Source organism: Spea bombifrons, chromosome 2, assembly GCF_027358695.1.
Source record: "Spea bombifrons isolate aSpeBom1 chromosome 2, aSpeBom1.2.pri, whole genome shotgun sequence".
NCBI lineage: Eukaryota > Metazoa > Chordata > Amphibia > Anura > Pelobatidae > Spea > Spea bombifrons.
In genome coordinates, this window is record NC_071088.1 from 36398274 (window position 1) to 36452745 (window position 54472).

A 54472-nucleotide genomic window follows, 5' to 3' on the forward strand; every position below is an offset into this window, starting at 1 on the left:
CTTACTAGGGGTTCCCATTCATAATGCATGGTGAGCTTTAATTGAAACTAAAACTTTCCTGAAGGGTCACTCACAATCATACATTTGAACTCTCTGGGTTGAGCAATGCTTCCGTGGAACACTGCTTTTTCTCCAGAACGCGAAAGCACACACTCTCCACTCTATTTTCTTCCCACTTTCATGCAGTTCTAAGCTATTCAGGATAGCCCCTAACTTGTTGGCAGTTAGCCTTGAAAGTAGTTGCTATATATTTTGTAAACAAACCAAAATACTTACTTTATCTTTGGTTATTATGTTCAGTTAACACAAATACTTTGTATAATGTCCTACTATTATATAGCATAATTGTACAGAGTTGAAAAAATATTCAAATTTGCTAATTCACTTTTTGCTTACAATTTTTCCTAGTGAAGAAAAGGAAACCAATGGCAATAGAGATAAAGCTAAAGGACGTTTGCGACACTCCATTTGAGATAGGTATGTTCTGCGCAGACTCTCCCTTTACATGCGTTTGTCCCTCTGCCTACCCCTCAACAATTTCCTGTGTCAAGCCAAACACATCATCTTGCATCTATCTACTGCCACTCGGCTCTAGTGATTGCTTGGCAAACATTTTGGTGGCGTGTGTCTACCAGGCCCTGTACATCACACTCCCTTAATTTCAGTGGGATCACTTTTCGACCACTGTTTGGCTGCTTCAAGTGGTCTAAAACAAAATGTTAGACCACTGAAGATGTGTCACTGCAGCTCTGGAGCTGCTACTTTTCCTTTAGGGAAGTATTTTATTTTTTAGGGTTTTTTTCCCAGGTATAATAAATGCAAATTAAATTACATAGAAAGTTTAATTATTTTATTGGTTTTTTTGTCCATGTAGAGATGAAGAACAGAGTTTCAACAGATATGTAGCAATGGTATAAGCTACAAGGCAACCATGAGTAACAGAAACAAAATTTGTTAACATAATATTGTTAATATTTATTATAACTATGGTTGTTAAAAGGAATGTCTTTAAGCAATAAACATTGGTCAAATCCAGACTACTGGTCCTCATTATTCATGTGAGTTATAACTGTCTGTGAAAACATAGCCTTAAACGAATAACCAATACAATAGTTTCCAATTTTTGGTATTTGCCTTGAGCATGTTAAAATATAAAAATAAACAATCCCATTCAATTAAGCACTAAACCGCTACACCATAGGCCACTCTTTTTGAAACTCATTGTCAGTTTTTCCTATTTAATGTTCCTCTCCAACCCCCAATGTTGGCCAATGTCACCCCAACAGTCACGTTATGGTTATCATATTGTAGGATCCCTCTTCCCAAAGGATCTACTCCCAGATAAAATCTTGCTACTTTTAGATCTGTTGCTGCATGGTGTTGTCCAAAGTTTTCATATAGGGTTTTATATAGGGTCCCTATAAGTAAAACATAATTTGGTGTTACCAAGTTATTTAGACTTTGGTATTATATTGCATCCTGGCAATCTGGAAAGTATGAAACAACCATAATATAGCTTTCCATATTTAACCGATAGTGAGGTATGGCATTTCGGCTAGGATTATGGTCCAGCCACCACAGTCAAGATCCTTATCACTATTCCGGAGGTTTACCATGGCAGGGAACCAAAGTAACCTCTACAAACAGAGTTGTACACCTTCTTCCGTAAAAGCCCAAAGTCCATGGAGTAAATCTACATCAGGTTGTGAGCAATGTGCACAATTACCTATAGAATGTAAATACCTCGAGGCATTCAGCAACGCCACAATCGGCACTAGGGGCCATGTCTGGCCCCTCCCCGGGGCGTCAACATCCGCCATACAAAAAAATAGTTAAAAAAACAGTAAAAAAACAGACAAAAAAAATAAAATATATATAAAAGATATATTATATAATTAGCACAAATGTCCCAAATGTGGCCTTTTAAGTCCCCCAAAAAATGACAAACCCATGCATGTGGGGTATCACTGTACTCAGGAGATGTTGCTGAACAGATATTGGGGTGTTGTGTGACAGCGGCATATACCAGGAGCTGTAAAATTCATACATAAAGTAGGTGTGTGGGGGAAAAATACACACAAAAAAATACTACTGCAACTTTGAAAAAATGCTGGTGGTAAAATGTGTGCATGCAAAGAGTTAAAATACCAGCATTTAAAATACCCTGGGGTGTCTAGTTTTCAAAAATATATGGTTTTATTGGGCACACTGAAATGGTCCAGCTCAAAGATGTACCAAATAGGGCATGGACAGTGGATCCCCAAATGCCAAAGTTCCACATTGAAAAATGCGCATACCCCAAATGTGTCCCTTTCCCCCCCCCAAACAGCCAGGCAAAATCATTCATGCGAGGTATCGCTGTACTCAGGAGATGTTGCTGAACACATATTGGGGTGTTTTATGATAGTGACATATACCAGAACCTGTTTATTCATACCTTAAGTAAAATGTGTGTGAAAAAACAAATGCAAAAAAATGACTACCACAAAGTTTGACAAAGACTGTAGGTAGATATGGTGCATGGAAAGAGTTAAAATACTAGCATTTGAAATACCCTGGGGTGTCTAGTTTTCAAAAATATATGATTTGATGGGGTAAATTGCATTGGCCAGCTTCAAAGATACCCGAAATTGCACATGGGGGGGAAAATTACCAGATTTGGAAAAAATGGCTTTGAAATAGCAAAACGCTACCTGTACTTATTGCCCCATAACGTGTAGAAAAAAGCAAAAAAACATAAAAACATTGGGTATTTCTAAGCTCAGGACAAATAGTAGAAAATCTATTTAGCAGGTTTTTTCATTACCTTTTATAGATGAGTAAAAAGATTTTTCAACTAAAAGTTAGAAAAAGTAACTTTTTTCTAAATTTTTCACCATATTTTATACTTTTTTAATAGTAAATAATATGATACAATCCAAACAATTCCATTTAAAGAAAGCCCTTCTTGTCCTGAAAAAAACAATATATAAACTTGTGTGGGTTCAGTAAACGGGAAAGAAGAAAATTACAGCTAAACACGAGCAGCGCATAAATGTTAAAACGGCCATTGTCCCAAAGGGTACAAAAAGTAAAATCAGCCTTTGTCACGAAGGGGTTAATCATGTCTCTGAGCCAATATTAGGAAAACAGAGTTTTATAAATAGCAAGAGGGCAATCACAATGCTAATTACATAAAGCCACACTACACAACGTCGAACAATGCAACTAACTATAGATGTCCCTTAACACCCATTAACCCCTTCAGTCCCCTATGAACGTACCGGGGACGGCAGCGGCAGGGACACATCGTTTGACAGGTTTAGTGCAATGACATCAATCGGTGAGAATGATCAATAATCAGTGGCATCAAGTGTCACTGATAATTGATTAGAGTGTATTATGCATTAGAAAAATAATGTATTTCCCCTCTCTCACACTTAAACCCATCCCAGGACGCACTGTGACAGCTCCAGATCATTCACAAGCACCATTGCATTGGTGGAGCCCATTAAAAAATTAAAAGGTTTCTAAGAGGGTCTCTGCAGGTTGAATACAGGTACTATATTCAACCAGCTTTCTATTCATGATGGGATTAGTAAAACAATGTTTAAAAATTAAAAAAAATAAAATAAAAATGTGGTAACATTTAACTCCTTAATGACCTATGACATCATGCTAAAATGGTCAGTTAACAATTCATTGCATTAAACAAGCTTAGAAAGCAATCTCCTTGCTTAAACGGGGTTGCTGCAATGCCTCAATGTCAAGGCATTCAGCAACACAGAGATCGTGATCAGGGGCCATGTCTGGCCCCTCCCCAGGGCAGACACCCATTTTAAAAGAGTTTAGGAGGCAATCATTGATGGTGTAGTGAGGCATTCAGCAACACCTAACACCCATCCCAAGATGCGCTGTGAGCGCTCCGTAAAGCGTTCACAACCACCACTGCAAAAGATTTTGCCAAAATGGCGGTGAAAGTTTCCAAGAGGGTGTCTCTAGAAAATTACAGCTAAACATGAGCACCACAAAAGTGTTAAAACAGCCTTGGTCCCAAAGGGTACAAAAAAATAAAGGGGTTAAAAATAATTATTCAGTGAAACCATCAGCGGAAAAATTTCGTAACATTTAAAAATAATTATGCAGTGACTGGCATCAGGAGAACCACCCATTTCCAACAAAATGTAAAAAAAGTTTATTTTTATGAGCCAGTGCTTTATTTTCCCAAAGTAGTGGCATGCAAAAAGTTAAAATACTAGCATTTGAAATGGGGTGTCTAAAAAAAAAAAACTATGGTTTGATGGGGTAAAATCAAAGATATTTCAAATACTACATGAGGACAGACTGACCGGATGTCAAAATGAAAAGAAAAAAAACGTGCACCTCCTATATGTGGCCTTTTAGCCCCCAAACAACCCGATGCATGAGTGGTATCACTGTACTGAGGAGATGTTGCAGAACACATGTTGGTGTTTATCAGACACATATACCAGGAGCTTTAAATTCATAAATGAAATACAATGTGTGTTGAGAAAAAAAAAAAAAAAACACACAAGGAATGACTACCACAATCTTTGACAAAGACTGGTGGCAAATTAGTGCATGGAAAGGGTTAAAATACCCTTATTTGAAATACCTTGATAAACAAAAATATATATATATATAATGTTTGGACTGGTTAAATAAGGTTTTAAGGGGTAAATTGCATTGGCCGCCTTCAAAGATGTCTCAAATAGGACATTGGGACAGCATTACCAGATCTGAAAAAATGGTTTTGAAATAGCAAATGCCCTATAACTTGCAACAAAACATAAAAACATTGGGTATTTCTAAAATCAAGACAAATAGTAGAAACTAATTAGCATGTTTTTTTCCATTAGCTTTTGTAGATGAGTAAAAGATAAGTGAGAAAAAGCGCATTTTTTCTATTTTGCGCCATTTTTTTATATACAGGAAATAAGATGATCAAAAAAATGGTATCTGAAAAAAGTCCTTCTTGTTCTAAAAAAAAAAAAAAAAACCCCAATATATATCTTGTGTGGGTATACTAAACGAGATAGAAGACAATTAAACACGAGCTAAAGTCGGGCACCACAAAAATACTAAAATGGCCCCGGTCATAAAGGGTACAAAAAATTAAAAAGTCTGGTCCTTAAGGGGTTAAAGTTGAACTATGAATTTGCTAGCAAAATAAGGAGATGAAAAATGAACATATTTTAGATTAGCTACATATGACATCACTTCCATAATGATAAATGTGTTTTGTTTTCACTGCTTCACTTTCCATGATTAAAAATTGACTTAAGTAAAATAGGCAGCCTTCTAAGAGAGATGGTGACAGTGACAATATGTGTTATCATTCTAGCTAAAATACAAATGTAAATTAGCTTGCCACATTGTTTGTATTGGAGGGCAGAAACTGACAACATGCGAGGCCATGCTGGTGTCCCTCCACAATTGGATTAATAATGCTATTAATTGGCCATCTTTTCCAGGACACATGTAATTTCCTTCTCTAACTTTTATACATCCTATACACTGCAGGGCAACTCTATAGATGGCTGTTAGCAACATGTAAAAACTAGACAACGTATTAATAAAATGGCCAACATGGAAATTTTAATTACAGACAATTATCAAATTAAAGAAGCATTCATATCACGTTTCTGTAGTGTAGTGGGGCTGCTTGCTTCCCACTAGAACTCATTTTTTAGGTGTTCTTGCGAGACTTCCATTAAAGGGGAGGGAAGAGAATGCTTCCGACTGGTCTATGACTAATATGGCTGCTTGCCATAATTATGCTGTGACTGGCATCAGGGGAAAAATGTGGTAACATTGAAAAATAATTATGCAGTGGCACGATTAGGGGAACCACCCACTTCCAACAAAATGTAAAGAAAAAAAAAGTTTTTTTATGAGCCAGTGCTTTCTTTTCCCAAAGTAGTGTCATGCAAAGAGTTAAAATACTAGCGTTTGAAATGGGGTGTCTAGTTTTTTTAAAAAAAAGTATGGTTTGATGGGGTAAATTGGCTGGGTTCAAAGATGTTTCAAATAGGACATGAGGGCAGACTGACCTTTTTGACGGATGTCAAAATAAAAATAAAAAGAAATGTGCACCTCGCACATGTGGCCTTTTAGCCCCCAAACAACCCAATGCATGAGTGGTATCACTGTACTGAGGAGATGTTGCAGAACACATATTGGTGTTTATCAGACACATATACAAGGAGCTCTAAATTCATATATGAAATACAATGTATGTTGAGGAAAAAAAAACAAAAAACACAAGAAATGACTACCACAATTTTTGACAAAGACTGGTGGCAAATTAGTGCATGGAAAGGGTAAAAATACTCTAATTTAAATTACCTTGATTTACAAAATGTGTAAAAAAACCACATTTTTCCCCTCATGGTGTCACTGCATACCTATTTTTAAATTTTACCATATCTTTACTTATTTTTTCAGTTTTCAAAAATATATGGTTTTTATGGGGTAAATTGCATTAGGCACCTTCAAAGATGTCTCAATTAGGACATTGGGACAGCATTACCAGATCTGAAAAAAATGGTTTTGAAATAGCATATGCTACTTGTACTGATTGCCCTATAACTTGCAAAAAAACATAAAAACATTGGGTTTTTTAAAAAAAATCAAGACAAATAGTAGAAACTAATTAGCAGTTTTTTTTCATTAGCTTTTGTAGATGAGTAAAAGATAAGTGAGAAAAGGCATTTTATTTTCCTATTTTCACCATTTTTTTATATATAGGAAATAAGATGATCAAAAAAATGGTATCTGAAAAAAGCCCTTCTTGTTCTGAAAAAAAAACAAAAAAATATATATATCTTTTGTGTGTATACTAAATGAGATAGAAGACAATCACAGCTAAACACGAGCACCACAAAAATACTAAATAGCCCCGGTCATGAAGGGTACAAAAAATAAAAAACAGTCTGGTCCTTAAGGGGTTAAAGTTGAACTATCAATTTGCTAGCAAAACAAGGAGATGAAAAATGAACACGAGCATTTTTTGGATTAACTACATATGACATCACTTTCATAATGATAAATGTGTTTTGTTTTCACTGCTTCACTTTCCATGATTAAAAATTGACTTAAGTAAAATAGGCAGCCTTCTAAGAGAGATAGTGACAGTGGCAATATGTGTTATCATTCTAGCTAGAATACACATGGAAACATATGCCTCTTTCAGATGACCAACATCTTTTGCAAGGGCACTTTTTAGTTTGCTAATGCTCATTTCAAATTGGAAGCAAATAAACACTAATTTGACTATTTAGTATTGAGAAGGTCTCCAACACTAGGATTCATCACACAGGTGCTCGAAAATGCTGTATTGTGATGTTGCTGGTTTTAGCTCTACAACTTGAGTACTTGTAATAATATAATTTAATATAAATTACGCACAGCAACAGTACTGGTTAATCAGGAACATGGGGCAGAATAGGCATTAAGAAGGTGGAAATAGATGCTTCCAACCAGCCAGCATATAACGTCTCTCCGGTGGTAACACAGAACTCCTGATCAAACGAAGAAGGATAAATCTAATCAAGTTATCTTCAGTACTATGGCTTCATGTAAAGTTTGAATACCATTCTAGTTTTTGAGGGGCCTTAACCCCTTAAGGACAATGGGCGGTCCCTAAACCCACTGAACATTTACAGGCTTTGTCATTAAAGGGTTAAATGGGTATCCTTTTATGACAGTGAGGCTTTCTAATGCAATCCACTTTAAGGCTAATATCATGTAATATCCTGGGACAAGCCACTATTATATTTGGCAGTAAGGTTGAAGTGCCCTGATAAGGAGTGGTCATTTTTATTGTATTAATTTAAAGAAAAGGAAATTAAATATAAACAATATGTTGTACGCAAGTATAAGAGTTAGAAATAATAATTATTTGTGCATATCCTGACTTCAGATAACTCATGATATCAGATAACAAAAGATAAATCATGTAAATGTACATTTAATTGCTGGTTTGACAACAACATTTGAATAAATATTTTAATTTATATTTTTTTTAATTGACACTGTTTTAAAAACATTACATAATCCTGTTAGCATTCATCCTTTAAAAACTAAAAAAAGATTTTTGCATTGCACAAAAATAAACAAGCCAAGACTCACTTTTAGAAAGGTATATACGTTTATTACATATTTCCTGCAAGATGAAGTTATAATTCAGGTTAAAAAAATCTCCATGTCTCTTAATCATGTTTTCTATTTATAAAAATATATTTTAATACTCTCCTACATTAACATAAAAAAAATTATATATATATATATATTTTTATGTTAATGCAGGAGAGTATTAAAATATATTTTTATAAATATGTTTTCTATATATATATAAATAATATATATATATAATATATATAATAACACTTGTTATTCCTCCACAAGCGGAAGGAATTCCATGCTTAAGTATATATTCTTATAGTTTTATACCTCTTTGCACATTCGATTCAAATTCAGAGGGAAAGAAAATAATTCAGAAAAAAAAAAATGTGTAAAGCCTGAAAACCCCAAACTTGAGGCATCTGGCCAAATAAATTATCAAGAAGGACAGATTTTCAAAATACACAAAACAGCTAACACTAAGTTCTAAGTGTGTACGCAACATTGCAAATATATTATACCGTACTTGCCTGAATATAGGGTTTTGGGGAGGGTTAGTATATTCTCTGATAAACAATATAAATGTAACATAAAAGTACATTATAAAAAAGTGCTTTTTTAGGTTTTTGTATGAATCCTTCGGTGTCTAGTTAGATGTGAGCTACGGAAAAAACACTTTCCGCACTCGATGCAGGAATATGGCCTCTCACCCGTGTGGACTTTTTGGTGTCTACCAAGATCAGAGCTGTGTCGAAAACTTTTCCCACATTCACTACAGATATAGGGCCGTTCCCCTGTATGAACCCTGCAGTGTATGATAAGATTTGAACTGTTTATAAAGCTTTTCCCACATTCCTTACAAATGTACGGTCGCTCTCCTGTATGGACACGTCGGTGCATGACGAGATAGGCACCGCTAATGAAACTCTTACCGCATTCCTTACATATATGGGGCCTTTCACCTGTGTGAGTTCTATGGTGAATAACAAGGCTTGCATTTTGGGTAAAACTTTTCCTGCACACATTGCATGTGTAGGATTTAGCTGGCTTTTGAATTTTAGCCTCTTTTTCTATGTCCTCACAAGCGCTCCCTGTATTTCTTACATAAATAGTCTTTCCACTCACACAATCTTTCCTTCTTGTATGCAGCTTCTGAATATTATAATCTGATTTTCCATTAAACGGTACACTTTCTTTCTTGAATATATCTTCCCTTAATTGTGTCTTTATGAGTCTTACATTTCTCTTGTTTTGTTTCTCAGATAGGTAAGATCTACACTGCCTCTTTGGAATCATTTGTGAATTAGGCATACCTTCTCCCTCCTGCAATAAACATTTACGAAGGAGATTAGTGTTTGATAAACCTTCCTGTTTATCTTGGGTCATCCTCTTTTCTCTTTCAAAATGATGGTGTTGCAAGTCTCCATTGTTTGTTGTGTAATCTGATAAATTAAGAAAATAATTACATTTGACACTTTGAAAAAAGGTATAACAATACATTATGGATATAAACATAACCAGCATTTTAGCTCACAATTTCTGTGCCACACTCTACCAAAAGATAGCATATCACCCTATAACAATGTTATATTTATGACCAAAGCATAAAGTAGTTAATGCTAATAATCACATTGAGAACTATATGTAAACTACATAAAGTGTTATGTTTTGTTTATTGGAGGAAGTTTACATTATAGCAAGCAGATGGTTGGCAATAGCTTTGCCTGTGGCTATGATGTACACCGATTCTCATTCTGACAAGTGTTTACACCATCAGTGCCTCCTGCCCCTCTTCTTCTGTAGCTCCGACTCAGGTTATCTTGCTTTAATACTGGCCCTTCACCATTTTATTAATAGTATCAGATTAAAAATAAGGTTTCAGAAAGATTGTGATGTTTCCTTCCTATTTTTGTTATGCTAGGTAGCTGCATATTAGCCATCTGTATGTGTTCTAGATCTTAGCCCCCCTTTTAGACAAGATACAATTATACTGTGGTAAGCAATACAATTGCTCAGTGTTCATAACGCAGCTAAACACTCTCACCTATTAAGTCCATAGAGAAACAATCATTGCTATAAAGAATTGGGAAGGAAAAGTCATCCAATATATCACATGACTGACAACAATAGACAGCCTCAAGAAACTAAATTAGATTAAACCAGATTTTGTTAATACTAACCTACATCACCATATACAGTACTGTATTTTATGATGGAGAAATTTGCACGATTATAAGACGAGGTTTATTCCAGAGCAAATGCTCTGAAAAATACCCCTCGTCTTATAATCGGAGTCGTCTTATAATCAGACATCAACTACGTCTGACTATGAGACTAAGATCCAGATCCCCCGCAGCGATGCAGGGGACCTGGATCCTCCTGCACCCCCACACACACACACACACACACACTTACCGGTTCTTCGGAGTCCCCGGTGCTTATTCCGGACAGCGTGTAGAGCTCTACGCTATTCGCGTACACGACTTCCGCTGCAGCTGGGAGGAGGTGCGGTTAGCAGCGGGGGTTGTCTGCGTCCATTGCGCAGACCTTCCCCGGCTGTCAGAGATCAGAGTTCCCCGTGATCTCTGACAGCCGGGGAAGGTCTGCGCGATGGACTCAGAAGCTCCGGTAAGTTTGGAGGAGGGAGGGGATATAGGGGTATAAGGCAATTCTGGAAGCAGAGTGGCACATAAGGGGTCAAAAGGCATATAATGGGGCACAGTGGCATTTAGAGGGTTAAAAGGCATATCATGGGGCACAGTGGCATATAGGGGGTATAAGGCATTTCTGGGGCAGAGTGGCAAGCCAGGGGGCAGGTTGGAAAAAAAAAAAGGAAATAAAAACAAAATATTTTTCTCAATCATAGCTTTTATTGAAAAAAAAAATTGTTCACATAGTTTACATGAATTAACATTTACTGGTAAAACTTTTTTCCTATAGGGTCGTCTTATATTCAGGCTTTTTTTCATAAATTAATATTCAGATTTTGGGGTGTCGTCTTATAATCGAGCAAATACGGTATAAACATTTTTAATTACTTTAATTTAAGTAATACAGTTCAGAAAACACACTCAAGTTACTCACTCATAGATGGATTTGTTGGGCAATTGCTTTTTTGCGAATAGAAATTGCTTTTTACACATAATTCCTCTCCTCTGTGAATACGAGACACAATCTCGGGTGTCACATAGATGTAACCTACGGAAACAAAAATGAAGCTTCAACAAAACCTTTGGTAAACATAATCAACAGAATACATTTATAAGTCCTAAGCAGGTCCTTTATATATATAAACCAATGGCCTCTGAGTATTATTTGAATAAATATCATGTGACACATTTCCACTTAAAATATCTGTCTATTGTGTCCATATGTAATATCTGCCAACTTGTACCTGGCTTATACTAAGAACTGCAGAACTGAGGTGATATATTCACCAATATATAACAAAAAAAAAATAATTAAAGTGACACTAAAAGTGTATAATAAATTGTCCAAAAAGTGTTCTAATCACTAAAGGCTCCATCCTATGTGTGTCAAAAACTATACATAACAAAAAACAAAGTTAACTGCTTCAGGAGCGGGATTTTGATACTAAGGTGGCGCAAAAGGACCGGGGCCGTTTTTGTGTTTTTGCTATGTCTTTCTTCAACTGTAAATTCTCTTTTATCAATTAGTGCACCCACACAAATCATAGTAGGGCTTTCTATTGAAATAATAATTATATATATAAACCATCATTAAGTATGAAAAATATCTAAAAATGTGGGGGAAATTAGGAAAAAAAGGAAATATTTTCACAGTTTCACCTATAAAAACTTAATATAACCAGTGCAAATGGGGGAAAAAAACTCCAAAAGTGTATTTGGGTATTTGTCCTGTTTTTGGAAACACCTCATATGCCTGGTATTTTCATTTATTCTGGCACTTACAGGGTTAAATATAAATGACACGCATCGCTGTTTCTAAACAAGATTTTTTTTAAATGTGGTATCCTGGGAGTTGCGCCCCGATAGTGGCCAGAAAAAGAAAAACTGCTCAACACAAGTATATATTTTTTGAAAGATGACATCCCAAAGTATTTTACTTGGGGCATTTTAACACTTTTTATTTAACCATTTTAGTGCCAGTCTGTCCTAAACATTGCAGTAAAATTTTCATTTTAACAAACCCATTTAATCCGAACACAGTATTTCAGTATTTTTTTTTTCCTGGGTTCAAAAAATGACTGAAACAACTTGTGATTTGTATTTAGAAACACCCCCCGAGTACAGGAATACCCCATATACATGGGTAGGGTATGTCTCTTTGGCACTGCGGGTTCAAAATTGGAACATGGGCATTTCAGTTTTCAGACATGGAATTTTGACAGATTAGTTTGCTGGGCCCACGTCTCATCTGAGACACGTAGACGTCCCATATTTAATTTTAACCCCCTAAAACTATATATTTCCTTAAACTAGACAGCTCAGGGAATCTAGTTAGGGGCATATTGGCCTGGTCATGCAGCTGATTCCACACGCCCCTAAGTACAGCGATACCCCACATGCATAGATAAGTCATATTTCTCAGACATTGTCGAGTCAAAACTGGAACATGCGCATTTCAATTTTTAAACTTTTTTAAATAATTTTTTTTTATCAGATTACTTGTAAGTGACAGGTTTAGGCCGCTGACATCAATCAGGGAGACCGATCAATAATCAACAACTTAAAATGCCACCTACAAGTGATCAGGTAATAATTATGTATTTTCTTTTTTAATAATCTTATCTTTCATAATCTTATACACATTTCAGACTTTTTTTTTAATAAAAAAAAATGTTTTAAGTATTTTATTATTATAATTCATCATTTTTTTTATTGATTAAAGAAAATAATCAACACCCTTATTTGCTTTTAAATAAAGCCAAAAGAGAACAACTCATTCTTCACTCACACCTTAGTGTTATGAAATTCTAGGCCTACCCACTAAGGTGGGGGTCTGATGAATTTCCAGGTGTGAATTCCTGCTAAATTTCTTTTGTCTTTCTTCAAAAGACTCCAATTCTTCTACTGAGAAACAGACTGTGACATTATCCATGTTAACTGGCTTCTGCAAAAAAAAACCTCAGGAACAATCACACAAATCCTGTGAACAGAAAGTTGTTGAGATGGTATAGATTCCCATTCTACACATTTAAATCAGGCTTCTAACACACATATATTTGGTACACACCATTATATTGTTAAATTAGTGGACTGAACTGTGAAATTAAAATTGTGAAAGTTACCGTTTCACTTTAGAATCTGAAACAAGGGCAACTTGTATCATCTGGGAATATGAAATAGCTCATAGGAAGGTATACTAGTGAAGACTGATACGGTAGATCTAGCTAGTATAATTACACATCCTTAGCCATACCTAGGATGCAGTTTAATGACAATGGGATTTATACACTAAAGGGAGAGTTGGCAGGACAGTTGTGCTTCAGCTTCTGTTGCAGAAGAGATGAGGTGGCCCTGTATAATGTATAGTTAAATTGCAATGTAAGCACAACTCTTTTTGCTGGAGGAAATTGTAGTATTGGCCCTTCACAATAAATTGTGAAATAAAAATCACGACTTTCCTCCAAACTGTCCCTTTAGTGAATTAGTAATTTCCAAACTGACCTCACCTTCACAGATATGATGCTTATCTCTTCATCATCCAAAGTTTGGCCTCTTTCAGTATCTGTCTCGCAGTCAGCCATGTGTAAGGCTCCCTGGGGCAAGCAATAGGAACATCAGGGGAGCAGAGTGGCATATAGGTGGTTAAAAGGAATATCAGGGAGGCCGAGTGGCATATAGGGGGTTAAAAGGAATATCAGGGAGGCAGAGTGGCATATAAGGGGGTATAAGGCATATCTGGGGGGCAGATGTGCGTAACTGGGGACAGGTTGCCAAATAAAAAGGAAATAAAAACAAAAAATGCACTTTTCTCAATCATAGTTTTATTTAAATATAAAAAAAAAATAGTTCACATGTCAATTAATATTTACTAGTAAAACTTTTTTCCTATAGGGTAGTCATTCTTTTTTTCCTAAATTAATATTAAAATTTTGGGGGGTAGTACGGTAATAAACATTTTTTTTTTACTAGAATATGGTTAATTGTCACTGTCCCTAAAGAGAAGAATCTGAAAACCATACAAAAATCTAAAAAAGACAAATATACGATGCGTCTCTACAAGGGGAGTAATGTATAAAAATTGAGTTCTACCACAACAGCAATCAACCGGAGCAATCCATTGGTTGCTATGGTGATAAAGTCTCTGGTTAAAATTCGTTTGCATAACTCCCTTTTTTTAAAATAAAACATGGTTTTACGATGCTGGCCTGGGAGAATCTGGTAATCCTGCAGTACGGGGCTGGGGAATATGATAAAATCAATTATAATAACATATTTAGCTTGTGTTCCATCAGGGATAAAACTATCACACATCCTGTTGACACGGAATACAAGCTAAGTTACCAAGACAAGCTCATACACACAGGCTTGTCAGAAACGCAATAGTATAAAGGACTGTCACTTGTGACACTCAAAAGTCTGTTTTAGTTTCTTTTTTCTGATCTAGTGCACTCGCAAACATTATATATTGTTTTTTTCAGGACAAGCTTTCTTTAGATACCATTATTTTTGATCATATCATATTGTTATAGGGTAATAAGTAGTGTTTTGCTATTTTAAAACAATTTTTTTCAAAAAATGGCGATTCTGCCACCTTGTCCATCTTTGAGAGATCTTTGAAACCGGCCACTTCAATTTACCCCATCAAACCACAGATGTTTCAAAAGTAGACACCCCAGGGTATTTCAAATGTTAGTATTTTAACTCTTTCCAGGCACTAATTCTACCACCAGCCTTTGTCAAACTTTATGGTAGTAATTTGTTTTGGGGGTTTTTCTCCGCACATTTTATTTCAGATATGAATTAACCGCTCCTGTCACTGTCAAACAACACCTTAATATGTGTTCAGTAACATCTCCCGAGCACAGTGATACCCCACATGCATGGGTTTGTTGGGTTGTTTGGGAGGTAAAAGGCCACCTTTGTGAGGTGTGCATTTTTGGGGATTTGGAATCTGGTCAGTCTGTGCCCATGCCCTATTTTTGGGACATCTTTCAACCTGGTCAATTCGATTTACCCCATAAAATCATACATTTTTTAAACTAGACACCCCATGGGCATTAAACATGCCAGTATTTTAACTCTTTCCATGGAGCAATTTTTGTGAAGATACAGCGCTAATTTTAGGACTTCCAAAGCCGCCGATTTAAGTTTTGTTAAAGTTTATATATATATATTTTATTTTATATTCTATTTCACCTAGTTCTGTGTGTAGAAATACGAGTACCCTGTTCAATAAACGCCTGTCTATTCTTACCCAACACTGTGTCTCAGCAAGTGACTGGGTGAATGAGGCCTATAATTACTTGGTTGACTAGTGTTCTCTTGGAAAGGAAAACCTATACAGCGGAGCGAATCATGTCAAGTACGGTTCTCCATCACAGTTGGGAGTCTCCCTTTAATAATTGCATTCAAGGAGGATGTTTGTAAGTAATTCTAATTTTATTGAGATCCCTTATTTAAAATAATGCTTTCAAAGATGTGGATACATTTAGATTAGACTTAGGTTTTTTTAGGTTATTTTTATTCATATTAGAATCCAAATTGTCAACTCAGTTGGCAAATCCTTTGTTACCTTATGAGACAGGCATACCTTCTTTACACCTTCTAAACCCAAAGGCACATTCTGCAACAGTGCGGACCTCCATTGATTTTACAGTTGTTCGGACTGGTCAGGGGAGATCTGAGGATCTCTTCAACCGCTCCATGTAAAATCAGGGAAGGTAACGAAAATTGGGTCTGTCTTTCAGAAACTGGAGCAATTTGGACATATGATACTGCATGCCTGGATGTGATATCTCCTGCCTGCCACGCAGTATGAGACAAAAATCTTTGTGGATGGTGAAGACATGCCCCATTGCTGTACCACTCTCATTTCATTGAGTTACTCTCTCTTGAGTTGCAGGTAGTCCTTCCAATGGCATGGAGAGGGGCAGGGGAATGACATCAAGACAGGAAGTTAATAGGATTTGGTAATTGTCATTTTAGCCGGAAATAGCAGCTTCCATAAGGTAAACAGTCTGCCACTTACACAAAATAACATCAAGCAGTTACTGTGATTATAAAACTTAAAAATCGCAATCTATAGGTGTAAGCCGACGGAAAATACTTCAGTTCAGAACCCCAAATAACATAACACCAACACACACTCCTCAAGAAAAAATGCAATTTCATTATATCAAGGACTAGAGAAGAGGTTAAACATTAAATCTCTGCCAAAGCCCACAATCGAGAGTATGCTGCACACGATAACTGGACACAACAAAGTAGTCCCACGTTTCAGCACAGCTTCAAATAAATCACTGCATGACAGATCTTTTATTACCTCTGAACAGGTAAGTGACAGCGCAGATTGAACAAAAGCCCAAGGTTCACAAGCGCTACACGGTATGGTATGTGTGTTAGCTCATGCAGTCTGCATGCGGTTATTAACAATTAGGGCTGCAACAACTAATCGATAAAATCGATAATAATCGATAATGAAAATCGTTGCCAACGAATTTCATTATCGATTAGTTGAATCGATTTTTATCGATTATAAAATGAGGGTTTTTCCAGAGCAAATGCTCTGAAAATACCCCTCATTGTATAATCCGTTTAGTCTGACTCACAGCAGCAGCTCCTACTTACCAGTCCCTCCCTGTAATCACTGTGACAACTGGCCCCGCCCCTTCCTTCTCCCAGAAGGCCAGAACCACATGGCTGTGACACTCATCTAACTGTAAGTATAAAATTAATATTTGGGCTACTGAAAGTTAGGGGAGGTGGGGGTTAATTTAGGGGCAGTTATGGTTAATGGGGTGTTTAGGGGCAGCTATGGTTAATGGGGTGTTTAGGGTTAATTTAGGGGCAGCTATGGTTAATAGGGTGTTTAGGGTTAATTTAGGGGCAGCTATGGTTAATGGGGTGTTTAGGGTTAATATAGGAGCAGCTGTGGTTAATGGGGTGTTTGGGGTTAATTTGAGGCAGTTGTGGTTAATGGGGTGTTTAGGGTTAATTTAGGGGCAGCTATGGTTAATAGGGTGTTTAGGGTTAATTTAGGGGCAGCTATGGTTAATGGGGTGTTTAGGGTTAATATAGGAGCAGCTGTGGTTAATGGGGTGTTTGGGGTTAATTTGAGGCAGTTGTGGTTAATGGGGTGTTTAGGGTTAATTTAGGGGCTGTTGTGGTTGATGGGGGTCTTTAGGGTTAATTTAGGGGATGCTGTGGTTAATGGTGTGTTTAGGGTTAATTTAGGGTAGTTGTGTTTGATGGGGTATTTAGAGTTAATTTAGGGGTAGTTATGGTTAATGGGGTGTTTGGGGTTAATTTAATGATGAGGACTGAGGGTTAATTTAATTAATTGAATAAAGTTAACTTAAGGCGCAGTTAGAGGTAAAGGGGGGACAGACTAAGGGGAATCTAAATCCTGGGGGCAGTGAAGATTAACCAAGTACTTATTTATAAGTATGGTGTCAGTGTGATGTGAACAGGTCTGTGACTCTGAGGGGACTATGAGATATCTGGGGGGGTATAAGGCATATCTGGGGAGGATGGAGTGACATATCTGGGGGTATAAGGCATATACAGTATATAAGGCATATGTGGGGAGGGCAGCGTGGCATGTCTGGGGAGGATGGAGTGGTGTATCAGGGGGTATAAGGCATATCAGGCACAGTGGCATATGTGGGGGTAGAGTGGAGTGGTATATGTGGGAGGCAGCATGGCATATGTGGGAGGCAGCGTGGAGTGGCATATGTGGGAGGTAGCGTGGAGTGGCATGTGTGGGAGGCAGCGTGGAGTGGCATATGTGGGAGGCAGCGTGGAGAGGTATATGTTGGAGGCAGCGTGGAGTGGCATATGTGGGAGGCAGCGTGGAGTGGCATATGTGGGAGGCAGCGTGGAGTGGTATATATGGGAGGCAGCGTGGAGTGGAATATGTGGGAGGCAGCGTGGAGTGGTATATGTGGGAGGCAGCGTGGAGTGGTATATGTGGGAGGCAGCGTGGAGTGGTATATATGGGAGGCAGCGTGGAGTGGAATATGTGGGAGGCAGCGTGGAGTGGTATATGTGGGAGGCAGCGTGGAGTGGTATATGTGGGAGGCAGCGTGGAGTGGCATATGTGGGAGGCAGCGTGGAGTGGCATATGTGGGAGGCAGCGTGGAGTGGCATATGGGAGGCAGCGTGGAGTGGTATATGTGGGAGGCAGCGTGGAGTGGTATATGTGGGAGGCAGCGTGGAGTGGCATGTCTGGGAAGCAGCGTGGCATGTCTGGGAGGCAGCGTGGAGTGGTATATGTGGGAGGCTGCGTGGCATGTCTGGGAGGCAGCGTGGCATGTCTGGGAGGCAGCGTGGCAAGCCTGGGCTCAAATGTGCATAAATTGGGGGGGCTGGTTGGGAAATAAAGACAAGAAATGCATTTTATCAAAGTTTTTTTTTATTCTGCTGTTTGTATTTAACATCATTTGTTTATTAAATTATTTTAAATAAATGAAAAATGTACATTCATTTTTTTTATCCGATTAATCGATTAAAAAATAATCGGCCAACTAATCGATTATGAAAATAATCGTTAGTTGCAGCCCTATTAACAATAGCCAAATGTTAGCATGTGTGCGACTATTGTACAGCACAAGGCCAAAGAGCAAGGATCAAGAAAAAGAACCATGCCCTTCAACTGTCCCGATTTGGGTGGGACAGTCTAGATTTTGGGACTCTGTCCCACCTAGCCCTACTTCTGTCCTGCTTTGCCAGAGTTGTAGGAAGGGTGCAGCTGCGAGAGTGTGTTCGGATTGATGCTCCTACCCAGGGATTGTAAGAGTGAAGAGTGTGGAGGTGAGCTGGAAGATACATTTTTTTGCTCTGGATTTAAATTCCTTATTCTAAGATGGGACACTCTCATAGCGTGGCTGCACAAGCTGAAGTATTGTTTTCTGAGGTCCATTCCATACCATGCCTAAAATTTGACTTGTCGTGCAGGCCTTTTTATTTTGTTTTCATTTATGGCCCACCCTCCTCTTTGTATCCATTGAATCAATGCCACTAGATCTTGAACAACCAGTCCATGGCACAGGGTAGATGAGTGCAAATAACCTTTGTGAGTACAGTTGGAGCATATTGTTGCCTGTCCCAATTAAATGCAAACCAACAGTCTATGTAATTGTATCTGCCAATGAAATCATGTCAGGCACTGCTGCTGCCAGCTTCTGTCTGTGTTTGAGTATATTTGAAAATAGTATATCATGCTATTAAGATTATCTGAACTATTGCTATGTTCAAACTATGTCAATTTGCTTTTTCTTTAAAATAAATAAAGGATACTGACCATATTTCTGGTTTTACATTTTGGATGTAGCATGGACAGATCCAGGGGGCAACAAGCCAATTGTCCCCACCGTGGGAAAGTGTGTGTGTCTGGGTGTGTTAGTGTGTGTCTGCTTATGTGTGTGTCTGAGTATGTTAGTTTGTGTGTCTGCTTTGTTTGTAAGGAACTTACTTCGGGAAGTCAGGGACCCCCACCAGCCACTGAAGAAACCACACTGCCACCTTATTGATTTGGTACCCTGGCCTTGGCTGTGTTATACATGAACTCCACTATTCTGAACCTGACCCTCAGCTGCTTCCCGCTTCCAGGTCTCTCAGAGTTTGTTCCATGTTAGCAAGCATGTTCATTCCTGCAACCCGGGTTTTCCCCCTACTATACAGATCTAACAGAACAACGGAGCCTATCGTAGAACCTGCAGGAATAGCTGACGCCATATCAGCACTCACCAGACAGATGGCTGCCCTTTCTCGTCTGCCTCCTGCATCTGTTCGCATGTCCCCTCTAGATACCATATTCCCAGCCAGCCTGTTCCTCACTAATCGACTACCTTTGATGGATTATATCCGTTCCATTTCTATTAGAGTGGATGTTCCTGAAACTAAACCTCCTATACACAGAACAAATGGACTCTCAGCAGGTTTACATAAAACAATATTATACTATTATCTATATGTTTCTTGTATTTTTCATGTAAACCTGCTGAGGGTCTCATAGAAGACATCACCTGTCATTTGTGATCTGAATCTAAGTATACCTGTTGCTTTTTTTTTTTTTTTTTTTTTTTTTATTATGCACGATGGGTGTTATTTTGCAAGGACGGACATGTTCAATTGTATATAATGCAAAACTGCATAACACTATTAATATAGAGTTATTACAAACGGAGCGCTGCACTTTATTTATCTTTTGTTTGTTTTACTGTCACATAAGGGTTAAGTGTTAAGTGCTGGCAGCTATTTATATTCACTTTATATATCTAAATATCTATTAGAAGTGCCGTTATTCACTCTATTTTTGTACATTTTTCCACATTTAAATTTAAAGGCCTTTTGGCCTATTAGTAGATTAAGATATTTACACAGCTGCCTGTCTATTTGGTATATTGATTATATTTATCACATAGGATACCACCTTTGCCACAAGTCAGTTCGTGAAATTTCTGCCCTGCTAGATCTGCCCTGGCCCGCTGTTAGTGCTCTTATTGTACATTGGAAGCTTCTAGTAATAACAGCTCAGCCACGAAGTGGTAGACCACGCATGTTCACAGAGCGGGGCTGCCGAGTGCCAAAAAGTGTAACGCATAAAAATCACCTGTTCTCCATAGTAGCATCACTCACTACAAAGTTCCAAACTGCTTCTGAAAGCAGACCACAGACAAAGTCTTCCCAGAAGAGTGGAGGTTGTTATAGCTGCAAAAGGGAAGGTAACTCCATATTGATGCTCATGGTTTTGGAATGAGATGTACAACAAGCTCAAATAGATGTGATGGTCATTTGCATCACACAGGGTTTAGATCAGAGAATAGGTTTTCCTGTTTTTGAAAAGTCACTGCTTACAAAAGTAACTGTTAAAGTATCTATTTCATCCAACAGTCACTAAATCAATATAAAAAATCAAAACATTAGGTATTAGTATAAGATCATTATTAATACACCTTTAATCAGGGCCGGCCCAAGGGAAAATGCCGCCTGGGGCGAATTTTAAAATGCCCCCCCCCTTATCTACCCTTCCTCTCCCTCCGTCCCTGCCGCCCCCCCATTATCCACCCTCCCCCTTATCTACCCCCCCCGTACTTACCTTTCAGCAGTCCTGCGGCGAGTCTCCCTGTTCGGTCTTGGTGCCGGCTTGTAATGCTGAGCGCCGGAAATGAAGTAATCTTCCGGCGCTCAACATTACAAGCCGGCACTGAGACCGAACAGGGAGACTCGCCGCAGAGGAGAGAGAGAGGGGCGCCGAGCGGGTACTGACAGCTTGGTAAGCGAAAACCACTTGGCGCCCCTTTCTCTCTCTTTCGCTTTTAAAAAAAAAAGGGGGCTTGGGGCCGCCCCTTCAAAAGTACCGCCTGGAGCGGTTGCCCCACTCGGCTCCATTGTCGGGCCGGCCCTGCCTTTAATACACATATTTTTTTTATTTCTCACTCCCAACGCATATAATTGTTAGGCTCCTCTACCACTTTGTTTCCTCTTATGTGTGTTTCTTAATGTGTTTTGTACATATACCTTGCATTGCATACTTATAAAATCTGTTAGCTGGTTTACTTATTAGTGATTTGTGTCTTTTTAAAATTACCATGCTGATGTCAAATGTAAGAATGTTTCATATCCACAGTAGTACGAGAGCTTTGTAGGAGAAGGAGACATAATATTACAAAATAAGGAGAAATGAACAATGAGAACAAGCAAGGATTATGAAGATATCAGAAATTAAGAGAAGAAAGAAGATCACAGCAAGAAGATAGCAGCAACTGGAGGAGTGGGGCTCTCAGCATCAGGGGAAGGCCGTATTTGGTGGAGTACCACCCCTAAGATCTGAATATAAAGCAGTTTGCTTTTTCACACTTTTTTTTCCAATAAAAACCTCGCCTGTGGCGGGTATTTCATATACAGAAGTTCTAGAAATTAAACTATGGCTTTTTGTTAGATGAAAACCGCTGCCCATATTTTAGTACCATATGGATATCAGCCTTCATAATAGGCTTGAAGGATTAATGCACACTTATCTGTGACTACAACTTCCCTGCTTCATGAAATGAAAACCATTAAGAACACATTAGTGACGTCTGAGAGAATACTGTTTTGTGTAATTGAAAGGTTAAAACTGCATTATTTATTAATTTGTGCCCTCTGCAAAAAAAATTATCTTTATAAAACTGCAGCTTTTTCTTAGTAGATCAGTTAACTAGTAAGATCACGTGGACGTAAATGTGTTATATTAGTGTCCCGTTAAAGGTTTCTGGGCTTTTATAAGTGAGACATCCCATGAATGCCTAGTGATAAACCAAGGGTCGTGATACATGGGTACACAGATCGTTGTGCCCACCCACCTTGCGCTATGCCTACTCATATAAGCTGCACCCACATAAAATGTATCAGTACATTACTACCATAACATGTCCTGATTATCCAAGGATAAGAAACAATGATTCTGTCAAAGTATGCTGTACCTATCCATGCAACAAGGTACCTAGTAGCTACTTTTTTTTTATTATTGTAGTTAATTATGTAGGCTTTGAAAGCTTGCATTAGGATAGAGCTGAGAATGTTAAAATTAGTGAGTCATATGTTTAATCCTATTAAAATTATATGGTATCTGAGTACAGCTTTTATAGATCTCCTAAAATAAAAGGGGATTATTTGTTCCAAGATACTATGCACATAAATGGGCCATGAAGTTTCTGAATGACTTTGACAATTTTCTTTAAAAAAAGATGTTAACAATTGAAACAGGAGGATGATTTGCTATTTTGGTTGCGGTAGCTACGGATAACACGTAGAATGGAAAAAAAGAAATCCAAACTAGATGAAAAGAAGTGCACACTGAAGTCATGGGTGTATTGTACTCTGAACTAATTAGGAAGATGCTGGGATGGTGTTCTTATATGTCTTCATCAGAGAAGATATCAGGTCCCTGACTTCCTTTCCCTGAATGCTATGGCAGAGATCAAATTCTATGTTCTTAAACACACCTGCTTTGTGTTTCCATACGCAGCTACTGTTCATATGTCTAGAGTCTCGTTCTTTATCTCCCTCCTGAAAGACTCGGGCCTAGGCCAGGTGCCGCCGGTATTTTATACATTTTATTTTATACAGTGGGAAGGATTTGACAGAGACAGCCATCCTTGTAAAAACACAGAAATAAACTTTTACTATAAAGCGTTCAAATGGTACGGGCAAGCTGCATCAGTTAAAATGGATCAAACTTCTCATATATCTGCACACACAAATTAATCAGAACATCAAAAAAACAAAAAAAAAGAGTCTATTCAGTGTGTGAATCACCATTAAGCTGACAAATGTTTTGTTCCTGAGTTCTGGCATACTGTTTACATTGGTTACCATATATTTTATAACAGTTACATTGTTAAAGGCTCTCCTTACTCATATACAGTGAAGGGAAAAATTATTTTATCCCCTGCTGATTTTGTACGTTTGCCCGCTGACAAAGACATGATCAGTCTATAATTTTATTTGTACAGTGAGAGACAGAATAACAACAAAAAAATCCAGAATAGCGCATTTTAAATAAGTTATAAATTGATTTGCATTTTACTCAGTGAAATAAGTGTTTGACCCCTTTGCAAAACATGACTTAGTACTTGGTGACAAAACCCTTGTTGGCAGTCACAGAGGTCAGACGTTTCTTGTAGTTGGCCACCAGGTTTGCACACATCTCAGGAGGGATTTTGTGCCACTCCTCTTTGCAGATCCTCTCCAAGTGATTAAAGTTTCAAGGCTGACGTTTGGCAACTCGAACCTTCAGATCCCTCCACAGATTTTCTATGGGATTAATGTTTAGAGACTGGCTAGGCCACTCCAGGACCTTAATGTGCTTCTTTTTGAGCCACTCATTTGTTGCCTTGGCCGTGTGTATTGGGTCATTGTCATGCTGGAATACCAATCCACGACCCATTTTCAATGCCCTAGCTGAGGGAAGGAGGTTCTCAAGATTTGACCGTACATGGCCCCATCCATCGTCCCTTTGATGCGGTGAAGTTGTCCTATCCCCTTAGCAGAAAAACACTCCCAAAGCATAATGTTTCCACCTCCATGTTTGACGGTGGGGATGGTGTTCTTGGGGTCATAGGCAGCATTTCTCCTCCTCCAAACACAGTTGAGTTGATGCCGAATAGCTCGATAGGACAAATATGGCTTGGACAAACTGTTTGTGGGCACTGACAAGCTCTCTGGGGACAAAGATGGCACAGGCAAGCTGTTTAGGGGCAACGATGTACAGGCAGGCTGTTTGGGGGCACTAGCAGGTGTGTGTAAGGGCAGCGTATATAGTCAGTTCATATGTGTGTGGCATTGTATATGGACAGTTTTGCCCCTATAAGAGTATTCCTTGTTGGTCAGGTAATACATAGGCTGCTCCCCCCATCATCATATTCGTTTCTTTAGGTAATCCTGCTGCGTAGCCACTTTGCAGACATTTCCCAGGGACAAGTCTACCAATTATGAGGCCCTCTCTTAGCTGAGAATATTTGGTGCCACGCATAGTTGAGTCCCGGATTAGCAAATTTCTGATGTTGTCACGAATGTTCACAGCTCTATGATACATTCATCTATCTCTTCCTTTATTTACATTGTAACTTTCCACTGTCTAATTTAGACATTTATTACACCCTCCCTGCATTTTCCTCACGATAGAGGAACAGCAAATTATTTCCTCACGATAGAGGAACAGCAAATTAAGCATAGCATTAACTCCTTGTCTCTTCAAAGGGTTAACTTTATTTTTAGCCCCCGTCATCTCACAGGACACAGGATGGAAGCCATTAGGGAAAAGTACTGGTAGGCTCTGTACCCATTCTGTGGACCTCATTTGATGTATTTTTCTCTTCTTTATTTAAAATAGTGTGCATTTGCATTACAGGGATTTGGTAAATGCAGTTTATTAAACAAGATGTACCCAGTCGTGTTAGATGTGTTACATGTTTATAAGCTCTGCGTTTGTTTAAGATCAAGTTACAAGACCATTTATTTGAATAGTTTTCATTAATTCAAGCAAATGTAATTAGTGGTAATCTGTTTGAGCTGCCTAGGCCCCCCTCCACATATGTGGTTACCAGCACACAAGCGTGAAGCTCATTTACTGCTGCTGTGTTATGACTCTTCATGAGCTAACTTACCGATAAGAAAGTAATATTTTTAATGTAGCTTACCAACCAGAGAAAAACAGATCAACTAGGAATTAGACAGCATAGTATAAAATGTCCGAGACGCCTCCAAATTCTATTAGTCGTCCTGAACATCTCAAATTAAAAGTCAGGTAAGTTGCAGCTTCTCCATTTGATACAGTCAAGTGCTTCAGACTCCTGTAATAATATATTCTTTAACCACTGAATATACCTTAGGAAATAAGCACATCTTTTCTTGGATGAGATATATAATATATATATAATAATAAGGTCATTCTTTAATGATTTTTTAATCATAACTACATTTTCATTTTCGAGAGCTTGCTATATATATATATATATATATATATATGCACTATTAAATGTTTTATTTGTGTATAGAACTTAAATTGTAGCATTTGGGACTGCTGAAAAATCTACTTTAATACAAGACCATTTTTAGATTATTAGATCATTTCAAAGAGTTTGATGCATTGTTAGTTACTAAAATGGTATTTCTAAACTTTGTGATGTGAAGTCTACATATATTTATGTACCATTCTATATTATTATTTGTCTGTCTAGAACCAATAGAAAAATATAACATCAGAATGAACGGAACTCTGTGCTAGTAGATCATAATAATTTTTACCAAGATCAATAGAGGGCATTTGAAATAAATCAATGCAAGTTCCTGAAAATTACAAAACCAAATGCAAGGCAACTGCCATCTATCCAAGAACTCAAAGCTGTTTTAAAGGTTTAATAGATCTTTAATAAGTTTTTTAAGAACATGATAACACAGATGGCATGTTTGCAGACCTATTCTTAAATGGTGCATATTAATTTTAACATTGGGATTATTAATACAAATTGCGTTTCTGTTGTCATGTATAGCTTTGTGTTATGAAGCCATGCTCTATTATTTTTTTGTTTTATCGTGGTATACTGTATAATGTTTAATAGCATCATAAGAGAAAAGGATTTAACAGTAATCACAATAGTTGTCAAAACTATATGGGTGTTTTGTGAAATTTTGGTAGTAACCAATCTTATATAACCAATTAAATATATTTACTTAATTGTAATGTCTTGATTGTGATATAACCAGTAAATAACCAACACAAAAATATATTTAATTAATTGTAATTAATAGATGTAATGAAATGGACCACTGCATGTCTAGAGTCATGAAGTAGCTGCAATAGCTTATACTAAAAGGTCATTTATGTATTAAACACTACCATACATAACATCAGTTGTGAACCACTGTGTGTGGATGTGTCATACAGTTCTGTACTTATTATTGTATATATAATTTATATATTCCTTAGTGCTTTACAATGGGTAAACAGGGAGTGCACAACAACAATTAACTTAAGGGCAACGAGGGTCCTGCCTTAAAAGCTTATAATCTGTATATGAGCAAATATTTCCAAGTTTTGTTAATAATGTTGTTGTTAAATATTATCAGTTTTAATGTTATTGTTAATTTTCACCGTTCCCCGTTTGTAGTAGCCCCTGATTGCACTTTAGAAATAAATGTAATGTAACATTGTACTGCTTTAGGGATAGGTTTAGTGTGTAAACATTCATGTTTCTGCCAATCCTAAATAATGTATTTATTGGGGGGGGGGTTTTGTCACTCCAACAATGCTACACACTTACACACACAAAATGTTCACTCATGTAAACGTTGGTCCCATGCAGAATTTTTGACAGGAACACTTGTGAAGTGATAATAGGTGCTGTTGCCATAAAAAACTGAGGCTCAAAAGTTTCTGTAGCATTAAGTGATTAACCCCTTAATGACAAAGCCTGTACATGAACGGGCTCAAAATGCATTGTTTTCAATGGGTTTAGGGACCGCCCATTGTCCTTAAGGGGTTAAATATTTTGTGGAAAAAGTAAAGAAGTAGATTTTAGATTCTAAAGAATATACCGGTATTTAATGTCTTGTCTAAGCGGACTAGCACCTTTAAACATGGTGATATTGAGGATGGCATCTATACGTTATTATTATTTTTGTGGACGTTGGTTTTTATTTATTTATGATTTACTTATATTCAGTGGACAGCATCTTGGTGTGAGTGCAGTATCTGAAAGTGATGTACATCTATCAGCACTCTAACAAAGGACTTTGCAGTGCTTTATTGTTAGTGCTATATGGATTTAGCACTAATGCTTATATATATATATATATCTATATATATCTATATATATCTATATATCACAAACTGCACTTTATAAAGGGAGCACACACTTTTTTGAAAAAAAAATCTTTTTTTTCTATCTTATTTGAGTTTATTTCATCAACTGCACCTTATTCAAAGTTTACAAACGGAAGCAGTTTTTATTTTTTTATTTTTTATATGTATTCAGATTTTTTTCATTGCTGTTTATACTTCAAGACATCATCACCAAGTTGCACATTTTTTTGCACGTGAACGGAGAATCTACCTCATTACAACTTCATGAACTGCAATATTTGCACACATCCCTGCAATTTTTTTTAAGTTGTTTGCTGTTCTGTGTTTTTGCTTCTGTTACAAAGCTACTGTACGACTGGTATTTTTAATTTGATTATTTTGAGAGTCAAGTATCTATTTTTAAGGAAAAGCCATCACATTGTATTGTCTCTATAAGTACGATTTGATTGCAATTCTATTATTGTATGTATTTTGCCTTTTTATACTCCTTCTAGTTTTACGCAAGCACCCTACTTCTTGGTTTACCCTTAAAAAAATACTCATGTATTTTTAGCTGGAAAATATTGATTCCTATGGCATTAAATTATGTTATTTTTGTTTTCATGTGACAGACTGTTCTTCCAGTTTTGAAGATATTATTGCATTGTTATAAGCTGGTCATAAGCATATACTTTATGTATAAGTGTATGAGAGCATGGATGTCTGCGTACAAGTGTATGCAAGCATGGATGTCTAAGTATAAGTGCATGTGAACATGGATGTCTATGTGCAAGTTTATCTGAGCATGGATGTATAGGTACAATGTCCAGGTCAGAAGGACCCTTTCTAAAATATTTTGTACGAGAAAATAGAACAAGTGGTCGCAAGGGTCACCCCTGCTCCCTAGAGGCACGAGCCCCGTCACAGTTGCGACCGCAGCGACCCCTGTACTTACGCCGCTGAGTATCAACCTTTCATACATATCACATTATACTGGCAACATTTTTGTCCTGCTATCGGAAACCCCTTATCTAGTCTAGTTAGATTTATGGGGATTGCTGAGGTTTTTTTTACATTTCCTTTTGTTTTATAAATTATACGTCTGATCCACTCAATTTACCTTTTTCACCTCACATATAGTATTGAAGTAGTTGGGGACACTGAAACACTTGTATAATTAGCATTTTTTGTCTACAACCACAACTCTAGTTACTAAATATGTGTGTTGCTATAAAAGCAATACGTTTATCTTCCAAAAATTTCTTTGCCATTAATACATGTAACCATCACTCATTATTGTGGTATTCTGTTTACATGATAAATTAAGGTGCATAAAACATACTTCTGTAATAAATTCCAATAAATTATATAGTTGTATTATTTAATAATACCCATATAAATAATACCAATTTTCCTAAATCCTACAAGTACAGTATATTAAATGTATTAAATCAGTGTAATAGGAACGGAGATCTTAAGGACAGTCATGTCAATTGTTTTTTTTCTATAAATTGGAGGCAGCTGGGGGTGGTGACCATGTGAAGATATCCTTTAGTTCTTACTCCTGTACAATAGTTTCCAAGAGATAAACCATGATAAACCATATTTAAACATGCTGAAAGTCTAAAATTGAGATGAACGCTTAAAAGTATTTTAATAAACTACAGATGTTTAATTCAAATTATAATTTTCTATCTTTTTGTTCGTAGAATGGGAGTCATTTTGATGGGTTTGGTTCTTTTCTGCATTGCCTTCAAACATGCTGCTCCATTGTGCCTATTGACTGAATATACCATGTTTGTGGAGAAAAAAGAATGTGCCTATTGTCTCGCTGTTAACACCACAATATGTTCAGGATACTGTACCACACGGGTATGTTATTCTTTTGTGTTGCTGTCTTTTCAAATATCAAGTATGCAAAGATATTTCAAATCATCGTGTACTTTGTTAAAAATGTATTTCTGTAACTCAGTACATAATGTTGCGTTCGCTAAATATGAATTGGATCGCATTGGTATATACCCATCTGATAAAACCCTTTTCATTCGTACCTTTCTCACTACATGAGTAAAGAGCTTTCAATGTTTTTAATATTAAAATTGTGCTTCAACTTTAATTTATGTATTTTTCTAAAAATGATAAAAGGGAAAAAACATTATTTAAACAAGTATTAAACATTAAACAAGTATTTCCATTACAATGAAAAATGTTATTGGAACAGCTTAAGAACCTATGTAGCCAAAAGATTTATTTTTATGCTTTTTTTTTTTTTTTTTTTTTAGCAAATATGAAATTAATTTATTAATGTGATTGTTGTAAAGATGGGGACTCTTTTATCTCAGGGTAAATTGGTGGCAGCCTGTGGCAAAGTCAGCATTATCTGATCAATTTCCTGTCCTGAAGTTCTCTCCCGTCCTTATCTCTCTTCTTTTTCCTCCTCCCGCCCTTATCGAGTGTCAGGAACCACTTTTTTTATGCTTTTAATACAATAACTTATTGTGATTTTAGTTTGTTCATTAGGTTAGGGGATTCTAAGCTTGGTGCAACAATTTCATGGATATTGTGAATGTTATTATTTTGCTCCTGTATAGAAAGACCCTCTCTGAGATAGGATAGGATTTTGGATTTTTTATGCATAAAACTCTTTTCATCTTTATTGAATTGCATGTATCATTTACCTCCCTAGTCTGTATCCAACATAATAATGCTCTCTTTGTTTTTTTGCTAGGATCCAAACTTGAAGGAAGGACGTCCTAAATTCCTTTTTTCTCATAATCAGAATGCCTGCATATACCATGAATATATTCACAAAACTATTACCATTCCTGGTTGCCCTATGCATGTCGATGCACTTTATACATATCCTGTGGCCATAAGCTGCAAGTGTGGCAAATGTAACACAAACTACAGTGACTGCATTCAGGATATGATCAAAACAAATTACTGTACAAAACCAAAGAAGTCCCATTATATCAGCTTCTCCAATTATATCCAGTAGAAACATCTTGTTTGGGCAGTTGAAATGCAAAAGCCCACAATTCTTCATAACTGCATATCTTTAGTGTAGAAATTCAAGTCAGTCTTTTGTTACATTCAGCATTATTGGTGGTATATTTATTTCTGTTTGTGATAAATATGAGGCTTCTTTTTTTCACTCAAAAGGAATATAGTTTTGTTGCATAAGCAAAAACATTGCTAAGTCTAAGCCTGTGAACCAAGTACCCATTTTCCAGAAATTATTTTATATAGCCTCAAATATCAAATTTACACATTGTTGAATGTTATAAACATAAGAAATTATCATATTTGCATTTGGGTTCAGGGAAAAACTTATCTAAAAGAAAAAGTACACATTTTTGTATATGCCACACATACTACCAACATTTAGAGGAACATAAAAATACAACTTTTATTTACAAATACAAATTTAAAATAGGTATAACTAAAATGACTAAATGCTGCAAAGTGTATACATAGCAAGTTGCCATTTAAAATACTCGGAGCTGGTAAAATCACCAAAAGTGCAAATTTTCTTCAATTCTGAGCATGAACTTTTTAATCATTGCAGTTTTCCTAAGTGTGCATTGTACCAATTATGACAATAAAATCAATTGAACATTTGTTCTGAAGTTGGGTTTCTTTTGGTATATTATATGTGGTTTTAAGCACTGGCTTAACTTCTAGGAAAAATCAGAACACATACTTTTGACACGCCATAGCACCATACGCTGACACACATGTACATACCATGTACATACACACACACACTAAGACTATATGCCAACACACACATGCATTCATGTTACCACCCACACACGCTAACACCAAATACTAACATGTACTCTTGCTAACTCCATACACTAACACGCACACCATACATTGAGACACTCTACCACCATACACTTACACCTATACATACACTGTCCAATACTATACACTAACACTCATTGTCGGGGCATTGTTGGATAGGGGTAGATTTTCAGGGGATACCTGGGGCTATGTATGTACTCCACAATGCATGATACCGGATGGGAAGCAACAGACGGGCTGAGAGAAAACACAAACAAGGCTGGATCAAAAGGTAACAGGCTGTAATGATACTGATGTGAGCAGGTTTTGGAGTCCAGCAGCCATTTCAGCAAGGTCTTCTGCCAGAAGTAACCCCTCGTTACCCAGATGGTTGAGCCCTTGAGCTTTGAGTGGCAATCTGGTCTTTAGCAGAGCTGAGAGGCTGGGACAGAATGTAGAAGCATAATCGGGCAAGCCGAGGTCAGGAGGTAGGAGAACGCAGCAAAGTCAGGCAGTCTAGAATCGGTAACAGGTAAGTAGAGATCAGTAGCAGGCAGGGACCACAATAATCTGGCAATGGTATAGTGAAAGCTGCTTTTATAGGCAGAGACACAACTGAGGAGAGTTGGCAATTATAACAAGGTTCAGGTTACCACCAGAACCGAGAGGCTAAACTGTGAGAACCGCTGGCGAAACAGTAAGAAAGAAAGCCAGTAACATGGAACTCAAACAGTCTCAGTTCCTGACACAGTCTCTAGATCAGGTAAATGCAAACAGAAAAATGGCACAGCGGATGTTGCATTACAGATGTTTACTTGTGTGTGAGTGTGTGTGCACACCTGTGTGTGATCATGGATGTGCACTTGTGTGTGTGTGTTAGCATGGATGTGCACTTGTGTGTGTGCATGGATGTGCACTTGTGTGTGCATGAGCATGGATGTGGACTTGTGTGTGTGTGATCATGGATGTGGACTTCTCTGTGTGTTTGTGAGCACGCATGTGGACTTGTGTGTGTGCGTGTGAGCATGGATATGGACAGGGGCTGCCCTAAATCTTAATAGAACGGCTGGCCGAGTGGTCGATGATCACAGACACCCTGCCACTTACCTGTGCGTTTCTCACTGTGCAAGCAGCGTCTCTTGTTCCACCACGTCACATGACTCCGCTCCGTTCCGACTTTCCCGGGCGGTAGAAGAGAAAAATGCAGAGGGATGCAGCGGCTCCTGCAAAAGTCTACGAGTGGCACAGAGTGATCTGCAGTTCAGATAAGGGGGTGAGGTAGGTTGTATGAATGAGTATGCGTGATTGAGGGAATGAATGAGTATCTGTAAATAAGGAAATTAATATATGAATGAGTGAATGAATCTTTGTGAATAATGAATGAATGAGTGAATACGTGTGTGATTGAATGGATGTGTAAGTGGGGGGGGAAGCATTGCACAGGGAGGCTGTTTGAGGATACCACAGGCAGGTTGTTTGGAAAGAAAAGTAGGGTAGTCCTATGCTTCCATTCTGGGTATTGGGCAGATGCTGTGAGTGGAATCTGGGTGCTAGGGGGAGGGGCATTAATTCATGAGAGGGTGCTGGCTGGGGGCATCATATAAATCAATACTAAAGGGGGGGCTGGGCGGTGTTCAAAAGAAAAAGGGAGGAATTGTAGGAGATATAAGGTTAAACTCCACTTTAAAACAGATGGATCGTTCATCAGATACTGGAATGTTCCAGAATATGAAAACTGCTGATGCTGTGTATAGTACAGGCTAGCGAGACTTTAAGCATTGTCCAGAAAGAGAAAGGGATGTTATTTATTACTGAAATGTAAGAGGCCCCACATTATTTAGAGTGTATGTAACTGTCCCTACATTCTTGAAACTAGACCCCAAGACAAAGATATAAAAGGTTCGAGAAAATGTTTATCTTTAGAGCTTGCATATTACTGCTATGTAACCTGCATGTTCTCTTTGCGAATACATTTTCTTCCTGTTTTACCAAAAGTTCACTCATCGCCTGTTGGACTTTATTACAGATCGAGGAGTCAGACAGTTTTGCAAACATTTTTAAGATGTTACGTCTGGGGGAGGTGTGTTCTGGTCTAGCATCTGTCCAATAACAGACTATGGAACAAGACCCTATGTTTGGCCGCCGCATTAAATACCAGAGGAAATATGGCTATATGACTTACTTCCCTAAAAATACTACCCACTTCCCCACCACAGAAAATAGCACCAACACAAAAATCCAAACCAACTTTTTATTCACCTGATAAGGATATCAAACATCCATATTAACAACACTACAGGTGCTACAAAATAACAAAGCAAACTACAATCTGCAACCATATATCTACTATCCGTTGAAGAACATTTAAAATATGTATTATTCTTTGTATATAAAACTTAAAAAAAATGAAAAAAAAGCCAACAGATATTTAAACCTATTTACATACAATATACCATTTTTTTTCTTCTTCTATATATAATTTTAAAAGTCCATTATTCTTTTTTTTTTTTTTTTTTTTTTACAAAGGTTAAAAAGAAAAAAAGCACCAACTGTGTCAAAGGTTGACATAATGGTTCTATCCACAATTAGACTTGTACATACACGATGCATGAACAAGATCTACTATTGTTTCACAGCAAATAGTAAAACCCCAAGTTGATTTTTCAACCATCTGTAAAAAGTCAAGTCTTTAAATGACCACAAGAGGTCATTTTTAAAAGGCAATTAAAGTACATTTAGAGGATGTATACATTTTACCTAAAAATCTCTCAAATTGTATGTACTGTAGCTAACATATTAAAGTGTTTTATATGGGACACAAAGATCAAGTATAAAGGAAAAATGAGTAGCACTAAAATGTGAAACTGGACATGCATAACATGTTATTGATCCAGTGGCATTTTATGCGAAAAGCGCCCTTGAGAGGAAAAAAAAACTTTCACATTTTCCCCAAACTAGTTTTCAAAGAACCATTACAAGACCAGGACACAAGGTTATTAGTTAAACCGTGCAAAACTTTCAGATCCACTCATTTGTTCCAAAAGTGTAGCCTAAGCCTACTTCATAATTCATGAAGATATGTTTTAATGTCGGACTGTTGTTAAAAACATAACTCAACAAATGAGATGAAGCCAACTACTGCCTAGTGTAAAAAGTGGCCTAAAGGTTGGAGGAATTTTATTGGACTGCACCATTGGTTGCTAAGGTAATAAAACCATTTTCTAAGTTTGCACTAGAATTGTTCTTTATCAAGACACCCAATGAAGGCAAATGCATTGTCCCCACTTTGCCTCAATGTGGAATTCAAAAATTTTTTTTGTAGCTTTGACAAGAAATCCCACACACTTACCCCATTCGTTTGTATCAAAAACACAGTGCTATTTGTTTGTAATTTAAATTTTATAAAACATAAAAATATGTACAGAAACATGTAGAGATTGTTTTTTGTTTGAGGCAACAATTGTAGCCATATTTTAATTATCCTTAGAAACATAGCTACACTTTAAACAGAATTGGCCCCCATGAACCACAACAAATATAATTTTGCCCTTTGAGAGCCAAATGAGTAACCTATACATGCACTGAAAGGTGTTCTCAAGCTCATAGCATTCAGACTGTTTATGCAGGATATCTGTCCACAAAACAAAAAATATAATATATGTTTTAAAGGAAATCAATCATCACATAAAGAGCAATTCTGGTTTAAAAGTGAACTAATCAGCAGGAACATCATGTTGATTGTTTGATGTCTGCTTCACCACCTGATACATAACCCTCTATGTATCTGCAGGTGAAAACCAAATGCCCAGTATTACTAATACACTAAAACACATACTTTTGCTTGTCATGTGCCAACATGCTCCTTTTGCAGCATCTAGCGATAGAGCTTAAAACTGCACTAAGTTAGTGAATGGCTCATTTGAACATGCCAGCTTCTATAAAGCCACCTGAAGAAATACCTACACATGGAAGCCGGAAATTTGAATGCTACTCTCGGCATATAATATACTTGACTCAGTGAGGCTCTTCTTTCTACTACTTTCACTACCTTGTAAGTCTGTATTTATATTGATAATTATAGCCGTATTCTAGCGTTCCTTGGAACGTGTGTGGAACTATTTAATAAACCGTGTTGAGTTAGTTTCACCTCCATTTATAATCTAAACTTTCCGTTTATACACGTATTATACACGTGTGATTTCAGTATATTAAAACAATGCCTTTACTGTGATAACCCCACGATGTATCACCTTTAACATACAAGTACTCCCAAGCAAGTTGAGCGTTCCACCTAATAATCTGAGCCTCCAATGACTGTTCTTCTACAGAGCATGAGCAGTAATCAAGCAAAGGTTTTTGTTTTAGCACTTTAGTAAGAACACAGTAAACAGACCTGAAGTCAATGGTATTGTACACAACAATGCATGGTGTACGTGCTATGCACATTGTATAATTACATATTGTATTTTTCAGTATAAGTTGGGACTTTTTCAGGGACCTATTTGTGAGGAAGTCCCCTTTGTTTTATGACAAGTTTCCTTTAAGAAAATGGGCACATCTTATTGCATCACCTATTTTGAAATGTATCTTTCATAAAAAGAGGGCATCATTTTAGATGGCAGCAAATTGCATCTATACATTTAATTAATTTTATATCTGAGCAACGTTTCCAGATCTTTAAGTTAAATTATACTGGGTGGGCTGCTCACATCAGCAGTTCCTCACAATGCTTAACTTGTGAACTCACACTGATGCGAATGGTAGGGGACAAATACAGCCCATTCATTAGCATAAGAAAGGCTTTAGCGTTGCTGTGTTCATTTGATTTGGCTAGTACAATGTATAGATAGACTAAGGTTCTAATCTACTTCACAGATAAGTTATAAAAAACTGACTTTTAAGACCAAACAAAATAGGGAATGCTTTAACAGCGACAGTTCCTCATTATTGCTGTAATTTTGCGTTACTGCTACAGCAACCGAGTGCCAATGTCTTGAGGTGATATGTCTATGATAAGAAAGTGCTGAATGATTCAAAACGAATATCACAGACAAACACGCTACATAATTTCAGTGCTATGAGAAAGTCTAGTGGTCTATACAGCACAATAGTGGATTGTTTCACCAGACCCGACAAATGCTGTAAAACGTATTGGCTCGTCATGGTTAATTTAAAACCTCCACAGTTCCTGTCCAGAGGAATGTATGCTTTTAAGACGTCAATCTGTTCAACTGGGCAAATTCAATGAGGGTTTCTCCCACACCTAAAAAGTATATAACTTGGGCTATACCAAATAAAGGGGCAATAACTAATGCTCGGCATCCAGACCCTTTCAAAAAAGCTGATGGACCTTCCTTGATCCAGATTTTCCTGTGAGAGAAAAAAACAACAATGTATTACATGGATGACTTGCGATGGTCAGTAATATTAAATCTGAATAATTAGAATAATTGTCTGATGAATTCCAGAAAAACTACACGACGTTGGGTCAAACGCTAAAAGTTCAACAGGGATTACCATCCACCTCAATCATGTATACTTTTGCCTAGGAAACTGTATTGCGTATTGTATTGTAGTGTCCGGAACAGTTCTGTCTGGCTAGATGTGTGCTTACCTGACACAGTCTACAATTCCATTATAGCTCTCTTCATTTGCTCCTTTATTTAAGGATTGAAGTCGTGTTTTTATCACTGCAAAAACAAAATACAAAAGTGATATATCACACATACATGGAGCACAACTCACACATTTAATGTATACAAATATATACTATATGGACAAAAGTATTGGGGCACCTGACCATTACACCAACAGGGACTTTTATGACATCGCGTAGAGCATTTGTGAGGTCAGGCACTGGTGTTAGATGAGAAATTCTTCTACACCAAACTCAGCCAACCATGTCTTTATGGACCTTGCTTTGTAGACTGGGGCACGTTCATGCTGGAATACAAAAGGGCCTTCCCCAAACTGTTCCCACAAAGATGGAACACAAAATTGTGGCAATGGGTCTGATTGAAACACCTGAATTCAAGGGCAGCCCCTATTTTCTTCTCAGCTAGACTGTACTGCAACTCAATATGTGTTAATGCTATGATACTTGTAGTAGCACTCAGTTATACATTTATAAAAATAAAAAAATAGTTGGCACGCAGTATATCTTACCATCACAAGGATTGACAGACACAGCTGCAACAGAACCAGCTATACAGCCTGAAACAAACGAGTGCAAGAAGGGAGCCCTGTCATTTGGAGAGGATTTCCCCAGCTGATTGAGATTGGAAAATAATGGGAAGTAGATGATGGAGAATGGTACATCCCTCCATGTTCAGGAAAAGGGAACCTGCTAATTCCAAGCTTAAAACACTGGATGTTTCTGAATACGCACAGGATATTGTTCTGTCCTATTATAATACTTTACAAGGTCTCAAATGAAACATAGCCTCATTTTTTAGTTAACTTCCAGCATAAAAGGTGTCAGTACATAAATTCAAGAATAATGGAAGCACAAAAAATAAACCCAGACCTATTTAAAAATAATAAATGCCCAGTCACAAAAAGAATACATTCTTTTACTTAACATTTTAAAAAATTACTACAACTTCTCTCCCATGTAACCCGACCCTTCTTTCCTGCTAACCTAAATCCTCTCTGATACAGTTATCTGGAAGAGAAAAAGTATCTTTGCAAATGTTCAGTTTCATTCTGTTCTGAAGCCTAAAAAGACCCTGCTTCCATTAAATAGAAACAAAGTATATAGATAGGTGTTTATATGTCAGTTTGTACCTCAGTAATGTTGCTCCCAATCCCTTGTATAGTCCTTTAACGCCTTCCGTGCGCAGCAACTCAGATGCAATATGTGTAGCAGAGATCTTTTGAGCTACTGAAGTTGGTGCAACATTATAAGCCCTTGTGAGTACAGGAATTGGGTTTAAGTGCTTGGTTCCAGGAGTCGGGCATTGTATACTAGTAATAGTCTTCTGCTGACATGCTTCAACAAAAACAAAAAAAAAATCAATCAGTGATCACTTTTGGTAATGGAAATTTACATCCTTAAATATATCTTTGTAAAAAAATTGTGAAACAATTAAACCCATTTTTATTTATTGGGGGCTTAATGGATTAGGAAAAAATAAAGGTTTCCCGAAGATTCACTAGAAGTGCTAGATTTCATTTTATAGACAAGTTCAGCAGCTTTTGTTAATTCATTATGGTTGTTTAGCAATAAGCAGTTCAACAGTTAAAAGAGCAGGGTTGAGTTGTATTTTATGTGCTTCTATACTTATACCTCGTGTTTGAGAACATAATATTTTGTGCTGCCACATCATCCATTATGGGATGCTGGCTCAAGGTCACCTAACTGGAGGAGTGAACATCTAGATTCCATGAGTTTGCCAGGCAACACTATGGATACCTCCTTTTAGGGTTTTCTGTCTGGAGTTAGCTCAGCCTGCAAGGGAGGCTCCCAGGATATAGAATCACCAAGAAAGATGTTAGACCCCAAACAACTTATGTCACATTTATAATATGAGAGTGAATGATATAATACGACCACGTGCTTGTGCATAGATGTGAGTGGACATATGCATATGTTCATTGCACGTGTGATGTAAGTACTTTCATTTGCATTTAAAAGGACACATACCAAGTCTTCCAGCATCCTGGAGCTGAATTTTTAGCATCTCCATTGGAGTAGTAATAATAACTTGACATGTTCCAGCACCACATCCTGCCAGCATTTCTTTATAGAGAGACAAACGTTTGCTAAAAGACAAAACACTTGTTTAGAACCAAGAATTAAAAAAGAAAACAAGTAGGATTAAAAGGGCAGACTGCACAGGGCTACTGGTTCTTTTCTGTGGTCACTATCTATGCATCGATGTATTGAGTGTCTGTACATGTGCCTTGCCTCTCTCGATAAGGTATGATCCGGTCCCGCAGTATCAATTACCCATGCATGCTATTTTTACCTTCTGAAACTAAACCGTAAAGACAAATACCAGATCGCAAGAGTCATATTTCCCACAGTGTTGAAACACATTAGAACTAGTTCATTTGATAGGCAGTAGTTTTATTCCCGTCTGAAAATGTAGGCTATTGGTATTCAATGCAAGTAGAATATGAAATCTTTCTGTATACATTAGAATTATCACGAAGTGGGTAATTAAAATGATTTACAGTTTCTGACTTCTTGGTTACAGTTTGCTTCAAAACACGTTGTTGGCAGGCATTGTCCCGTTGCCTTTATGTGCTGCTTGTGTTATTTTAGCTCATTAGTTATTTTTTATTTTTAACATAACGTGATATACTAGAATATAGTTGACATGCTAATATGATGCTTTAGAAAAACAAATATATCTTAAAGGGGCATACTAAGAAAACCATGAAGTTGTCGTGCTTAACATGCTGCTTGCGATCTACTCTTATGCCACTGGCTTGCAATCAATATAGATATGCATCTTTGTGATTACATGGGCATCAAAAAACAAACAAAATGTTCAAACTCTGGTCTCTCTATGCAACAGATTAAGACAGTCCAGAAATTATAGGGCACTAGAAAACAGTCTATCATTTTTAACATAAATTGAGCTACTGGAACTCAAAAACCACATTGTAGTTTTTGATATAGCAGTGAGTTCCATGCATCGTTGCATTTCCATTATATTGCTTACAGCTAAATGGCCGAATACTTTTAGCTATTTGGTTCACTTTGAGGTTCTCTTATTACCCTTCAGCATCAGCATTGCTTAGCTGAACACTTTAATATTGTTAAGTAAACATTCACATATTTTAAGTAAAAACCTTTATTTTCGCTGACTGTTCAGTACTGAATTTGGATAATCATGCAAGATCAACAAAAGACCCCTTTTTCAGAGGTCTAAAAAGGATATGCAACTCAACATCTTATTTTAGGACTACATCAGCCCTCTAAAATTTAACACAAACTTCTTCTACAGGACAAAAGTCTACTTTCATATCACCAAAAAGAACGCCTTACCCATCTCTAGACAAGTGTTGTCTGAAAAAGTCATTAGCTGCCAGCTTAATTGCTTTCTCTGGAGTCACAAGAGTCAAATTTACTGCTGCACCTAAAATAAAAAGCAAGCCTTTGTAACAGAGATCAGACAGGTTTTTAAGGACTAGAGTGCCCACAGGCATCAGTACATTGATATAACTAGACAATACCTTTATATCGTTATATACATGTATACATATGCGTAAGCAGGAGGGGGAACGGACAAAACAACCTATAGCTATAGTAGACAAGACAAAAGAAGTGTTTGTACTATTCGCAGAAGAAGAAAAGTGTTTATTCGGATTGTTGGCTACTATAAGCATAATAATTTTTATATGAGTGCTCATCGCAATCTAATGTGTTACACCCCATAGATGCTTAGGTCTTTACTGATAAGATGAGATCCAAGGATTAATCAGACAAGCCATGGAGTCGGGAGGGACGACCCATCCTTTTGGACAACTTGGTCAATTTGACAAGCTCAGGACGAGCATGAATATCTTTTAAAAATCAGAATCTTATGAGCCTTTGCAATTTTTTTTTTTTTTTTTTTATATACTCAATTACCTAAGCAGAATTTTCACCTTAGTAATAAAAACATGCCAGAGACTGAAAACATGGTATACACCAGTTTGTCATCCCAAGATAGAAGACTTTAAATCCAATGGCTCAGTGCTATAATCGTAAAAACAATGTATTGCTATAAAGAGGACTCTTTATAAAAGAGTAGGTTTTTTGTTTTTTTAATTACAAAAGTAGACATTAACTAGGCACTTCACATATAAAAATATTGTCAATGTTATATGTAGCCAAGTACAAAAAACAACAATAGTTTTTACAGGTAACAAATATAATGCCCAATAAGAAAAAGAGTACACGGAACCAAGTAAAGTAGTGTTAGAGGGACGGAATAATGAGAACAGTATTGTACAGGACAGCAGTAAGCACACAACATAGAAAGCAAAAAGACTCATGCAAAAAAAAAAGGAGATTTTCTTTAAATAGATGATAAGACAGTTATTGAATTCCTAATGCAAGGAGATTATGTGCTAACGCACTGTGGTTCAATATATCTACTTAACACTTTGTGAAGAAAGTCGAACACAAAGAGTTAAGGACATTTTTAAGCATGCACCCTTTTCTTTTTCAGAAACCAGGCTTTGCAGCCCTTAAACCCAAGCAGGTTCTACCATATATAAATTATCCTTGCTAGGTCTTTCAATGGACTGCCTTGACAAAGAGGGTAGTAGATACAGATAAACAGGAACGAAAGAACAAAATGTATCCTATCCTTAGTAAAGGGGAAAAAAAATCTCAAAATAAGACAATAAAAATATGAAGAAAAAAAACAAAAATAGAAAGTTTGCCTAATTACAGTTGTAAGTAGTACTGTAAGAACCATTTTAATGATCCACCGAGGCTTCGCCAGATCGGCTAGCCCTCAAAATCCACGTCGATAGGTCTGCAATATGAAAAACACAGATGCAACAAACAACATTCTTCTGCATACAACAGAGCCTAGCATTTAACAATTAAAAATACGACTACTGAAATGCCAAGCACGAAAATCGATGTGGGGCAAAGGCAGCCAACGGCTGCAAAAGAAATTTAGAGAGTAGATCATGTCTGTGTAGTTAAACTATGCTGTACAGATTATTTTGAATCGTACAGGTGCTGAATTTGTGCAAAATTATTGGAGTCTACATTACAAAGATACAACAGCAAGAAAAAAGTAAATGAACCCTTTGGAACCCTGCTTTCTGCATTAATTGTTCATAAAATGTGATCTGATGGACAAACACAATGCGCTTAAGCTAATAAAACTCAAACGATGATAATCTTTCATGTCTTTGTTGAACACACCCATTAACCATTCACAGTACTGGTTGAAAAACTAACTGAACCTCTGGATTTAATACCTGGCCAAACCTACTTTGGCAGCAATAAACTCGAACAAGCATTTCCTATATCTGTGTATCAAACCTGCATAACATATAAAACTGCATCCATATCCCTACGGTGTCTGGTTTGAACAGCTCTCTTGAGGTCGTTCCGAAACATCTTAAATGGGTTAAAGTCTGGGCTCTGACTGGGCCCCTCCAAAATGATTTCCTTTTTCTTTGAAGTCATTCTGTAGATTTACTTCACTGTTTAGGGTCATAGTCCTGCTGTATCACTCAACTTCTACTGAGCTTCAGCTGGCAGACAGCCATCCTGACATTATTCTGTATGATACCTTGATAAACTTGGGAATTATTTGGTCCCCTCGATGATGGCATGCTGTCCAGGCCTCGAGGCAGCAAAGCAGCCCAATATCATGATGTTCACCCCAACAGTGAAGTGCAGTGGAGGGATGCTTTCATGTTGGTATGCAGTGCCCTTATAATGCCAAATATAGTGCTGTGTATTCTTCCTGAACAATTCAACAAAACATTTCCCAGTAGTGCTATGGAGTATCAATGTGCTCTTTGGCAAACTTCAGGCGTGCAGCAATGTTTTTTGGGTTCTTTTTTTTTTTTTTTGGAGAGTGGTGGCCTCCTTGGTTGTCCTGTCCTAGACTGCATGTCTGTTCAATATTTTGCGTATGGTAAACTCATGAACAGCGATCTTAACCAGTTTCAATAATTCATTCATGCCTGTTACCCTAGGGTTCTATTTTACCTCATTGAGACTTCTGTGTTGTGCCCTTGGAGTCATCATGGATGGCTGCCAACTGTTTGAAATTACTTTGTAACCCTTTCCAGCTTTTGGAAAGGGTTACAGGGTTCTTGATTGTAGGTCTTCTGAGATTTAGTTTTTGCGAGGCATGGCTGACATCAGCAAATGCCTCTTGTAAATAGCAAACTAATCGTTAGATCTACTTTGACCTATAAATAAAAAAAAAAACCCTCCAAAAAACACACATATCCAGTCCTGTCATCGATTAGACTACAGTTCTGCCAACTGTGCATTAAAACAATACAATAACGTGTGTGTTATTAATTAAAACAGATGGTTCATTGAACCCATCTATACATAAATGCTGGTAATTCCAAAAGGTTTGCTTACTTTTTCTTGCCGCTGTAATTTCTGTATAAGATTGTTAGTATTTCAAAATTATGTAAAGTTCATTGGGGGGGAACCTAACATTTCACTAAGCACATCCATATACGAAGCAGAGTGTGTATATATATATATATATATATATATATATGCATTACAAAAACGTTTTACTTTAATTATTAAAGTAACTGCTTAAAATTACCATGGCAGATTATGCAGGCATCGAAAGCACACTAAGTACAGTGGATATTGCATTTCTTAAAAATACATATTTAAGAACAGGCTTATTACCACTTAGTGGTTTCATGTTCTTGCTGCACAGATAAGACTTAAGCTTTATCTGCAATATGTTTGCAGCTGCTGTCTGTAACAACGTAGCCATCTGCGCAACACAAACTGGTTTGCATAATATCTCTAAATGTGAATTTCATGCCAAAATTGACAATAAAAAAAAATAAGTAATTAGCATACCTCTGTACATTCCAAAATAACCTTCCGAGCGCAGGGTCTTTCTCAAGCAATCCCACCTGGTGAGAAAAAAAAAAAAAAAAAAAAAAAAAGTTTTAGGTGGATTCAAACATGGGAATGACAAGATCCACCACGGGTTTAGCTTTACATAAGGGCATAGATAACGATGGCATAAATAGATAAAAAAAGTGGCGTATCTTATTTTATGTAAATGGTAACGATGTATTCAAAACACATACATGTCGCCGCTAGGTTGCACTATGGAAATTGGATTAATTTACAATTAGTTTTTGCTACTTATTGAACCTCCTACATAAATTTTATTCATCACGATATTGTACGATTGTAATAGTTATATACCTACCAATCATGCTGTAATGAGGTAGCCATAATCACATTTACATTTGGCAACATAGGATTTTAATTTCATTAGTTTCTTATCTCTTTTGTGACAGATCACATTGATTATACATTTTGCCCCTTTTTTTGGAATACCAATATGTTGGGATTTCTGCAGGCGTTAATATTTTTATGCTACATATCCTTCAGGCTCTATGGACAGTACCAGCTAAATTCTTGCTTCAGATAGCAATTTTATGTATTATTGTGGGGACTGGTTTTCATGTGGTGTAATAACTGGCCGGGTCCCCCAAACTTCACCAAGCAACATGTCCCACAGTGACATATTTGCCCCACCCACCAACTTACATTCTGGCACACATATGTAAACACACACACTCCATCTCACATTCATGCTCAGACACGCATTTATACATAGACATCCATGCACATTCATGTTCACATACATACACTGTGTATATATTTATTTATATATATATAACATACATAACCCCCACTTAGCAGGTTTTCTCACTGTGCGGGGAGCCAACATTTTGATTATTTTCTTGCATTTTTAGTAAAATGTACATAAAAATAGTTATAGCCTCCAGGTACTGAGAGAACTCTGCAAGCCTAAAATCTCCTTAAAATCCTAAGAAATGTTCTGTCACAGAATGCATATTGTATGCTTGACCAAAGAGTTTGTGGGCATGCAGCATGTCTACCAGACCCAACAATGGCTATAGTTGTATCTGTTACCTCTGTATTAGTCAACTTTAAGATCATGTTCTGCTAAAACTAGCAAAGCAATACGCACAATGTATAGGTGAAACCGTACACTCACATGTTCTTATAGATCTGTTGTCCATTCCTCTGATTCTGCAGCCTTGTTTTAGTCAAGTCAATTGGAAAGACACAAGTCACCCCGATGATCCCTGCGATTCCACCGTTTATGAGTTTGGCAGGCAGACTTAAACACAGGAAAGGCCATGAAATAGTTAATAAACATAAGGTAGCATTTCAGTGTTTTTACAATCTGTTTTTATATATTTGGTAATTTAACAAATGCCTCTAGGATTTAGAAGCATAATACATAAAACTCGGTGCCACAACTATTGATTTTAAGGTGCCTGCATATCCACGGAGAGACACGCAACGGTATGTTTCTTACTTTGTTTTGGCATATATACCCATCACTAGCGTATATCACCTCTTGATAAAGGGGTATGCATTGAATACACACAAATGCAGATACATATTTTTTGTAATATAAAGTTATAGATCAGGCTGCATTAAATGCTAGTTTAAAAGTATAAATGTAACACAAAAACATACACACAGATCAGAAGCACCAACAATAATAGCGTTCACATGGTACTACAACCAATATTAATGTCTTGAAGCTCAAAACGAAAAGTTTTTGTATGTCTGAAGAATTCCTATTTTTACATTTCAGTAAAATTGCTTTGAAATACATGACTGCCACACACACACACACACACATATATAAAAGTAAACATATATTTAAATAAAAAGGTAAAAAGTACAGACCAGTGTATATTTTAACACAGTTTAGGTCTCTTACCTAATCTGTTTCTCAGCCATCTTCAAGTTTTTGGGGGTTCTTTTCTCAGAAAGAGATCCGTTTGGTCGCTAAGGTACAGGCTCCTAACAGCACAGAATGCCAACTGAGCACTGTGGAGAGAAACACAAGATTTTCACTACATCAGCTGTTTCTCTATAAATAAACCACTGGCATCCACTCACATGTCAAAAGATCAATGCACGCAAATGACTCATATGCAACTCACTCATATGCCACTCAGAAGCATGAATCAAAGACCATACTTATACTATAAAAAAGCAACTTGCATCACCCAGCTTAAGAGAAAGGACCATGTGCTTTGGATGACTATTTGGAATATACAAGAGAATAAAGCCTGGCATTAGCTATCAAAAGCAATGGGGATTAAATGGCTTGAGCGTCCTACTGACTACAGTTGTTGCTTTTAACCTTTTGTTTTTAGGTAAAACACTAAAGCACTTTACAATACCAATTTCACACGCATTTAACTACATATCCGGTAAAAAAAAAAAAAAATTACTAAACTTGACTATCTATGGGTTAAAGTCAACCTATCACTACACTATTTGCGAACAGCTCAGCATCCCAGTTACATCACATTTGATCACAGACACTTTTTATAAACAAGATTTCTTTACAATAGTGATGAGAGGTCTGTGGAAGAATTTAGTCTTAAATATTTAGCAAGCATCCTTACCACATACTGTGTTATGAATATGTATAAATGTGCAGTACTAAATTCTTAGGTGTGAAAAAAGAATGCCTTCATGTTAAGTTTTTTTTTTTTTATCACTTAAAATGCAAAGCGAGTGAACAGATGGAAAATATAAATCAAACCAAATATTTGGGGTTTTTGTTTTCTCAAAATGCTCCCTTTATATCCTGCACCAACAGAAAGATGACTGCTGTTTGTGCCTATCTTTAGGGTGACAGATGCTTGCTTCCAGCTAGATTGGATAGCGGTTTATTGACACTGTAGGTGCCCATAGTATCCAAGAGCAATTTTCACACAAATTCTTAAAACAATTGTGCAAACCTTACTTTGATTTATGTGAATTCCTTATATAGCTAAATACATTTTTTTGCAGTTCCCAGTGTTTACCTGCACTACCAGAACAGTACTCAGCGTATGCAGACATCAACAGTTCAGTGGGCCGCAGTGACAGCAGACGTTGAATAATATGCAGGACAGCCTTTATTGTGTGATTGTGGCATTACAAATCCTTTTTTTGTTTTTATATTTTGCTAATTCTACTTTCACTATCCTTAACTAAGTGTATATGGCTCTGCTGCTCACACCATTCCTCCGTTCCTTCTCAACTACTAACTTCAAGTCCTTTTTCAAGTGATTAGTTCCCAACCTAACCCCATTTAGCTTATAATCAGCATGCATGTGCAGTCATATCACAACCAAATTCACAATGTATCGTTGCACAAAGACGATAAACGATGATGATGATATATGGAACGGGAAGCAGGAGACCTAGCGGGATGTCCCTGGCTGCTGTTGCCACCTTCCTCGTGGCGAAACCTGGCTACAAGTGGGGAGCCGCTCTGGTTCTCAGAGTAATGACGCTCCGCTGGGGAAAAAGGTCTCCCAAAGAACCGCACTTCAAGTCGCAAGACAACACCAGTCAGGATGCGAGAAAACACTTTATTAAGACTGGTCCTGGTTTAAGTACTTCTTTTAGCTGCATTCTTCCAAAGCAAAACAAAAAAAAGCACTTACCCGACACAGAAAATGCAGCAATTCTATAAAATCAGTGGCAAGACTATACTTCCAATGAAATCAATGACTTTAAAACACTTTATACATGCAGCATTCAACAAAACCAGTGCTGGATCTTACTGGTGTAGAGCAGATTTTAGATTTACACCGCTAAACACCAGATAGAATAAATAGACAGGTGTGTGCAGATATAGAATTGGTAATACTGGAAGAAACTATACAATATCCAAACCACTAAAATTTTAAGACAATTAACAGAAAAGTTTTAAATAAACATTACTGGATTAAAGAAACAAAACTTTAGGGCAGATTCTGCCCATTTTTTCCCACTGTAAAAATACCTGAAAAACTTACTTGCGCATTGGTCTCATCTTATATTTAAGCTAGCCTTATGCCTTCCCAACGCATGTTACTTCATGGTAACAAACCTTTACTACTTTGGCTGTAGAAATCTACCAGCCATTCCAATAGGTAAAACTTAACGCTGCATCCATTTTAAAGTGCATATGAGTGCTTGAGTCTACCAGAGAGCACTTCCCAGCACCCAGGGTTTTGCACCCTATGCTTTCCTCCAGGGGACATGGTTTAGCAGGTGCCCCAAGGCTCCCAGCGGGGTCCAGTAATGCACTTTACGTGACCCTGCTGGGCTCTCGAAAGAAGAAAAAAAAAATATTTGTGCACATCATTTCCATCACTACAGAGGGAAAAATACAATAATGGGCACACAAGCTAGTTTTAAATACAGGGCAGAACTTAAGCACTTTGTAATACTAAAATAAAACTGCACAAACAAGTTGCCTATAACATATGTATACATACAAGTTCATAACATGTGCAGAGTGTCTTAACAACTGATGAAATACCAGGAGCTACAGCACAATTTTCTTAGAAATGCTTATCTCCCAAACATGACTAGTGAGCGAGAATTATACTAATTTACTTCACTCTACTTAAACTGCTATGTCACTTATGGACCCGCGCATATTAACGTGCACCACCTAGATATGGCTAGTGTGTTAAACCAATGTATGTATTGTAAGTCTTTAAGACTGTGCAGTTTTTCAGTAAACAAATGCTGTTTTGTAGCAGCTGCCCACACGTATGGCACAATTATAATACAAATAAAAGCACAATGAATGTTGTAAATAGGTTAGAGCACGTAACATGTAATGTAAAAGTTGCGTCTCTGCATTTGCTCAGCCTACTGGGGGATAGGGCCTAGGAAATAGAAAAGGCTGGTTGGGGGAAAATGTAGTAAGTGGCTTTACCGCGGTAAAATCTACAAAAGATGCAAACATTTTTGCCTTTAGAAGTTACATTGTCAACACTTAGTCTGCCACTTGCTAAACGTTTCATAGTACAGAGCGGTCAATAGTTCTCTTACCAGTGAATAACTGAAATGCTGAATTTGAGGGTATTTCTCGAAACCTGCTTAAAATAAAATAAAAAAGTATTAGTTTACAGATTTTGATATTTTGATGCCGCAATAATTTGTGCTGATAAAAGGTATATATGAGACCACTCATGGCTAAAGTCCATCTGTGTACATCCTAGTTTACTATGCAATACTGTTACCTGGCAACCTTAGGGTAAAAATCTTTTGAAAATGTAAAATACCCAAGTATCCAATAGTATAAAAAACAAAATGGCGCTGTACAAAAAAAATTTCTATTGGTCTACTTGTGTCCGTTCTTGGCAAAATTGTTAAGTTTGCCAAATTGCAGCAGCTGGATTTTATATCCATCATGGAGTTTTGCTTATATTCCAAAAATGTTCCTGCTGCTCCCTACCCCATCTGCGTCTCTATGTTTTGCTGCACTGATTGGTTCAGGACACAATGGGAGCCCAGCCACAAGCGCATGGGGTCTCATTGGCCCCGCCCCGAGTGTTCATGGAGCCAGCTCTGGGGGTCAATATAGATCTTACAAATTGTATTCAGTATATTTTGTGGGACCGGGCAAAATGGGGCAAATGCATGAGGGGGTATGCAAAGGGAACATCACAGAAACTTAAATGGGACCTCTCAAAAGTGTCCCTTTGAAAGGTTTTTGTGTTGATTTTATGCTACAGAGGAAAGAATAAACAGAAAGGCTAAGGATACTAGAGTGTGCAAAAAACATTCTGTAGCTGTGGAACAGCACCTTTAAACTCAACATGGCTGTCCAAGTTGACCAGCTTCGCAGCAGAGCCACCACAGAGGTTCTATAGATTTTGAAGGGCCAACCCCCTTGAACTTCTGCTACAGAAAGAGCTTGGCTGGCTCTGTATAGTTTAATCAGTGAGATTTCTGGAGAGTTTCCTAACTCATTGAATTTTGCGGTAATGTATTATTATTGATGCACCAACTACAGTACATGACTTCCTAAAAGTCAATGCAGATATCCTTTTCCCTGAATCTGAGGTAATCTGTACTCGATTCTGTGTCTGGGTGTAGGTTTCTAAATTCAATGAACTACAAAACCACCCATTATTACAGGGTTTTTTTTTTTTTTTTTCTTCAATGGACCTGAATAAAAAGTAACCTGACACGTACATTTTTACTAAATAATATTGGTCCTCCTGCTTCCATCAGATTAAACATATGTGTATATATATATATATATATATATATATATATATATATATATATATATATATATATGTATATATACACACACACACACACACACACACATACATACATATATCCCCATAGCCATAAGTCAATGAAAATACGAGATTTCTTCTAAGGTCCTAAATTCTGGCACATATTTCGCAAAAGAAAAATAATTCTATCATAAAGTGTTAAATAAGTTTTACAATTGCGAAATAGCAACATCTTTTGGTACATTTAAACTTAACCCCTAAACAAACAATTTTATGTTGATGTAGAGCAAATGTAAGTCCCACATCCCTTACAAAAGATACATTATTTCATTCAATATCCTCAAGTTATTTTTGTGACTAAAAATGTTGCTTACCAACCCCCCCCCCATAAATTTAGAATTAACATCGGCAGAACTTAATTTTCATTTATTATTTCGAGTTTTCGTAATATGCGGACCGGCTTTCTGTAATCAATGGAGAGGAACGTGAACAACACCAGAGTAACACCAGCAAACGCTGGCCAGCCCAGAACTCACCTAGTAATCCTTCCACTAATGTCTCTCACAGCGTGATGCGCAGGAATTGAGCAATAAATATTAGAAACTAATACACCGCGGCTTATATTACTGTGAGGTATAATACCGCACACGACTCAACGCAATGACCTGGCAGCGAAAGAGACACTCTGGAAATTTCCACTGCTTCACATGGTAGGAGGCGGGGAATCCCCGACAGAATAATGCGCGTCTCGGCCAATCAACTACGAGCTAGTAGACGGTTCTGTTTGTAAGCCCATCCCCCTAAAGTAGACGGAATTCCAATTATTTGGTTCAGGCGCTTGGCTATGGTTTGTGAGGGGCCTGTGGAAAGTTTTGACGGTGGGCGGGAAAATGTCACTCATTACCTTGGTATGATACAGAAGACGTATTACTGTCGGTTTGTAAACCGAACTAAACGTTTGACGTTAGTATTTACATGGTAAATATGGTTAACCATGATTTTAGCTGAAGAGCATGAATAACTAGTAGCTGTAGTTGTCATAGGTTTCAGTCAGAACCATATGTTAATTATGTGGTATGTGACACATATGCCCTTCGGTAAAATCATACTGGTCAGGCCGGAATTAGAGGACACAGGTGAAGGGCACACACAACAAACACTAATGTTCATATTGTGCATTCTAAGCTTCTTGGAAAATTGAATGCTCCACAGTAAGGGAACACACATGTAGAATATAATATAGACACAGCCTATGTTTTTATCTAGCATGTTAGAAATATATATGAATCAGTGGCGACTCTAGAAACAATATATAGGGGGGGCACACAAGATACCACAGTCAAACTGGGGGGGCATTAATAATTTCCACCATTAAATCATACCACTGAAAAAACACACACACATATATATATATATATATATATATATATATATATATATATATATTGCCAAAAGTAATGTGCTATGGAATGATACTTTTGTTATTGAACAATACAATACTTGATCATTCAAAATGGGAAGCCTGAAGCCACAATTTAGTACGACTAATCCTTAAAATCCTTTAAACAACACAATACCTTAACTTTTGCACTAAATGATTTCAGGGCCTAATATTAGATCCTGCTGCTGATATATATATATTAGCCCCTGCTGCCCAAATATATTACTATTAGCCCCAGTTGCCGATATATATATTAATATTAGTCCCTGCTGCCGATATATATATAAATATATATATAAATATTAGACCCTGCTGCCGATAGCAGGTATAGATCAACACATTAACACACAAACCCAGCTTTGCATGTATAGATCAATTGAAATTCACTTGTGATCTCAGCACTGAAGGTATATATCAAATAAACAGAATCAGACATACAAATCCTGTATTTGCAGGTATACAATAATAATATATGAAACGTAGCATCGCAGGTATAGATCAAATAAATACATGGAAACAGCATTGCAGGTATTAATCAACTGAACAAGACAACTGAACAAAACAACCCTAATTACTGACCATTCACACGCCTTTCATATCTCCATTCAATCGCAGAAGTACACACACCATACTTTAAATACATTCACTCACAGAAGCACACACCATTCTTTCCCCTTACAATCCCAAAGAAATGATGGTAAAGGGAGAAAAAAAATCACTTTTACAGCAAAAATAAGTTTTGCAGTAAAAATGCAAGGCGCTCCAGGGATGAGATGGTTACTCACGTACCGCACAGGCTAAATGGCTGATTTAAATAATATTTGCAGTTCATCAGGATTTCAAAAATTGCCTCCCTCTACCGTTGGCTAAATTTAACCCCATGATCAAAGGGATCATAGGATTAAAAATTAGTATCGGCCATTTTTTAAAAGGGAATGCGACTTTTTATAGCTATATGATCGCTGTGGTAACATTGGCTACCACACTGATCATTTAGCTAGAATACTTAAACTTTTTTTTTTTTTTTTTAAAGTTAAACTACTTTATGTTTAAATAATTTAATTTGGGGGTCTCTAGGCAATTTTGATCTTTTTTATCTGCCTTTAGAGACCCACAAATTATTTTTTTACATTTTTATTTTAACTTAATATTTTTTATTACAATCTATATACCGTTGGAAAGGCGAGGCGATTACCTTTCAAACAGTATTTGTTGGGGTATGTAGCTGCTTAGATGCCTGAGATACAGGCATCTAAGCAGCATGCCCCCATACCTCTTTAACTGACAATTGTCAGTTGTTAATAAAGTTGCGCGGTGATGTCATCGCGTCATTGCGCGAGACATCACCGGGCAGATCGGGTGGCCCCGGTGATGCCCTTCAGTTTGAGGGGCAGATCGCCGGGGTAGGTGGTGATGGAGGTCCACAGACCTTCATCAAGGTAAGGTAGTGCTAGTGACGGCATGGTGCCGTCGTTAGCACCTGACTGGGACTGCTAGCGGCGTCACCATGCCGTCGTTAGCAGTCAAGGGGTTACAAATTCGGCGGGGGGGGCAACAGGGGGGGCAAGGAATAACCTAGGGGGGGCAATTTCCCCCCGTTGCCCCCCGTAGCGATGCCACTGATATGAATAAAACAAATTATATTCCCACACGGTTTTCTACATAGGTTCATTTGTGTGTGTGTTGTAACCAAAAAATAGAAAATAGTGGTGCAAGTAGATTGTTGCAAAATTTAGAGGTGTCCATTATTTGTTAATGAAAATTGTTTGTGGGTATGGTAGAGAAATTTAGACATGGAGACTATGTAGATAATTAGGCGCTAAATGCAAATATTGTCACTGATAGGTGCTAGTTGTATACTACAAAGGAGGAAATGTTTTATTTTAGAGGAGAATTAATTAAGCGAGGTCAAAGTCTAAAACTGGAGGGTTAGAAGTTCAAATGCAAGCCAAAGAAATTTTGCGTTGCCAAGAGGGCAAGGCCATCTTTAATATCGATTGGACCCTGGGCACTCAAATCCTGTATTAAACACATGGTAACATAGTAAAAATCACAAGAAAACTCTGAAGGCATTGATCAAATAAATAATGCACACAACCCCCAAATTGCAGGTATAGATCAAAGCTCACACACCCCATAGATCAACCTTGGCACCCAGATTGCGCAGATATCACTTGCCCAGCACCCAAATTGCACACAAAGGACTTGCCCTGGATCCCATATTGCACACGTAGGACTTAGCCCTCAAACAACCTGCCCCTGCCATTTTTGCCCCCAAACAACCTACCTGTGCCGTATTTGCCCACCAGTTTAACATCCACATCCATGCTATCACACAATTATAGAGATACATAAATGAATACATACTCATTCACACATATTCATACTCCCATTAGAAGCAGTAGAGGCTAATACAATGAGGGATAGGCATAAATTTATTCTGAATTTTTACCCCCACAATTCTTGAATTAGAGTCTACATCCATTTTATCCCATGTGACCAGTATGACACATACAGTATCAAAATCTAGACAACTCCCTTAGACGTCTGAGGCGGGCGGTCAGACCTGCAAGGCTGCCTTTGCTTTGCTCCCACACAGCGGCTCTTCTCTTGTTCCGCCCAGGAACCCAACTGAGTCACACGAAGGCAGCCTTGCGGGAGTGCACAGGAAATCTGCAGATCTGGTAAGGGGGTGGGCGGGATTGACCACATATGTTGCGGGAGCAGGCGGGATTGGACACATGATGCGGGAGTGGAACACACATTGCCGGAACGGGCAGTTATGGTTAGAAATTCACCGTGAGTGGGTGGGATCGGGATTAAAGAAACAGTCCTGCGGAGGGCTCTACTTTGATTCCATTCAAGGTCAGAGGCTAC

The 54472-nt window shown here is 37.4% G+C and overlaps 2 protein-coding genes across 4 annotated transcripts; one reads left to right on the top strand and one right to left on the bottom strand.

Annotated features, from left to right (window-relative positions):
• Positions 1-25545: 25545 nt before the first annotated feature.
• On the top strand, positions 25546-30841 carry TSHB (thyroid stimulating hormone subunit beta). Its single transcript, XM_053457528.1, has 3 exons — positions 25546-25563; positions 29310-29472; positions 30329-30841. The coding sequence occupies exons 2-3, from the start codon at positions 29311-29313 to the stop codon at positions 30596-30598; spliced, it is 432 nt and encodes a 143-aa protein (XP_053313503.1). The 5' UTR covers positions 25546-25563; position 29310; the 3' UTR covers positions 30599-30841.
• A 5063-nt stretch (positions 30842-35904) lies between these two features.
• On the bottom strand, positions 35905-50845 carry LOC128475058 (mitochondrial glutamate carrier 1-like). 3 transcript variants are annotated; one of them, XM_053457525.1, is made up of 11 exons: positions 50691-50845; positions 48953-48996; positions 45840-45949; positions 45099-45224; positions 43919-43974; positions 40388-40478; positions 39035-39153; positions 38176-38380; positions 37555-37709; positions 37004-37079; positions 35905-36759 (listed from the first exon to the last, which is right to left on the bottom strand). In XM_053457525.1, the coding sequence occupies exons 3-11, from the start codon at positions 45857-45859 to the stop codon at positions 36600-36602; spliced, it is 1008 nt and encodes a 335-aa protein (XP_053313500.1). In that variant the 5' UTR covers positions 45860-45949; positions 48953-48996; positions 50691-50845; the 3' UTR covers positions 35905-36599. The 3 variants fall into 3 exon arrangements, with proteins under 3 accessions (XP_053313500.1, XP_053313499.1, XP_053313497.1); XM_053457524.1 differs by having other exon boundaries at positions 48953-48999; XM_053457522.1 differs by lacking the exons at positions 43919-43974; positions 45099-45224; positions 45840-45949; positions 48953-48996; positions 50691-50845 and having other exon boundaries at positions 40388-40940.
• Between the last annotated feature and the right edge of the window lie 3627 nt (positions 50846-54472).

Bases quoted from the DNA above. Each gene is read 5' to 3' on its own strand.
- TSHB (XM_053457528.1), top strand. From the start codon at position 29,311: ATGGGAGTCATTTTGATGGGTTTGGTTCTTTTCTGCATTGCCTTCAAA. The intron at 29,473-30,328 runs GTATGTTATTCT...TTTTTTTGCTAG, and splicing joins CAGGATACTGTACCACACGG to GATCCAAACTTGAAGGAAGG.
- LOC128475058 (XM_053457522.1), bottom strand. From the start codon at position 40,752: ATGAGCACTCATATAAAAATTATTATGCTTATAGTAGCCAACAATCCG. The intron at 39,154-40,387 runs GTAAGGCGTTCT...TTTGTCTTTTAG, and splicing joins CAACACTTGTCTAGAGATGG to CAAACGTTTGTCTCTCTATA. The intron at 38,381-39,034 runs GTATGTGTCCTT...TTTTTGTTGAAG, and splicing joins CCAGGATGCTGGAAGACTTG to CATGTCAGCAGAAGACTATT.